The 72,089-nt window shown below is 36.3% G+C and overlaps 2 protein-coding genes across 3 annotated transcripts; one reads left to right on the plus strand and one right to left on the minus strand.

Annotated features, from left to right (window-relative positions):
* Nucleotides 1-26,354: 26,354 nt before the first annotated feature.
* LOC145598053 (proteasome subunit alpha type-4-like) lies at nt 26,355-38,921 on the plus strand. 2 transcript variants are annotated; one of them, XM_081654343.1, is made up of 2 exons: nt 26,355-26,486; nt 37,904-38,921. In XM_081654343.1, the coding sequence occupies exon 2, from the start codon at nt 37,913-37,915 to the stop codon at nt 38,663-38,665; it is 753 nt and encodes a 250-aa protein (XP_081510469.1). In that variant the 5' UTR covers nt 26,355-26,486; nt 37,904-37,912; the 3' UTR covers nt 38,666-38,921. The 2 variants fall into 2 exon arrangements, with proteins under 2 accessions (XP_081510469.1, XP_081510470.1); XM_081654344.1 differs by having other exon boundaries at nt 26,363-26,486; nt 37,907-38,921.
* A 9,740-nt stretch (nt 38,922-48,661) lies between these two features.
* Nucleotides 48,662-52,880, minus strand: LOC145597908 (basic helix-loop-helix protein 80-like). Its single transcript, XM_081654176.1, has 8 exons — nt 52,327-52,880; nt 52,090-52,230; nt 51,703-51,768; nt 51,527-51,595; nt 50,800-50,886; nt 50,470-50,691; nt 49,828-49,974; nt 48,662-48,901 (listed from the first exon to the last, which is right to left on the minus strand). The coding sequence occupies exons 1-7, from the start codon at nt 52,672-52,674 to the stop codon at nt 49,876-49,878; spliced, it is 1,032 nt and encodes a 343-aa protein (XP_081510302.1). The 5' UTR covers nt 52,675-52,880; the 3' UTR covers nt 48,662-48,901; nt 49,828-49,875.
* Between the last annotated feature and the right edge of the window lie 19,209 nt (nt 52,881-72,089).

Genomic DNA, 72,089 nt, shown 5'->3' on the forward strand with positions numbered 1-72,089 from the left:
TTTTCCATTAATTTTTTTAAAAACGGTGGTTCTTTGGTTTTCACTATTCCCAACAAAACTAGGGTAGATGACTACAACAGAAGCTAAAAGTCTATTTAAAGAACCCAAATTATTCAACTAAGCGTTCAACCATTAACCTCCAATTCTCCATACACCCCTTCACCTTCTATTGCAAATTCAAAACACTAACCTACCTTATCACCGAAAATGAATAACAAAGATGGAGCTTCATCATCAAAATCTCCTTATGAGTTGCAATTGATCGGTTTGCAACACTATCTGTCATATCTTCAAGGGCGTTATGTTGAGGCTTGCCATCAAAGGAAGGAGGCAGAAAAAAGGCAAGTTGAATTGCAAATCCTAATAGAACAATTAAAAACAGATATTACAAGGAAAGCTTCTGAAAATCTACAGGAAAACGCTGGTGCTGCAGCAACAACATCGAGGACCAAACCAAATCGAGGCTGTGGAGGATGAAGACTTGATTATGGGTGACTAGGGTTTCATTGGATTGTGTTTATGAAGTCATGCAATCTTTTCATCGCTTTATTAAATCTGGACCTTTTATGGTTTACAAGTGTATGTGTTTTTTCCGTTTTGGCTTTTTGTATCCTTTTGTTTAAAAAAAATTGTGTTAATGATGTTGAAGATGTTATCCTTAACAATTTTATCGGTGTTGTTCTAATTAATCGTCTTCTATTAGTTCTATATGAATTAAATTTATTTATTTTGTTTTGCTATTTTAAATGATTTTTTGATACTGTAAATAAATTATGAGCTGGTTGCGTTTTATTTAGACAGACATTGCGGGTTAAATTGTTACATATCAATTATAATTTGGTAAATTGAATAATTACATATGAAAAATGTATTTGTTTAAGCAATGGTAATAACAACAATCATACAGTAAAAAGATGTAAAAGAAGTATGTAGGAATGTCCCTTCAATTACAATTTTATTATAATTTAAAACGTTACAAGGACTCTAAACAACATAAATAAATAGAACTAAATTCATGTAAAGTACTACAAATGGATGCCAAACCAATATCCAAGCCCTGCCCCTATGCCTCCATGAGTTTGTGTTAAATAGCGTTTCCCACGTTCATAGCAGCGTCTTCTCCAACTGACTTGATGTTGACATGTAGCACACCCGCTCATTTCCTCAAATGTGTTGTGTTGACATGAGTCTTTTGTAACTGGCTTACAGCAATATTTTTCAAACTGGCTCCAGTTGATGTTTTTGTTCCCGTTGATCCGTTTTCCAGTAGTTTCCTTCCATTCTTTAATTAACGACTGAAATTTCAAGAGATATTCAATCTCGTTGATTTTCGGATATATATGCCCCCTAAAAATCACCTCCCATTGACCGAACTGGTCGTGGTTTGGATAGTATTCTCCCATGGATTGTAGCTTATAAGTAATTGTAAATGCTACGTGAATAAAAAGATTTGGGATATCTTATTCTAGTTTATAGTCTTTATTTTTTGTACATATCGAGGTAAATGGTTCCCCATTGGTTTATTACATTCTGAAGTTCTTTTGGAGGGAAAAAACAGTAAGACCTTTCACATTTCCCTCCAAATTTTACCTCTACATATATTCCTGTGATACCTAATATGACTACAACATTTTAATTACAACCAACTGAGTTCAAACATTTTCAACGGACCATTTACATAAAAGGGTTTTAGCTCCACAAGAAGAATTATATGACTTTGGCAAATGGGACGAAATATTTGAGGATCACATCTTGCCAAAGATACCAGAAATTGGATACCTTTTAAAATTCCAGTCTGTAAACAAGAGGATGCTACGTGTTATAGGGCTAAGGATAAACAAGAAAGAAGATATTGATTGGAGTCAGCTTGAGACGGTCATCAGCAGGCCTCAACTCGGGTGTATGGTTAAGCATAAGAATTTTTTGGAATTCGAGAGTTGTCGCCATTGTTCGTGGAGAACTGAATGTCGCAAATGTACTTTCCGAAATGCTGTTAAGTTTTTAAGTGAGACTCACGGTGGTCACATTCGAGAAAACGATGAGTCTTGGGAGTGGAGGGATGCGTTGATCCTGGAGGGTAGGTTTAGGAATCACCCGTATACTGATGAGTTACCGGAAGACATTGACCCAGCGGATTATCCATTCATGTAGGAATTCGATTATGTAATGTTGCAAAGTAGTACCATTATAGGTGCACCACTATGAGTGCACTACCATTTATGCTAATGTAGCAATCTACTAGCACTATAAGTGCACTACTATCCATTCATGTATTAGGTCGTTTATGTACTGCACTTTGTTTTGAAATCAACATTAAACTAATGTGCTTTTTATGCTTTCATATAATCACAGCAGTTGAAGTTAAGTTTGTTGTATTATATCTCTCGAACAAAACCCCATGTATAGTTTGATTACCTTAAAGTTATTATGATTCTGTAAATTCATTGATGATCTTTATAAATATTTACACACAAATCGACAAATCCCTAGTTGTGTAAATTAACATTTCTAGCAATTTATTTAAAACCCATACGAAATACTTAGATTCATAATTAAAATAACATAACCATAGTCGGGGTAGTAATGCTCGGTTACAGTTTGATCATTGTTGTTCATGATGATAAGATAATGGGGATTATTAGGAAGGAAAGGGATAAGTAAGTAATGGGGTTAAGTTTGTATGTGACTGTGTAATACATATAGTACCATACCATTGCATATGGCCTCTAAAAAATTAACTTAAATTAGGAACAAAATAAAACAAGAAAAGCAATTATTACATGAAAACCAACACGCAAACTATATTATATCTTAGGGGAAGAACATTAAAAAAATAAAAATGGCTAAGCAAATCACAGTAATATAAGGACCATGTGACACGAATATCTGTTGGTGATTTGTAAATCTATTTGAAATGTGTATTTGTGATTTTGTTTTTATTTTTTTTTAATGTATTTTGTTTTGCTATGGCAGAAATGGAGAGTATACTTAGTTGATAAGATTATTAAATTAAAAAATGTTAATTAATGTGGATAGAGTGGGCGAATTTCTGTCCACAAAAAAAAAAAAGGAATCAGACAAAAGATTTTCTACATATCACACCTTGTGTTCCCTAGGAAAAATAATGAGTGCTATTATAAAAAAATATTAAAGGATTTATTAACAAAATATATACTAGAAAGAGGAAAATAAACACTAAACTTTCAAGCATGCATAATTACCCTTACTTATTTTATTTACCGAAGCAAATGTACATTACTTTGGATATTTTGTACTCGTTCATTAGTCATTTAGTTGTTTCTATCTTATAGTAAATATTTTTTCGATGGTTCTTAAATAAGATTTATATATGGGGTTACGTAATCGATTTTATTTGATATGTTTCAGTGGTCTTTTTGATATAAAAAAAATCTATCATGAAAAATAAATATTTACGCTAAACAATTTATATGACCATGTACACTTCATAAAAGGGTATACAATATTACTAGTAACTCTTTTACATAATTCATACGTATACAAAATGTTGGTATGGTGAAATTAAATTGCAAGTAAAAAATGGTATTGTGAAGGATATTAAAAAAAATTAAATCCAAGGACAACAGATTTAAAATCTTATTGTAGTATTAATCTAGAAATTCAAAGTTGGATATTGAGTTAAAAGTATTTCTTCTTTAATTTCCCCTACACTTATGTTAAATAATGAGGTGAGTTTCCCTCAAAAAAAAAAAAAAAAAATAATGAGGTGAGTAGTCTTTAGTATAGGGGTAAATAAACCTAACCTACTAATCTTATTCCAAAAAATTTTGCTGATTCCCAATGCATGCAATTAAAAAAAGGTTTCCCACTCAAATATCTTAACTTTGAAGGTTAAATAATAAAAAAAATTAAGGGAGAGGGTCTTTGGAATTGAACCGTTAGTCAACGTTACCACTGTTCATATTATGTAATCAAAATCCTTTATTTAGGTGATTTTTCCCATTTCAGATATGATACCATTTACTTTTTCATTGCATGCAAAAAAAAAAAAAAAAGAAATAAACCTTTCCCTTTCCTTCTCTAATTAATAAAAAATCTGAGAATTGTTTAATCAAAAATGGATATTCCGGAATCTTCAAAAAAACAAAAAATGGAAACTCAAGAGGAAGAGAAACCCTATTACCCAGATCATGATGAATTTGGGGCTTGGGAAACAATCTTTGCTGAGCATATTTTCCCAAAGATTGATGGGATATTTGACTTACTGAATTTGCTACCTCTGAACTCAGATTGGAACGACACAGTGAGTCAAAGTATTAATGACAACGAGGATGTGAATTGGTCACAACTCGAGACGATTTGTTGTAAGAATATATATGATGCTCCTTGCGGAGGCCATGTCAACATCGACAGCATGTTCCACTGTGTGCACTGCGAATGGACCGCACCATGGAGATTAGAAGCTTTTGAGAAGGGTTCTTTCTACCTTGTTCACTCTTACGGTGGCATGAGGAAGAGAAGAATTTATGATGCATGGGAGTACAAGCAATGGTTTGGACACAAGAAGTGATGTACTGGGTGAAGAAGAAATCTTCTCGGCTTAAATATTTAAATAATTGTCTTATCTAGCTATATCTGTAATGAATCTAGTATTTGTTGTTGTTTTTTGTTGGAATCCAGTATGTGAAGTTGATGAAAGACTTTATGCATTTTAAGTAGTGATATTTCAGTCTACTAATTACTTATTTTCATCATTTTGTAATTTTTAAGATCATTTTCGTTTTTATGGAATCAATATAATCAACGAATAGGTTGCTTATTGGATATCCTAAAAAGAGTGCAGAACAGGATACAACTCTCTGATACATAAATTGGAGTACAGTAATGGATAAAATCCTAATTTAAAAATTATACAAACACCCCACAAATTACTCTTCGGTAGACAGATCAATATAATCGATTCTCTTGATGCGCTTGGGGGACGTCTCTTCATCAAGATCTACTGGTTCAACCTTCACAATTCGGTCATCAACATCAGCAAGTGTGATTAGCCGTGTCCCTTTGTTGTTAATTGGTATAGCCCCAGCAACGCCTTTGTGAATCATGTAGTTAAACCGCTCCTCTTGAAACATTTGCTCAATAAATGGGTCATGCCCACCAACACTTACTAACTTCCCCGTATCCAAAGGTCCTATGTGGTACAAGACATTTCGCATGAATAGTCGAAAGCTGTGTTGATCTTTCACTCTTTGAATCTGACTTTGCTCTAGCTCTGTGGGTGCTGGAAAAAATCAATACGTTCATGAAAACATCAATATAAATAGAACAACAATGTTAATTAAACTAAAGAAACATTTTCGACTACAATAAATCGATTAGTTACCTGTGCATCTATTCCGCTTAGACATTTTTATGTAATCGTGAAATACAATGTAAAAATTAATCTGGAGTAACAAGTTGTAGTGTGTTGTATTAGAGGTTTAGTGCTCTTTCGATATAGATAATAGGTACACTAATGTTGCATTTATAGAGATTTTAATTCCCGCCACAAGTAAGTAATAGGAATTCTAATTTGGCGGGGTTGTTTATATTAGACAGTCTTTTTCACTTGATTTTTGGTACAAAAACTTACTTAATATTGAAAAAGTGTCGTAAACGATTATATAGCATCAAATATGATATTATGGAATCATGAACTTTATTTTTTTTTTTTGGGAAAAAAAATATATTTGAGAGTACTCGTGGCCACTTGTGATTGGACAATCCAACGGTGCAGAACAGTGGTATTTTGTCCCCATTCAATTTTGAATTATTAGTTAATAAAAATGTATAAGTGGGTATTTGCAAATAACAATTGTATATGGACCTCGTACACAGTCAACTTTTATTTATTTGGGAAAGGCGTTACGATTTATTTTAAAATTTTGAAGGCGTATTTACTTAATTAATTTATAATGTGTGTGTTATCGTATCTTCAGCTGTAGTTAAACGTGTATAAAAATACTTAAAAATTTGATATGTCCAGAATTAAAATAGGGAGAACATATGATACGGCGTATTCACGTACAATGAAAATGAGTGTAAACGAACTAGACTGGCTATAACTTGAATGTTTAAAAATGAAATGAATTGAACATAGCTCATTGTAGCTGAAATGAGTTGTTTAGATAAAAACGGTAAGGGTTCCCGTCTTTTGGATATGGATAGAAATCCTATCCATTCCAAACCAAGTTCTCTATTCGGAGCAGTTTCCAACATTCAATGGGATCGGTTTGGATATTCGGATTACCGACGTTTATTTTTGTGGAATCGTAATGAGATGCTCTAAACAGTTGAATCATCGGCTACCTATGAGTTCGATCATATCTCAATCATAATTTTAAAGTTAGCATTGAACTTATCTTGATTTAATTAGGCTCCACAATAATTGTGAACGTTTAAAGTCATGACATGTCTACCTAATTCTAGACGTGCATCCATTATTTAAATCAATTATTATGAACAAAACTCAACTAATTCACGTTACAACGGGTTATGTGGTACTGTGTAATAATAAGTATTGTTGTGACTAGAATGCCTATTACAGGTGTTTATTATTTCGGTTATATATGAAATCCGAACCAATCCAAACTGAATTATGTATTCGGGTCGGATCCAAACTTTAAATCAATTACTCAATACTCCATAACTTACGTCTGGGAGACTTTGTAATAAATATGTATTTCTTTGTTCCATAAACTTTAGCTAACTTCGGATCCTACTAACAACAGTTTAATTAGGATACGATCGGGTTTGATTGTGAGAGAAATTTTGATCGCTTCTGATTGGAAATTGAAAACCGAATCATCTATCGGAATGGATGGGATTTAGACCAAATCCATATCGACGAATGTACACCCCTAACACCTATTCATTGGTCCATCTAGTTTTGAGAGATCTAGGGTTTAGGGTTTATGGTTTAGGGATTAGGGTTTAGGGTTAGGGTTTAGGGTTTAGGGTTAAGGGTTAAGGGTTTAGGGTGTAGGGTATAGTCACTAAATAACTTATAAACGTTCAATCTATTTGCTGTTGAATTTTAGTCTGATATGTAATTGTAATTATTGAGACATTATATATTACAAATGCATTTTATTAATGAGCTATAAATAAAATACGTCATAATAAAGTGCAAAGGAAGTCTTTCCTCAAAAAAAAATTTAAAAAATAAAAAAATAAATAAACCAAAAAAGGCAAAAAATCAAAATATGATAAATAGTACGAAAGAAAGAAAGTCTGACTACAAAGCTTAGTAAGTTATGTTATAATCGAGGTAACAATATCCATACATTGGTTCCCCAATGGTTATGCATCTACTTTACAATTAAATAATTTTACTTTTTAGATATATTTGAATTACTAAATTTAGGTAAAGTGTAATGCCAAATAAAAAAAAAGGTATATACTTATGTGACTAAAGTTAAATAATTAACATTATAATAAAGGTCTATAATACAACTGTTTAGATGAAGTTTAATGTACAAATAAAATGGTTAGTTTGTGCATCGCAATTTTTCAAGAATAACATAATGTAATGTGAATTGTTGTTTAGATAATATGATTAATATTGACCTTTAAAAAATTATGTGGTGTGTTTAACTGATATAATATTTTTTTAGTTTTTCTTAAAAAACCATTCATGAGGATTAATAACGACCTTATAAGATACTTTACGGTCCAATTATTTAATAGTGCCTTTTATCACAAACTTAGTTTGATAAACATTACATGATGATATATAATTTCAAATTATGGTACCCTTTAAGATTTGCCATCTTACATTAGAAAAATTGCTATAGTATGAATAAGAAATACTTCGCATAATAGAGTGGGCTGCAAGATTTCGTTCAATCTTGAGATAAAGGTCATCATTATGTGCGACTTTTGATGGGAGTGTAGGCTGACATTGGTTGACCAATTGTTTTCATTTGCTTGTAAGAAATATTAATTTTTTGTAATTTTTTTTTGCTTACATAATTTTGTATTTTAAACTTGATTGCATTACATTAATTGTGCATAAGGACTAATTTTGTGATTGATACATGAACCAGAGCTACAAGTTTAATCAATCAGAAAAAAAACATAGTTAAACAAGCTTCTAATTATCAATTCTTATGCATAAAATTAAAAAATCCCATAACAATCTCAATTAAAAATTCTATAACTGTCACATAACATAATTAACATTTAATTATCATCTACTTTAGTGAGGGTCTACAGTCGTGTTCTTGTTATGCTTAGTGTTTAGCATCTTCATCCATGGCCTTGCATTATCCTCATCGTGACGAAACAATACACCATGGTGTTTAGTGTAACAATACTTTGCCTTCTTAAACATGTTTTTCCTCCATATTCCAAACCAAGCACAATCTTTACAATCCATTAAGTCCTCAACGTTGTTGTGGACTACAGTGCATGAATTGTCGCTCTTACAATAAATCTTCTCCAATTCACTCCAATTTACATTATGATCTGCTTTGATTTGCAAGCCAGCTTGTTGTTGCCAATATTTGCTGATCATCTGAATTCTCATTAAATCAGATATGTTGGTCATATGGGGGAAAATATGAGCCTCTAAAATCGTCTCCCAAGCCCAAAATTTTGTAGATGAATTTGAATCTTCTTTGGCCAACTCTATACTCTCCATTTGTATGTAGGAATACGTAAATATGTTTCAAACGTAATAAACTCTAGGGTGTTATAGTAACAGGGTTATAAATATATATGCAAGTCCCTTCAGAAAAGTAAATTTTAAACTATTTTTAAAATTTATCCTCATTGGGAACTGAACAAGTTTAGGTTATTCTAATATTTGATATCATATGATGCATGAAGTTTGCTAGTACTTGAACAAATTTATACAAATTTTAAACACTTCTAATTTAATAGTTAATATAAATTTATATTACATGTACCACAAAATAACGAAAACATAATCAAAAACGCATATTAACGATAAGGTAAATAGATAAAACACTACAAACAAACTAATAGTCTAATACCGTATTTTGGACACAAATAAATTGTATTAGTGCACGAAAATCATCTAGAACTATAATAAAAACCGATTTGTCCGAAGTACTCTTTGTAGATATTAGGGTATGGACGCCTAATCCCACGTTGAGGTCCTCGTTCATATCTGAAGTTAGGTTCATCCATGTGCTTCCATTCCCAATTACCCCTGTAGGGTGTGTCGTGCACAAAGAATGGAATAAGTCTACCCCATTCCTTACAAGTCAATATGACTTTGGATAGGGTTCTCTCAGACATAAATCCCCAAATTTTTTCTATTAAGTCTTGATTCTTCCATAAACAAACGTCTGCCGGATCAAGAGGTTCAATAACATGAGAATTGCACAATTGAAAGTATAAACCTCTAGGCAACTGTCTCCTCCACTTAGGGTCAATGTCCAGCTCCAAAACCCACTTCACACAAGAGCATTGTGTAGTTTCAGAATGAGGGTATGAACTTTCCATCAATTCCTTTTTAAATTGTTCCCTTTCGAATTCCATCCTGTACCAAGTCTGAAAATTGGGAATTAATCAAATGCTCTATAATGGAAAGACACAGTACACACATTTAACTTAATTACGGGGATATGAACAAAATTACAACATTTTAGTGTAACAAATAATTTCTAGTATCCAGACCTATTTTAAAGTTTTAATAGAAGTATAATTTTAAGTCATTAAGTAAAGTCAATATTGGGAAAAGATAAAGAAATCAATATTTATACCGATTTCCTCCATTCGAGAAGAGCTTGGGTCCCATTTTGCTCCTCATTGATGTCGTCATTCTGAAAGTTTATTAAAATTTTAAAAATGAATACAATAAATTAATAGATTTAGGGGATAAATTGATTAAATAATATATCTTTGTGAGTAAAGTGAATACTGATTAAAATAATCATTTAACCTTTTATTTTTTTAAAATTCACCCAATTCCAATAAAAAAATACAAGTTAAGTGTAAAAAAAAATAAAGGACATAAACAGTAAATTTGAATCATATAAGTATAACGAAATTATTTGTCACAGGTTGTTTCTATTTTCGCACTATGTAAACTTAAGTCAAAGAATCACCTTTTGGCGCTTTGATATAGATGATGATGATCCATCGTCTTCATCGCTCTCTAAGGGACGTTTCCCTTTACGATCAACATCCTACCACACAAAGTATGAGTGAAATGATGAACAGTAAACGGTCACATCAACTTAATTACCCAAAAAATAAATAAGAGAAATTCGGAATTTTGTTTAAAATATTTGTTCATAATAATACTCTATTTACTAAAAAACAGCCACATTACAAAGAATTGCACTAAACCTCTTCGATTACATTTTCGTCGCCGTTGTTCTTTGGTTCTTGTTGATTAAGTGCCTAAATTCATTTTTAGGACACCAAAAATAAGTTAATAATATATGGCACCACCATATCTACACATGATGAACAGAATTAAGGGAAGACATTAAAAGAAACATAAACTTACCCCCTCAGCGATGGAGTTGTTATCTACATCTGAAAATTCTGTGATTTTAACCATGTTGAAGGAAATAAATTTTTGAGTTTTTGTTGGAGTGGATTACGGTTTGATAGTTTATTTTTGTTTCTATTTTTTTTGGTAAATGGAATTCAGAAATAGAAATTGATGGTTTATAACTTCCTTTGTAAAGACGTATGGGTGAAATTAGTGGGTAGTTTTTTAAGTTAGTGATGAAATAACTTCCGAGTTTGGAGTAGTGGGTTTATTTTTTTTATTTTTCGACTGATTAACTTTTTGAAAATTATGTAAAAAATTTTAAATATAATTGTCCTTTTTAAAAAAACAAAAAAAAAAAGAGTTTATGTCTTGAAAATCTTATGACAATATGTATGTAACATTAAAATTTTGGATTGAAAAAAAAATGGGAATTATAAAGTTTTTAAAAACAATTGATTCTAGAGATGGAGTCGCATGTGTTGTTAATTGGGTAGTCAATCATGGATGGACGAGATTGATAAAAAGTTGAATTTCATTTATCGCATTAACATGAGATGAGTTGAGTGTATTATGATTGAATCCGAAAATTATACAATCTCAATACCGTTTGAGGGTATTAGTTTTAAGTCGTGTTAATAATACCTTTAATTAGACAACGTTAGCATACAATCTTCCCACCATATGATCGTGACATCATTTAAGCCCTGTCGATTGAACGAAAGATTACAAATTGCGAGTATACAATCTCAATGCCATATGAGTGTGTATTGAATCAAGCCGTGTCGATTCTACGATTAATTTGTAGTTTGCGATTATACATTTTCAATACCACATAATTGTTTGAAGGTTTTAACCGTCTCGGGAATTCAGATGCTTTCAAAATGCGAGTTCTTACAAAATTAGGCGTATAGAGTCTCAACACCGTTTGCGTCTATCTCGATTCTAGCTTTGTCAATAATTATAACAATACATGGTTGACGGGTAGGCAATGATGATGCGTTATACCGCGTCAGTGTAATTGAATACGATTACGGTCATTTTACCCGTTTTGGTAGAATATATATCCTAATAAATCTATAAATAATTAGGCAAGTCATTTCCATGTGTTAGTAGTGTCTACCGGGATCTAAAGATTACAGTAGCATATGTAGATGAAATGATAAGTCTACCGTATAGCCAAAACCAAGCCTTAAACACTGCACCATTAACCTTAAACAATTAAGGTTGGAGATAACCCGAGCTTAGATGAGTACTATCATTACAACCTTACACAATTAGGGTTGGAGCTAAACCGAGCCTATATGAGTACTACCCACTAATTAGATTAGTACTAACTTGTCCATGTTCAAGTTTTGTCAACTTATTAGGTGAGTCCGAACGCGATCCCGGGCTTTGAAGGAAGCCTAAGCATCTGTACAAGGTTACCTATTTTAATTTCTTATATGTTTGCGAGTAGTTTATGAACGACTCGATTGTTAACTGAGCGTTTCATGAACAAGCTTAAGGTATATATGTGTAATGAACATAGATATACTTGTTGTTCATGAAATAATCTGAACAATTAGGTTTAGTATCTAAGAGACGCACATGATGTGTGCCTGTACAATATAAGTATTATCTCAAGCTACCGGATTTTTGTATCATTCACCAAGTTAATCATATTTTAAATTAATAAAAAAACAAATAGTGGGCTACTAGTTTTTTTTTTTTATTTTAAAAAATTAATATTATGATGGTAGTTTTTTTTTTTTTTTTTTTTTTGAGGGCATGATGGTAGTTTTTCTTAATACAAGGTTGGGAGTTCTTTTTTTTTTTTTTTTAAATTTTAAGTTGGGAGGGGAAACATGGCAGTTTTTTTTTTAATTGAATAAAAAGAAAGTAATTTTGACTTCAAAAATTGAAATTGTGAATTTGAAAATGGAGAAGGGCCATATCGGAAAAATTAATTCTTTCAACATTTAACCGACCATTACCCATAGTGGTTTATTACATTAACGAACATGAACAAACTTAAACCGATATTGAACTAGAGTTGTTTATTTGTCGGCTCGGTTCATATACACCTCCGTCGATAAACGTTATAGCTCCAAAGTTTTTTACCAATAATTATGTATGAATTTTATTGTTACTTGTACTAATGTTAATTTACTTCCATCATTAACTTTAATTAAAAATTTACGAGTCTTAAAAAAATGGTGTCAAATAATTAGTACAAATACGTAATAAAATGAATGTATCATAACATGTAAATAGTAATCAGGAACGTCTATGCTTAATATAAAAATTAAAAGATTTAAAAAAATGCAACAATTGGACCTCTCAGAAATCACAAACCGACAACCCTATACACCTACTGCCCATACTTTTGATTTGACAAGTCAGAGTTTTTCATGCAAAATATATTGTGCTTTGCTTTTTTTTTTTTTTTTTAAAATATAATTATGCTTACACGTTGATTTAGGCGTCTTACAATTAATACCTTTAGATTCTCTAGATTTTCTGGTGTCATTAGCTTAATTATATATATTAAATTATTTAATCATTAATTTTTAGTCAATTCTATTTTTTTTGATTTTTTTTTCTTTGCGAGGTGAGATTATGTTTTTACTTACTTAGCACTTTATTTTATTAAATCAACTTTTAATATAGATATACGAAGGAGGTATTTAATTTATTTTCTAAACAATAGTTTTCTTTCAAAGCAAAATATACTTTAATATTTTTTTTTTGTTTTTTTTTGAAAGAAGCAAAATATACTTTAATTAATACAACACGTTACTCAATAAAAAAAAACTAACCAATTATAATATAAAGAAAACACTATTTCCTAATTATATTAAATAATGTATAATAATGCCTAATCAGAATAAATGGTGGATTATTTTTAATGATTTAATATTAATTAACTGTCCTAAAAATAAAATGGATATTAATTACCATGTAAAGCGGTTAGAGACTGATATGTCTATTTTATATAGTATTTTACCCCCGTCCCTTGGTCATAATTAGTAGTGTTTTTGGCTCTTTAGAGCCACTTTTATTACTAATATGTGTTTTCTAGTGTTTTCGTAGTTTTGGTTGAGTTTTGTAGGGAATTGCACCTTTGGAGCATTTTCCCGGGATTTTATGGAGCAACTATGAGCATTGGAGGAGCACGACCATCTTTCATAGCCCAAGATCGGTTAGAGTAATCAAGCCGGTGAATAAGGGCTCGACTTGTGTGAAGACGAGGCATTTGGACCGAATGATTTAAGCCCCAAAGAGGATATTTGGTTTGGGCCAAGTTACGAGCCCAAACGAGGAGTCCAAGCGGCCCAAAGGTGTCCGCCCGATGGTCCGCCCGATGATCCGCCCGATAGCGCGCCCGATCGGGCAAAGAAGACTTATATCGCAGCAGCCCTTCGTCCGATCAAAAAGGCGCGCCCGATCGGGCGGTGCCTCGCCTGATCGGGCGCGTGTTTCTGGAGGACGTTTTAAGCGTCGTTTAATTTGTTTTAACTTAGGATTTTCTAGCTTAGTATAAATACGCTTTTGTTAAGCGAATTTAGGGGGGAATTCTTTTCTCCATTCCCTTACTCTAACTTTTCTCTTTCTCTCTTCTCTTAAACTCTTAGTATTATTTTCTCTCTCTACAACTCTTGTTCCTTTTAACTTTGGTAACGATTTCTTCTCTTTTAATCTCAGTTATTTATTTTATTTCTTTACTCTATCATGACTACTTTTATTGCTTCGTTTAGTTTAGATTTAATTATGTGTGAGTAGTTTAATTCTAGGGTTTATGGGGATCCATAATTAATATGAAGGGATAATTTGTTATTATTGATCATTGATATTGCATGATAATTTCTTATTGAATTGTTTTAATTCTTTGCAATTAGATTATGAATCGAGCAGATGTAATTTGATTGTGAATGTTTAGCAATATTGAATTGATGAATCGAGCAGATGTTAATTTAATATTAAAGGCTATTTTCAATAGGAACTTAGATCTAGTAAATTGCGAGAGCCTGTTAGATTTATGTTGATTAATAAATTGCGAGAGCCTGTTAATCATGTTATTTGTGCAATGTTGATTATTGATTGTTATGTTTTATCCTGGAATATTAATTATTGGTGAACCTGTGACCCTAGGCCTTCTTATTATTGTTTTTCTCCCTGAACTTGATCTCCGTAGTTTAATTCCTTTTTACAATAACAAAATTGGTTACCTTAATAATTTAGATTATATTAATTAATTAGGAATAGAAAGACCAGTTTCCCTGTGGATTCGACCCTACTTCCCTATCTACTGTAGTTAGAGGACTTAGGTATTACTTTTGATTAGGGGATACGACTTTACCCTGTCAGAGACATAATTCAAGAAGAAAGATATTCTGCCCGCCCAACTTTTCAGTTTCTCCATTTTCACTTAAAATTCAAACTGTTCTTCAAATTTGCTCCTCAATTCTCCTCTTTAATCACTTCAAACTATTACTTTAATTCTAAAACTTCAAACTAACTGACTACTTCAACGATTCAACACACCATGGATGCGTCTGGAGAATCGTAAGTGTCTTAATCGTTTTGTACACATAATTTCATGCAATTAAATTGTTCCCCGATTGTAGTAGAACTTTGATTTTGGAAATTGCAAGCTTTGTGTGGAACTGAAATTATGATTCAATTTGCAAACTAAAAAGGTTTTCTAAGAATGCAGTTAATTTTACATTGGTTTATTGTTGAGCGATTTACATAATTCAATTTGTGTAATTGGCGTTCCTATTTCATGTTGTTCCGGCTGCTGTTGCTCGTGTGGAAAAAACTTAGAATTGTGAATTACATAAACTGCCTTAATACCCTAACAGGATTGTCCACTGTGAATGCTTCACGCTTTGCTAATTATATTGGTATTTTGTGTTAATTAACAGTGAAAATTTATAAAAAAAACAACTACCCTTTCAGTATATTAAATAACAGATGCTTTCATGTTACTTTCATGTGGGTCTGAAGCAATCCAAAGGACGTTCTAAACGACGATCCTGCGTTGAATAATTGGGTAGATGTCACTACGACAGCAACAGTAATAGCGTCTGAGTCTGAGGTAACAAATTATAATTTGCTTCATATGTTAATGTCCTTAGAAGCGATGTTCTATTTGGAATAATTTCAGTAATTTGTCTACTTTACAGCATCAGAATAAAGCGCCAAATATTGCTGGTCCTGAAAACAGCCGAGTTATAGAAGATGAACATAGTGCTGACCCTATTCCTGAAAGTGATGTAAGTCCTGTGTTCCACCAAAGTACTGCGTGTCTATAGTTACAATTTACTTCGAATTTTTGCAAAATTGATTAGTTCCTTTTGGATAAGAGGCAATTGTAATCAGTCAAATGATACTAATAAACCAGAAATGATACATTTTATGTAACACTCTAGCAACAATAATAAGTGTTATCTCCCATATTGAAGACCTAGTGAAGTGAGTAATTGTATTTTGTCACATTTTGTGCAGACGATTGGTTCAGGGGAGGCAGGGTCACAGAAGGGAACTATCATGGATCATAGTACTGTTGATTGGTTTGTTACCTAGTCAGGCACACAAACTAGAGCAACAGCTAACTTGACATCAAATCAAGAAGTGAGATGTTTAATCTTTTAAAGTGTTTATATAGTCCCTTTTAAAGTTTGTCTCTGTAGTCAATGTTACAATCACTAATTATTTTGTTGTTTTGGATGTGAAAAGCCTCCAACGGAAGGGAATGGTGGAGACAATGCGTCTAAGGCAGCTGTTCAGTGTCAAGATGCTGTTGTGAGACAGGAATCAAATGCATATTCAGTACGTTCACCATTACTCTATTCATACAAAATTAATACATATTTAAATAATTATGTTATGTGAATTTTGGGATATTCTGTTATTATGTGTACAAATAGCTTCCAGTTGAAGGGAATGGTGGAGAGGGTGAGACAAATGCCACTGATGAGGATGAAGATGCAGTTTTGGGAAAGGAATCAAGTGCAACTGCAGTAAGTTTACCGTGACTCTCTTAGTACAAAAATGATTCAAGCAATTTAAGTTATTGTATTGTATAAGATTGGGAATGAATCTGACAATTCTGTTTTATGTAAATAGGCTTCAGCAGTAGGACAGGAAGCTGGAGCACAAGGTGGGGATAAGTCTCATGCTCAAAGTGGACAGGGAGTTGGGGATGAGAACCCAGAGCATGGTGGAAATGAGTTAGGGGATAAGAACATACAGGAAGAGGTAAGTTGTTACCTAATTTCTCTTTGATTGTTTGATAATAGATCCAATTATCAAAATGTAGATCTTGTAAGATTTAGTATAATTGACTGAGTTACTTTGTGCGTTACTAGGCACCGCAAGCAGCAGAAAGCAGCAGAAGAAAAAGAAAGCGGCGTCCTGGAAAAGAAAAAGCAGTTGACAATGTCGTTCCAATTGTCATTACGGAAGGTGAAGAAGAAGAAGAAACTGAACCAACAAAGAAGAAAAAGCGTGGAAGGCCATGCCTCCCCGATCACAAAAAAAACAAACCTGTACGTGTTATATCTTACAATACATATAAATTTGACAATGGTGATGGTATAAATTACTATACCTGATTACAATGTACTCGTTAAAATGACAATATATTATATGATGCAGTATCATGTTATGAGGATTTACCCAGAGAGAGTTGTTGACGCGGTACCAAAAGACACTGTGCAAAAGGAATGGATTAGGGAGGCTGGGTTTTCCACATTTCTGGATGTGAAGTTTGAAGAAGTTGACCGGTTTTTTCTGTCGTGGTTAATGGGTCGGTGGGATCCTGAAACCCAGATACTACGCATTAGGGAGGATTATGATATCAAGATCACTGATGAAGTGGTGGGGTGGATATATGGGCTGCCGTTCAGTGATTATACATTCACTATTGAAGAAAGAGTTAAAGGTAATAGGATAAGATTTTATAGCTTTTGAAACAAATATAAATAATGAATACACTTTATAAAACCTCCCATTGTATAGATCGTATAAGGTGAAATTTGAACAGATTTGTCTCTAATGGTGTGTACAAAATGCAGAGGACAAAGAGTACAAGAAGCTGAAGACTTCCTATTCCAACAGAGGGGGTATAGGTTATGGCATTCTTCATGCTGATATGACTGCGAATCTGAACAACAGGGAGAGGTTCTTGCAGTCTTATGTTTTGTATGTATTTGGCAACTTAATATGTACAACTCTGAACAATTGGATTAGTCCACATTTATGCTGGATTTTGAAGACGCGGTACTTGGAAGATGCACGTAATTGGAATTATTCAAAGTATGTGCTTGACTGGATGATTAAGCAGCACAGAGAACTGGATGCAGAGAAGGGTGGCGTCAAGGGATCCCCCATCGTGCTAATGGTAAGTCATCTTTTACTTTACTAGCCTAGTCATATTTGATTGTCATGTACTAATGTTGTCCTGTACAGATTGCATACCTTGACAGATTGAAATTAGGCGATAAAGGGCATCGGTGGCATACCGATAGACCAAGGCTTGGAATGTGGCAGCATGCTGATATTGATGAAGCGATTCGTGCAGACACTGCTGCTGATGGGTCATATGGTGCAACAGAGGTAATTATTGTTTTTTTGTATACAAATACAAGTTGAGCGTTTCCTACAAGAGGTTAGGGACATGCTTTTGATCTGTTTAAATTTTTTTCAGGTGGTTAGGGATGTCGTGTATGGGAAAGAATACCCTATAGGTCCGCGAAAGACCTTCCTGTGTGGATGACGAGTCCGCCTCCTGTGAATCCTAAAGTTACCGTCGTGGAAAGGAAAAGAAAGAGACGGAAATGCAGAGCACAGGTCAGGGACTTGAAAGACTACAAAGACATTCAACACCTTAGTTCTTCCGGAGAAGAAGAGGTAGTTTTAAACCGAGTGTGACTAAGTTCATAGACTAAATTACTTACCAGATTACTGATTAGTCCAACTTTTCTTAAAGACAAGCAAAGGACCTGAGGAAGAGGCCACTTCGGGACGTACTCAGAGGAGTAACAGAAAAAAGACAACGAATCAGGTACAAGTTGTGGTCTTAACTTTGGTTGCTCTGTTTGTTAATTAATGCTGACTGATTCCTATTTATTGTAAATATCTTTCAGGAACTTCGTGTAGTTCCACCTGCTTTAACCCCTGGACGGGTTACAAGATCAAAAAGCAGGTTGCTACAAAGGAACACACTTGTTGAAGGGGATAAAAATGTAAATTACTTGCATATAAAGTTTATGACATTGTGTTTGAAAAAGTGTAGCATTTCATGCCTATAAGTATATAATTATTAGGATCATTTTACATATTACAGTATCTTATTATTCATAAATGCATGATATTGGTTTCACAGGTACAATTGAAACAAGGGGAAACAAGCACCACTGGGAAAGGTGGCAGAACAAAAGAAAGGGATGTTATCTCAAAAAAGAAAAGGACAAAAGGTAAGAAGGAATCAAGTGAGGATGATTTAAGCAGTGAGAGCAGCAGTGAGAGCAGCAGTGAGGATGACGAAGATGATGACGATGATGAGGAGAAGGATAGGAAAACGGAGGATGATGAAGATGATGAAGAAACTGCCAGTGATGATGGGAGTGAAGGACACCCAGGAAATAATGGTGAAGATGATGATGAGCCTGATATAGAGGACACAAACCCCAAATCTGGGAGCCGAGATGTGGGTGGGCCTGATACTGGAAAGACTGGTAATGGGGGAAATGATGGTGAGGGAGATAAAATGGTGGAAGATTATGGTGGGGAAGGCGGGGGTGATGATGAGCCAGATGTGGAAGGGGACAGCGATTACCTGAGCGACGTTGATGACAATGAGGGCTTGCCCCAGATTTTTTATCACCAGCGACGCAGCATCACGGCGATCTGTGACAGAAAGTCAAACTACACTAGGTCAGTAACAACTTTTGCCATAATTCTTATCTGTGTACCTTCATGTGTTGTAGTAGATTATGATAAGTGTTTTAATCAAACAGGTTTAAGGATCAGATTTTGTTCAAGTGGTATGATGTAACAGTCAACCGTCAACAGGTACACAAAGCATGTAAGAAGAAGTCTCCCATTCCAATAGAGGTATTGATTGAATTATATAACGATCACCTTTCTTTCAAACAGTATGTGTAGGGAACATTTAAAGTAAATGACATAATTAATATTGTGTTATACAAAAAATAGGTTATGGATGCATTTGCAGTTTATACAAACAACGAAGACTCCAGTATTGCAGATTATGGATTCTATGTCTTTAGGCCATCATTTTTGGTAAGCAATTTGTGCTGTATATAACCAAATTCAAATACTAAGCTACTGTTTTATAGTTGGCTTATTTAACTTTTACATCATTGACTTATGTTTCCAGTGCAACCTACTGGAAGAGGATTCAAAACCTAAGCCTGTTATAGAACAACTCTTGATCAATGAATCTGAATTGATCGACAACTATTTCTTGACTGGAGGGAGAAAATTCAAGGACAAGCGGAAGGTGTGTCTTCACTCCTAACTCTATGTTAACATTAGAAAAGACAAATTGTGTTATTCATTGATCTTTCCAAACCCAAATTCTATAGATTGGTTGTGTATGTTAACTGGATGAGAACTTGTGGATTTATGTTTCATATGGGACACAGGTGAATATGCCCATATTTGTCGATGGAGGATGGTGTTTGTACGTTGTCAATGTGGAAAGGAAAAAAGTATTTATAATTGATTTCCAAAACACGGCTGAAGAGGATGAGGATGAAGAAGACAAAAGGCATGAGGATAGGATATTGGTGTTGGTAAGCAGGCTAATTATGTGGTGAACCAGTTTCATGTAAATAACATTGGATAATCTCCTGAGACCCAATATTGATTGCTAATTTGTTTTTTTTTTATTTTTTTTAATTCTATAAAAAAATTGAATAGGGAAAATACTTTAAGCAGCTTCTTGGACTGACAATCGATGCATTATTGGAAGGTCCGGCACTAGACGTTGAAACCTATAAGTTTGTCAAGTGTGAGGACATACCAACAGCAAAATCAGTCCATGAGACGGGCATGCTTTGTATCTTGTTCCTATTCAGTCAAACCCAGTCTGTTTTCTCATGGCTTCGTGTGAGTATTTTTTTCATTAAAATGTTTAGGTTTCTTATTTTTACCAACAAAATATTTACATCAAAATGTCGAAATGTTCCTCTTATTTGCAGATGTATGAAACACAATGATTTCCTGTTTCGAAAATTCATGATGTGGAGGATGCTAATGGCGACGTGTAATGAAGTCAGGAACAACCTAGATGGTCTACTTTTGTAGATTTGGGGTCATTCGAAGTATGAAAAATTTATTTTCTATGTTTCAAGTCAAATCGAACTAGGTAATTTCTTTAAGCAGAAACTTTGAACTTTTTATTGGTTGTCGTTTTTTTAACAAGGGAGTAGTCTAAACTATTTAACATTTCCTCCACTATCCTTTATTAAACAGCATCACTATGAATTTCAACAAAGCGTAGTATTATATTTGGAGTCATATTTTCATTTGTAGAATCATATCATAAATCAGCATAATGTCACTTGGTTGCATAAGCAATACACAATGAAATGCATAAAATTACAATTACACACAGCCACCTATCAACAGTTGTTTTATCCATCATCTTGATTTGCAGGTCCATGTTTGCCTTTTCAATATTGAACAATTTGAGAACCAATGACTCGGAATCACTCTTCATTTCTAATATTTTCTCCCGCAACATGTTATTTTCTACCTTATACTTGTCTACCTCGCACTTCAACAACATGCATTGTTCCTTTAGTTGTGTCAATGCACTCCTTAAATTATTAGATTCAACCTCGTTTGCTTCATCTTCCCAACAAAAATAGCCACAGTCATCATCCTATGCATGGAAATCAATTCAATTTTAGGCGTATACAAAATAACTGAATTTTTTAAGAAAAAAAAAATTAGGGAAATAACCTAACCTTCCAATATGAACAGGGGTAAAATTTCCGTCCGGCGTTAGATGTTTTTTTGCACACTAGTTTCTTGGCTGGTAGATTGTGCTTGCATGAATGTAAGCCGGAGTCATCGAGGTGGTAAGAAGAAGTGTATGATTCATTATTGGAGGAAGTTTCTTCAACTAAAGTCATCTTAACATTCAATGTTTATATGTGTGTGATTGAAGCTTTGTCTCAAAGCCCTGATTATGTGAATGTCATTCAATTCTAGCAGAAGAGTAATTTATAGACAAGGCTGTTGACCGTTGATGATTCAAATATAACAAGTGACCGTTGGAAAAAAAAATAATATTTTATTCCCATGATACATCAAATCAGATTCGTGTTAAAAGTATCATTCTATCATTTACAGTATACATACAACTAATACAATACATTAGTGTACACAGTTTTGATATAACATATACAACAACAAAGCCTACAACTTTGAGGGTACACTATTGTGAGAACATATACCTACACATAACTAATGAAATTTGCCGTAATCAACATTGCGGAGTGTAATTCCCATATTTCGTTGGGTATGGCTTTCCATAAACAACACCTTCAACGCCCTGTGAAACCAATGGTGTATGGTTAATAATTTGTTAGCTGTCAAAAAGAAACTAATTAACAACTTTATTTGGTAATACAACTAGGTTGCAATAATCTTTAAATACCTTTGATTTTCCATATCGACCTTGGTGAATGTGGTCTGATTTTATTGCCTTATCAACACTGTCTTATGTCCATTCACAAATCCTGCATCTATTAGCTTTCCAGTCTACGATACTTGCATGCCTTATTCGGTCTAGGTAAATAATCTGCATCAAATAACAATAGGAAATCATCGGCTGTTTCTTGATTGAAGGATTAATTGCACAACATATCTTTCTTTGTTAAGGAAACTTACCACGAGTAAAAGTGCTCCGCAACCTAGCACCTCCCAATTATCACTGTACTTGATAAGCCACTCCAACATGTACTTACCCCAATTATATTCATACGCATTACTAGCATTATTCAGATAATATACATGGGAAGAACTTATCCAAGTTTTATTATCCATTGGACAAAGCAAGACGCCTAGTGTGTACAGCAGAAAGTGTTGCTTGAACATTGACTTGTTATGTTTCTTAGACCGTATTTTCTGATACACCTTAGAACGTTTTACGGCACCGCGCAGCGAATTCTCCTTGTAAATTTTTTTCAGTGGTTTGAATTCTTCGTAGTAAGCCTTCTCTGGATCGGATAAAACAAGATGTCCCCACCAGGGACTCCTAAAACCCATCCCACCATTTCACTATCCACAACAGTTGTCAAGTCCTCCCTTATTTTAAGTGAATGGGTTACAGGATCAAACCTTGAAACAATCCATCTAATAAAGGATTGATCAATCTTTGTAACGGACAGATTAAGCAAGTTGCCAAAACCCATTTCCACGACCCAGTTTCTTTGATCCTCATTCAACTTCCCAATTAGTTTAACAAAAGAACTAAGGTTCTTGTAGACACCACCAGGCTGTCACAATAAGCATGTTTAATTATTTTAACGAACTAAAACTGTTGGTGAAATCAAAACATAATTTATATTCACAGATGTCTAGGATCAAAAATTATTGTTGGAATCAGATCAATAATAGCAATATGATATTAAGTTACACAGCAACAAAAATAATCTGTTAAAAAACCCCCTACGACATACACCAACATAAAAACTAAACTTTACAAATTACGGTCATGGCAATTACAAAAAATGTGTACCTTTGGTAATGCTGTGGCATCAATTTCTAATTGTTCTAGTATTTGATTAACTACCACATGTTTTACCCTTTTACGACAGGCCACATGCTTCTTCCTTCTTCGAACCTCCGCCTTCAAAGGTTGTTTATGTATGATATATACATTAATCGTTAGACTGGTGAATGCCACCTCTTTTAATTTGTTAAATCCGTCTCCATCCACTCAGATCCAGCAATTCGTCATTCAAACATTTCGGAGGACCATATTTTATTCCATAAACATCATACCCAAACCCATCAATTAACGCCATCAATCTCTCGGCTGCGAACTCATTTTCGATAAATTCAACGGTGAAGGATTCACCATGTTTGTAACAAAGTTCAGGATAAAAAATAAGCTTGCCACCGTGGAAGACGTTAAACACTGCACTAGTAACTTCACCCATCTAAACTTGACGACGTATTTGTTTCAATTCAATTAAAAAATTGGACACTTAATTGAATACATAGTTCTAAATAACCTAACCACATTGTAATTGAAAGTATAAACAACTCAAAAAAATGAAATAATTAAGTGGAAAACAGTGATGCAATGCATCCATGAAATTTGTCAGGGGAAGAACAAAAATATATTGTACAATATGAAATTCTCCATGAAATTTTCAATAATATAAACCAGTTGTTTAGGCCATATAAGAAATACATGGTTTGAGCCCATTTATATTGATTTCGATTTTTTAAACAAAAATTAAACAACTGTCCCAGCACCAGGAATCGAACCCTGGACGCGTAGTAAGTCAACAACATACATAACCATTTTAGCTACGGGTATCAGCACGGTAATTGGACGTTCAAAATATGTTTTAATGGCTATGAACACTACAATGGTATAAATATTTGAAAAATGTCCTTGGGATGTAGGGATCGAACCGAGCACTACGGAAATGGAGAACGCTATCACTATCAATTTCTTAAAGGGTATCAGCACAAACATTTTCATAAAACAAATCTATTTAACAACAAATAAAGTGTGGGTCGACTTTTCACATACGATAATAACAAAAATGATATTTTAAACTAAATTATAAAACTGAGTTATTTTCCGCTGTGACGGTGCCTGTAAATATACAAGGTACTCAACCAAATCAGAATTCATGGTTATAATGAACTCAAAATCAGTAATCACCTTGATATCCCCATCGCTGGCAACAGGATAATTACAAAACATGCACAAATCGATGACAGAGAACAAGCGACTGTGGTTGTAAGTATTCCGGCAAACATCACAAACTTTTCCGGCGACTACTACGGTGGGGATTTGTTTGATGAAAAAAAAAACAATTAATTGGTAGGTAGGAAGTTCAAGTTTAGTTTGAAATTTGAATTAAAACCCTTTCAAAATTTTCAGAAAATTTCATTTTAATTTGAATTGAAAAAATTTGGGCCCACAAAAAAAAGATGCCATTTCACCCAATGAAAATGGAGTGTGCAAGATCCATTTACACACTGAGTGTGAATGTACTGGCTTCCGCAAATGGACACATGTAAAACCTTTATGAATTTTGGGATGACACAACACATCACTAATTCTTATCAAGAAAAGTGGTCTCTTATTTCAGAAGCCTCATTCACAAACTCCAAATTAGACACTCTTAGGCCCTGTTTGATTCACCTTAATTTTGCTGAACTGAAATTATTTTTACTGAACTGAACTTATTTTTACTGAAATTAAATTAATTTTACTGAACTGAAATTATTTTTACTGATTTTCTATTATAATTCTTCTTTTAGAAAACTGAATTTTAGAACAGGGCCTTAGTTCTTATATAAAAGCTAGCTCTTATTATTTCTGTCTCTTTAAGAACCACATCAACTAAAAACTATCATTTCTTAACTTGCTTGGGGTGAAAACCGAACCCCTCTCACTAGGGTGGAAGGAGGACCTCCAACCAATAGGCCAACCTTGATTCTCAATAAACCACTACTTCGTATTTTAATACTCTTTTTCCATATTTTAAAAATTACTTGTGCTACACTAAAATTCACTATACTCGCTAACACTTGTTCAAATTTAAACTCAAACTTGAACCCACATTTAAACCCAAACTCAAGAGGACAAGACCACAAAAACGCAATTAGTCTAAGGTGCACCAACGTAAAAAAAATCAACACTACGCTCTACAAAATGAACATTTAGTGAACAAATATGAACATTTAGTAAAAAAAATATGAACATGAAAAAAATGAACATTTAATAATAAAAAATGAACACGTAAAAAAAATGAACATTTAATACTTATAAAGCATATGTTTCATAATCATATTATTTTTTATTTCTTTAAATTTTTATGTTCATAATTAAATGCATTATATTCATAATAATATTTTATATGTTCATATATAATTTCAAATATTCATAATGTAAATATGTAGTGTTGTTCATGAAATATTAATTAAATCTGTTTATGCATGTGTTGTCTTTTTTATATGTTTATGTTCATTATTTATTACGTATATGTCCATCTTTAAAATGTTTATATTCACTTTAAGAAAACCAATGTTTACGTTCATATTTCGAAATGTTATGTTCACTTTTTAAAATGCATTAGTTCATATTTTTTAGACCTATGTTCACGTTCTGAAAAGCTAATGTTCACATTTAAGGGAACTTATGCATATGTTCATATTTTGCATGATTATGTTCATTGATAAAAAAATGCAGAAAATCAGATAAAATTCAATTCGTTAGAATTAAGAAAATCATATATAACCTCCATTAACATTTAGTTGCAACTTTGTAATATTTTATGTCTCTCAAATAATACCCCAAAGTTGCAATTAAATGTTAACAAAGGTAGTATAATTTAATCAATCGAAATTAATCACAAAGTCACCACATAAGAAATCGAAAATCACACATTTTTATTTCTATGTTCACTTTCTAAAAAGCTAATGTTCATATTTTTATACCTATGTTCACTTTCTGAAAAGCTAATGTTCATTTTGTGCTGTTGTTACACCTAATTCTAGGTGCATAAGTGTACACCTAAGAATATGCGCAAAAACGTAAGTTGTTTTTACCTTTTCTTTTACCTTCGATGGATAGTTAGTTTGCTTTGCTTTAGCCTTTAGGTTAGTCACTGAGTCCAACGCTCAAGCCAAATACACCACTGCAATTGCAAATCACACTTTACTCTCATCTTCATTTCTCCCCTCCTTCGGATCGATCGATCTCTCTGCATTTCTAAAGGTTAGTTTCAATCATTCATCTTTTTATTCTTTCCGCTAATTGATTTCTAAAATCACTGATTCTTTCAACATTTTTTTGATCTATTATTTCGTCTTTTATTTTGCTCATTTTGTCAATTTGTTTGATTATTCATTTTCACGATTCAATGATTACGGAATAGATGGGTTATTTCCATGAGTAAATTAGGTTAATTGCTGGGAAATTACTGCTTATTGCTTAACATGGAGTGATTTTTGTGTTTTGGGGTTTTTGATTTTACGTTGTTGAAGTAGCAAAACAATTCCCAAGTTAGGGTTTTCGCATAGCTTGGATAAGTTTTGTTTTCTTGCATGATTTTCCCAGAATTTGAAGGAAAATTAACGAACTTGTTTATTGAATTTTTGTGCTTTTGGGTTTTGGGGAAAACATTTTCTGATAAAGTAGGAAGTAGGGAAATTTACTTCTGATGGTTAAGATAGAGGCGATGAAAAAGCGGCAAAAGCCGAAACTAGGGAGGACAAGATGGGCAAGAGAAGAGAGCATATAAGGGTTTGGTTACAATGTCCCAAAAGATGAAAATTTGACCAGTAGTGAAATGTATGAGGGATAAGAGAGAGGCAGAGTCAGCGGTGGTAGAAGCCAATTCTGAGGCGAATAGGCATTTGGATTAGAGATGAAAGAGGAGAAAATAATATATGCAGGTTTTGGGAGCGTAAATTTAGAGGTCTTGATCAAGTAGGATTCTTAAAGAATGAACTTGGAAATTTTGTTGTGGGTGAGGCTTATGTCAATGAGAGGTGGGAAAGGTTGGTAAATGGTGAACGATCGGAAGTAATGGTCCATAAATATATGAAAATGTATAGGCTATTGAAGCATATAAGGTGGCATTTAGCTGTGAAATAACTACATTGCCCTATTTCCTTAAAGACTCTTGGTCATGCTCTGAAATTATAGGAGGGTGTGATTGAGAGAAGACTGGGAGGGAGGAAACTATACTGGAGAATCAATTGGTTTCCGTGATATGAGAGCCTTAGAGGGCCATGCTGACAAGGTGATTTCTGCTACATGTGGTTTGAGCAAGCAATTAGCATTCCTTGATTAAATTATTGCCTTTGCTGAAGGCCTGAAGGATATTTTTGAGCTTGTATTGATACTGATGTTAGTGGACTAGTATTACTGTTAGAAGAGAGTAAAGGCATGGCATTGCCATTAATTATTTTCACATGGGGATAATTACAGGGGCTATCTCCAAATTCAATTACTTGATTTAGTTGTTGATAGAAGCTTAGTATTATACTATATGTTTATTTTTGTCGTTTTAAGTTGGTAATGCAATAAAGTGGAGCTTATTGCCTTTTTCCTGTAGGCTTAATTATTGCAGTAGGTTTTGGTTTATTATTTTTTTTTGTATTTTTGTAGGAAGGCTGTATAAACTATCTATTAGGTTTGTTGGTGTAACGACCTGCTTAGTGTTAGTTTGTAATAAAATTGATTCAAGCCATAAAGATCAGTTCTTGGGGAAAGTAGGCAGCTCTTTGATTGAATTCAAAAGGGGAATACAAGCATAAGGGTAGCTTTAGGCTACTAATCTCTGGGTTAGCACCTTTAGGGCACCACTCTCTAATCCTAGGAATTACAATGATCTTGCCTACCTAGCACATCCTACCCTCCCTTTGTTATATACACATAAACTGCCAAAAAGAAAAAACAACAAAAGTTGTTGCAGCTGTCACAGCTCCTCACAAATAGGAGGCTGCCCTGCTGCTAGGTGATTGCCCTGCTATCCTTGTACTGACATTCCCTTTTGCTGACCTCCCCTCCTCCTTCTTGCATAAGTAATCAGCCCATTGCCCTTGTTGATTAATGTATCCGTTACATTCCCTCCCCCTAGAAGACTCACCTTGTCCTCAAGGTGAAAGGACGGGAAACGTTCCTTGATGAGAGAAGCCTCCTCCCAAGTAGCCTCGAGCCTTGGTAAGCCCTCCCACTTGATCAACACTTCTGACTTCGAGGGAAAGCTGTTGGATTTCCTGAAGGTTCTGCCTGGAGCTCTAGCTCTTCTGTCAACCGGGTGGGTATGGTGGGGGTCACCAGTTGGCTGCCAATTGCTCTTTTCAGTTGTGAAACGTGGAAGACAGGGTGCACTCGACATGAATCAGGCAGGTCCAACTTGTAGGCCACCTTCCCCACGCGTTGCACCACCAAAAATGGACCATAAAAGCGCGGAGCAAGCTTCTCATTAGGCCTCTTAGCAAGAGATTTTTGCCTATAAGGCTGAAGTTTAAGATAGACATAATCCCCTACTTGGAACTCCTCTTCTCTTCTCCTTAAATCAGCGTTAGCTTTCATCCTTTGTTGAGCACGGAGCAAATTCATTTGCAAATCTTCGAGCACCCAACCTCTCTCTTCTAACCACACTTCCAAACTGTCAACTGGAGTTTGCCCTTTACCCACCTTAATTAGTCTTGGTGGGTCTCTCCCATAGACTACCCGAAAAGGGGTGAACCCAATGGACTCATGGTGAGCGATGTTGTAAGCATATTCCGCCCAATGCAACCATTTACCCCATGATTTAGGCTGCCGTTCACAAAGCACCTTAGATATGTCTCCAAAGTTTTATTGACAATTTCGGTTTGACCATCGGTTTGAGGGTGGTATGCGGTGCTTCTCTTCAACTCCGTGCCTTGTAGTTTGAACAACTCCCGCCAAAAAATGCTCATAAAAATGCGGTCTCGGTCCGATACTATAGAGCTAGGGAACCCATGAAGCTTGACTACTTCCTTGACAAACATGGCAGCCACAGTGGCCGCGCTATAGGGGTGTTTTAGACCCACAAAGTGTGCATATTTGGAGAGCCTATCCACCACCACCAAGATAGAGTTCATCCCTAATGAGTTGGGAAGTCCTTCAATGAAGTCCATGGAGATGTCCTCCCATATGGCTTCGGGAATAGGTAGGGGTTGTAGAAGACCCGCGGGTTGCAATTGTGAATGCTTTGCTTGTTGGCATATGGGGCAACATCGCACATGATCTCCAATGTCTTTTCCCATCCCAATCCAATACCATTCCGAAGCAATCCTCAAGTAAGTCTTAGTCTCTCCTTGATGCCCCCCAATTGGACTATCATGATATTCCTTCAAAAGCTTAGGAATCAATGTGGACGACTTAGGTATGGCCACTCTTCCTTTGAACAATAGCCTCCCCTCTTCCAATGTATACCCCGCAAACTTCTCTTCTCCTTCCTTGAGGGCTGCTGCTATTTTTCCCAGCAATGAATCCGCCTCAATTTCACTTTCCAACTCATCCCATTTGATTCCTTGAGTGAATGTCATGGCAGCCAACTCATGCTCCGATGCGCCTCTCCTAGAGAGTGCATCCGCCACTCTATTACTAGCCCCCGGTTTGAATTGAATTTCGAAGACAAACCCCAACAATTTGCGCACCCATTTTTGATAGTCCCCTCCCACTTCGCGTTGCTCCATCAAGTATTTCAAACTTTGTTGATCCGTCCTTACCACAAAGTGACGACCCAACAAATAATGTCGCCACTTGACAATAGCAAGACAAATTGCCATTAATTCCTTCTCATAAGTGGTTTTTGCTTGTGATTTGGGCCCTAACAACTTGCTGAAAAATGCTATGGGTTTCGAGTCTTGCATCAACACCGCACCTAGGCCATAGCCCTAGGCATCGGCCTCAACCACGAAGAGCTTGCTGAAATTGGGCATTACCAACACCGGGGCAGCCACCATGGCAGCCTTGAGCTGCTCAAGGCCTTAGTAGCTTCGGGTGTCCACCCAAAACTATCTCTCTTCAATTGCTCGGTCAAGGGTCTAGCTATTTGGGCATACCCTTTGATGAATTTACGGTAGTAACCCGTTAGCCCCAAGAATCCTCGCAACTCCTTTAAATTCCTAGGCGTAGGCCATTCAACCATAGCCTTGACTTTCTCCATATCCATGGCAACCCCATTCTTGGACACCACGTGACCCAAGTAAGCTACTTGCGGTTGCCCGAACTCACACTTCTTGAAGTTGACCACCAAACTATGCTCCTTGAGCACGGCCAATACCATTCTCATATGCTCTCGGTGACTCTCTAAATTGGGGCTATAAATCAAGATGTCATCGAAGAAGACTAGCACAAACTTTCGCAAATATGGTCTAAAAACCTCATTCATCAAGGCTTGGAAGGTGGCGGGGGCATTAGTGAGCCCAAAAGGCATCACCAAAAACTCGTAGTGACCCTCATGGGTTCGGAAGGCCGTCTTGTGGGTGTCCTCTTCCCTCACTAGTATTTGGTGATATCCGGATTTGAGGTCGAGTTTAGAGAAAATGGCCGCCCCATGGAGTTCATCTAAGAGCTCATCTATGATAGGAATGGGATATTTATCGGAAATTGTCTCTCGATTCAAGGCACGATAATCAACACAAAAGCGCCACGAACCGTCCTTCTTCCTCATTAACAAGACCGGGCTAGAAAAAGGGCTATCCGATGGTTTAATTATGCCGGCCGCCAACATCTCCCTTATCATCTTCTCAATTTCATCTTTTTGGAATTGGGGGTATCGGTATGGCCTTACGCTCACCGGATTACTCCCTTCCTTTAAGACGATCGCGTGCTCATGGCCCCTCTTGGGTGGTAGTCCCTTGGGTTCAGTAAAGACTTCCAGAAACTGCCCTATTACCTCCTCTAACCAACCTGGCAGCACGGTGGTGGGGGTGTTCCTTTCACTCACACTTGACTTGGCTTCGACTTGGTTGATTTCAACCCAAAGTCCTCCACCCTCATGCTGCAGCGCACGAATCATAGCTCGGAGAGACACCTTAGTGCGCTCCAAGGCAGGGTTACCCACCAAGGTCACCCTCTGCTCTCCCACCGTGAAACTCATGACATGGGTTTTCCAGTTATGGGTGGCTGATCCAAGCTTCTCCAGCCACTCTATGCCTAGAATCAAATCGGCACTTCCAAGCTTGAGAGGTAGAAAATTATCCACCACCACAAACCCACCCTTAAGAACCACCCTAACCCCCTTACACCGTCCCTTCCCCACGATTACATCTCCGTTTCCCAAGGAAACCCCGAATTCTTGCTCACCCTCCACCGGAACTCCCACCTCCGCCACTAGGACGTCGGAGATAAAATTATGGGTAGCTCCTGGGTCCACCAAAATCACCACCGGTTTCGGCCCCACCTTGCCCTCCAACTTCATGGTGCGTGGGCTTGATAGACCCACCAGCGAGCAAGCAGAAGGTAGCTTCAGCCGCCACCTCCTCGTCACTCGAGTCGAGCTCTCGTGGTTTGGACGGCCCAGCATCCGCGTCTTCGAATTCTCCGAGCAAGAGCACGCTCATCTCCTTGTTTCTGCAGCGGTGGCCGACGCTCCATCGCTCGTCGCACTGGAAACAAAGCCCCTTGGCTTTGCGTTCTTGGTGTTCAAACTCCGTGAGCCGCCGTGGTTCGCCGGATTTGGCGGTTGAAGATGTGGTGGATCTGGGAAAATTCACCGATGCTTGGGATTCGTTAGGAGCCTTGGGCCACCCCTTGAAGGTCGATGCTTGCTGAGAGGGGGTTCCGTACGCCTGGGCCAAGCCCATACCGGTGGGAGGTTTGGATCCTGAAGATCCGGATCCGCTTGCGATTGATTTGCCCGCCCCGAAGTACGTGGGTGCCCGTTTAAACGCTCCGACCCGATTTCTTTCTTCGACCCGACTCGCGACCTCCATAGCCTGTTCTTGGTTAAAGGGGTTCATTAGCCTCACGTCAGCCTTAATCTCCTCCTTAAGCCCATTTATAAAATGAGCAATCATTATCGTCTCCGGTACATCCTCTAGAGGTGCTGAGAGATCGATGAACCTCTTGCGATAGTCCATCACGGTTGTTTCTTGTCGCGCCGCCAGCCATTGTTCGTGGAGGCTTCCGGCGTGGGTTGGCCGGAACTGCCGCAGTACACGCGCCTTCATACTCTCCCAGCTAGGTATCGGCCGCCTCCTATTTTCCCACTGAAACCACCGCAGGGCGTCCCCCTCTAGGGCTGAAACCGCCGCCTGGAGCTTCTGATCTTCCGTAAGGTGGTAGTGGAGGAAGTACTTCTCCCCCTTGAGGATCCAGCCATCGGGGTCCGCTCCTTCAAAAAGAGGCATATCCAGCTTGCGCGGCTTCCAATGGTGGTCTCCACCGCCGTTCTGGTCATTCCAGTTGCGTGTGCCCGGAGTATATACCTGCCCCTGTTCCTGGTTCCTCTGGTTCACCAGATTTCTGAGCTCCTCGAAGAACTGGGCTTGTGTAGTCGTGTTCGCCGCCGTTTGGGTCTCCTGCTGCTGCCGGAGAAGCTCAAACTAGTTGTCCATCTTCTGAATGGCCTCCTCCAATGATTTCTTGAGGGTTTCCTCTTGTGTTTTCATCGTCGCTTCCAAGGTGGCTAACTGGTTTTGCACCCCTGCCATTTGTTCATCCAAGGTGTCGCACCTCTGTGATGCTGAGATAACCATTTCTTCTTTTTTTTTTTTTTTTTTTTTTTTTTTTTTTTGAAAACAGAGAGTGGTGTGGTGGTTTCCGGTACCGGCAGGTGCAGGACCGCCGCTCTGATACCACTTGTAACGACCTGCTTAGTGTTAGTTTGTAATAAAATTGATTCAAGCCATAAAGATCAGTTCTTGGGGAAAGTAGGCAGCTCTTTGATTGAATTCAAAAGGGGAATACAAGCATAAGGGTAGCTTTAGGCTACTAATCTCTGGGTTAGCACCTTTAGGGCACCACTCTCTAATCCTAGGAATTACAATGATCTTGCCTACCTAGCACATCCTACCCTCCCTTTGTTATATACACATAAACTGCCAAAAAGAGAAAACAACAAAAGTTGTTGCAGCTGTCACAGCTCCTCACAAATAGGAGGCTGCCCTGCTGCTAGGTGATTGCCCTGCTGTCCTTGTACTGACATTCCCTTTTGCTGACCTCCCCTCCTCCTTCTTGCATAAGTAATCAGCCCATTGCCCTTGTTGATTAATGTATCCGTTACAGTTGGCTCTACAGGAAACATGATAAATTTTATTACATCAGTTAAGTTACAGGCTTATTATGTAAATTTTGTTCTTGCAAACATATACTCTTTAAGTTTGTTTGTTCGATCTGTTTGATTTGAACACACTCAGTTTTGGCCCATTTGATTTCACGAAAGGCAAACACTGGGCTTATGTTATCTCGTTTGACTGTTTGAGACAAGCAATAACCAAAAATTCCCTTGATGTGTAGGTCTAAATGCATTATTTTATGCGTTAAATCTATGCATTGTAGTATGTACAAAACAGGAAGAATGAGTTGCATATTGAAAAGTCTGATCGAATGCAAGTGAATTGTTATAAAGGTGTCTATATTGTATATATTGAGTGATTTATACATTTATGAGGAAGTTAAAAACTAAACTAAGACTACCTGGCGGAACACGGAGGGGGTCAATATTGATATAGGGGATTATTAAGGATATACTTTGAAGTATTCCTTTTTATAGTTATACATGAGCTTACTAAAATAAATCATGATAAAGTACTGTGGCTCATGCTATTTGCTTGTAATGTAGTTTTGGACCTTTTGGTGATGCCACAAGGCAACAAAACAACAGTGACAAGATAGAATGCTGCAAGGAAACTATATAGCCAAAGGGGATCGAGTTAAATATATATACAGGTGTTAGTTTGAGGAATGGCTGCACTTGTTAATTTTGTTATTTTCATTTAAACTGATGTTATTTCATAAGTAAGAGTGTTTTACTCTCTCCGTTCCTAAATACTTCCTTTGTTTTTATATTTGTGTGACACACCTTCTTGGCACGTTAGTTTAGGAAGTGATTACAAAAGATGAATGAACAAATCATTCAGAAAAAATTACCATAACAACTTGACATTTTCTTCTTATCGATGTTAAAATTAATATGTCTATCTACCTAGTTTGATACCTTTCATAAATTGCATGCTAAAATGATGTGCTGCAAACAAAGTAGTCTAATTTCTCTACTATCATCTTTTTTACTACATCCCTTTATCTTTTTTTTTTCTTTTTTTTTAAAATTTTTTTTTTAATTATTTTTTTATTTACCTTTACTCAACTAAACCCCAATATCTTATTTTGTATTCATCTTTAGTCAACCATACCCTTATTCTTCTTTTTTGTTATTCACTGCCAACCAGATAAATCCCATTATCTTTTGTTCATAATCTCCTTTTTTCCTTCTTCTTATTCATGTCTCCTAAGTACACATGGATTGAGAATGTGGGGATTTCATTAAGGACGGTCGGAGTAAATCTAAGGAGTAAAATATAGAAGGTAATGGCGATATTGCTGAAAGTTTTTTTTTTTTTTTTTTTATTTTTTATTTTTATTTTTATTTTATTTTATTTTATTTTATTCAGAGTATTAGTTTGCGCTGGCTTAGATAGAAAACTACATCAGGACACTAGTATGATAATAAGATACCATCAAATTTTAGCCTTGCTTGGATTGTGGCAATGGGCCGAAATATTTCATGGCTTAATAATCACAGTCCCTGCGTTAATGCTGGAATGGTAGGAATTATAAGCCTATACCCGAAATGGAGGGTAATACATTTACTCAGCCCAAGATCCGTCTGCTTGCCTTTCTCTTGTACCGACCATTCTCTCTTTCTCTCTCTACTGTTGTTCCCTCTCTCCTCCTCCCTCTCTCTTCAAAATCTCTCCTTCACCAGTGATTTGGATTTGAAGCTTCTACCTTTTTTTTCACTTGCTGAATTCAAATCTCTGGTAAGTTAATGAGTTTGCAATTCAGATTTATCAAATTCTTACTTTTGATTAAGACTTTGCTTAATCGCTATTTTAATAATCAAATATTTTATGAATTTTGAAGTTGTTTCTTGATGAAATTATTGAATCTGCTTCATTATCTTTAATTTTATATGTGTTTTTTTTTTCTTTTGATTTGTGTTGTTGTGGTTAAAATTCTCGAATCTAATGTTGTATTTCGATGTATGTTCTGTTGATTTCTGATAAGAAGTAATAATGTTTAGCTTAGTTAGAAATTTAAGGTTTTATCCCGGCATTTGTTTCACTCATGCCAGACCTTGTCTAGTCTATTTCCTCATGAAGTTTCTCCCCCTAAATAGTCCCCTTAGAATTATTTTTCATGGGCTGCATTGCTAGCTAGTTTGTGATGCTTAGTTTGTGATGCTTCATCTTTATTAATATTGGTGATATTCTTTTTGTAATATAGTATTTCTGTGATTTTCCAGCTTCTTTGTAAAAAGTGGTTCCTATGATCCTATCTATATTTCATTTTTTTAATAAAAGGAAAAAAAAAAATCCTTTGGGTATAATGGTAATAGATAGCCTCTCTTCTTAGTTTATGACTATTTAGTGGTAAATTGCAGGTTCCTATCTATATTTCATTTTTTTAATAAAAGGAAAAAAAAATCCTTTGGGTATAATGGTAATAGATAGCCTCTCTACTTAGTTTATGACTATTTAGTGGTAAATTGCATACATGTAGACCTCCGTAGTTCCCATCCTGATTTTATAGTTTCATACTGTGTTGCTGATATCATTTGAGAGATATGAAGAATTTCTGAAAAAGCATCCAGACTGGCTTGACCTTATCTATTTGAGGTTAGATCTTAGGAAACTTAGGCTTCATTTTGGTCTGGATTGTTGACTCCTCACTTCAGTGATGAGATGGTTGGAGAGTGGATATAATGAAAAGATTTATGGGGCTATTGTTATTTCCTATTTATAAAGTTTAATTATGTTATTAAAAGAAGTTACTCCTGTTATGACCTTAATCTAAGTTACATGGAAGGATTTTGTAGTTATTGTTAACATGGTTTGGCTACCATTATTGTTATCTGGTACATGTTGCATGTATAAGGATTAGCTTAGCATGGTTTTTTCAAAAATGCAGTTTGCAGACTGCAAATTTGATTTGGAAACTATTTTAGTTTTTATGGACTTGCTCTTTATTTTTTTAATCAATTTAAAATAATACATGTGACTTTTGCTTTATTATCAAGGATTCAAGGTTTATGTTAAGGTTGTACCCTTTTTTTTTTTTTTTTTTTTTTTTTTTTTTTTTTTTGTATATAACATGCTATAGGAAGATTTGTGTCAATATACTATGAAAGTATAGGAGCTTGTTTTCCATTGTATAATGTGTGACCTGTTGTGTGTCACCTGCCTGTTTTCAACAGGCTTGAACTTGGGCTTATGTTGTTGATATGGACATTAGCTTTTTGTATTGACAGAAACACTTGCATGATATATTTGGATTTTTTCTCGTGTTGATATAAAGTATGAACATATGTGCATGAAAACATGGAATTTTCTTGCAAGTTTGTCATTGCTCTACATTATTTTAAAGCTGTATTTAGGGATAACAATACAGAAAAAGAATGTGACAAGTATCCACTGATAAATGCTTGAATTTGAGTCCTAAAAAAATCCAGATCCTTATGGGAGCCTGGGAGGTGATTGGACTTGGATCCTCATGTGCGTTCTGAGCCAACCCAGGTTCAATTCTGGATAAAAAAAACTTTATTTTGTTTTTTTCATATGAAAGGCAAACTAATCCTAATTTGACCTGTACCTTTCTTCTAAATAAGTCAGCAGCCTCTTTCCTCTGTCTTTCTTACTCCACCTCAGCCTTCATCCCTTACACATTGTTTGGATTGATAGAATTGGAGGGAAAGGAAGAGAAGAGAAAAGAAGGGATTCATCCTCCCTTCTTTGGATACTTTTTAATAGGAGGGAAGGGAAGAGAAATGGGAGGATTCATTTTTCCTCTTTAATGAACCAAATCCTTCCAATGTTGGAAAGATTTGGAGGGAAAATTTAACCTTACCTTTCTCCCTCCCCCTTCTTCATCCCTCCCTTCCCTTTCTCTTCCACTTTGCTATCCAAACAAATCATTAATCTCAAATCTCCTTGAGTACCTTGACTCCTGCTTCATCTACCTCAACATATCATATATCTATCCCCAGGGAAAAATTCTCTTCCTCTTTTTGTAAAGTCATGACCTAGAAGCACCAAAGCTGAAAATTTTATTACCGTTTTTTTTAGTGGGTTGAACTTTTCAGTTTATAATGTTACATGTAATGTAAATAAAGTCTGTGGATATGTTGACTGTTGAGTATATAGTGTAATTGTATAATGTATGGATCTTGTAAAATTGAATTTACAGGAGAATTGTCTCCCAACATTACATAAATTGAATGCTTCCTTCATCATGTATGCATTAACTTCAAGAATCTGAACATGACATTTATAAAAATTGGTTTTATGCTTGATTTTGGGTGATAAATTTCAAGAAAATAATTAACTTTCTGTGCTAACTTTTGAAGTTTTGATGTGTAAAATGGGGCAATTATAACTTGATTTATCTTTGATGGATACACTGACGGTTTTTATTTGTTCTCGCAGTAGTAAATCATGTCTCGGAGGTATGATAGTCGTACGACAATTTTCTCCCCAGAAGGTCGGCTCTACCAAGTGGAGTATGCCATGGAGGCCATTGGGAATGCTGGAAGTGCCATAGGTATTTTGGCAAAAGATGGTGTTGTTTTGGTTGGTGAGAAAAAAGTGACATCTAAACTCCTTCAGACCTCCACCTCGACCGAGAAGATGTACAAGATTGATGATCATGTAGCTTGTGCTGTGGCTGGTATAATGTCCGATGCTAACATCCTTATCAATACAGCTCGTGTCCAAGCTCAGCGTTACACTTTTTCTTACCAAGAACCGATGCCTGTTGAGCAGCTTGTTCAATCTCTTTGTGATACCAAGCAGGGTTACACTCAGTTTGGTGGGCTTCGACCGTTTGGAGTTTCATTTCTCTTTGCTGGATGGGACAAGAACTATGGGTTCCAACTTTACATGAGTGACCCAAGCGGCAATTATGGCGGTTGGAAAGCTACTGCAATCGGAGCAAACAACCAAGCTGCACAGTCTATGCTTAAGCAGGACTACAAGGATGATGTCACTAGGGAGGATGCTGTCCAGCTTGCTTTGAAGGTCCTCAGCAAGACTATGGACAGCACAAGTCTTACTTCTGAGAAGCTTGAATTGGCCGAGGTTTACCTTCTGCCTTCTGGGAAAATTAAGTACCATGTACACACTCCAGAATCTTTGAACAGGCTGTTGGCCAAGTCTGGACTGACTCAACCTGCTGCAGAAACCTCTTAAGTTATGGCATCTCTTAGCATGAGTTATGTCCTTAGAGCTCATTCCATGCTGAAACTTCTGTAATATTCTCTGTTAGATTTGACTTGCATCTTGCTTAAATCGTTGCTTTGTCTTGAACTATGCAAAAAAGGGTGCACTCTCCACCCAGTAGTTTTTGATTGTTATATGCTGCTGTTCAAGCTGTGGTTAGTCATGGATTCTTGTATCAATGATGATGGTTGAACTAGGTAACAAAGGCTTTCAATTGTTTCTTCCATTCAAATGTTTTCGTTTCTCCTTTTTTTTCCTCGGTTCCATTCTTACTGATTCAAAATCCCATCGAGCTCTACTAAGTTGTTCTCTTTAGCTATTGTTCGTAACACCTGATTTTTGTTTGTTGAGAGCTTTGAACGGACTTTTTAAAAACCATTCATCCCTTGACCCCTGCTTGTAATTGAGGAAGATATACTTTAATAGTGAATCATTTCTACCGTTTGATGAGCTTGACTCTTGTACATACCTGACGAAGCCTATTGCTAGCATTGGGTCATGCGAAGACTGCCATGTATATTCTTATTTCTGCTAGTCCTTGAAGCCCATGCCAAAGTGGCAAAATTTGATAACACACTTTTGGTTAATTTCCTTGCCATAGATTTCATGCGCTCTAGGAATGAGACTACAAGGGACTCACGAAGCAAGTAAGTAAAAGAGTTAACCTCCCAGATTTTGCTACCAGCTGTACACTCAATAAGGGCGTGTAAGATTGTTTCTTCCCCATAGTCACATTGCAAGCAAATCCTATCTTCTTTAATATGTTTCTTCACCAAAGGAAATGTCATAACTTCGGACTTAGTCAAAGTGAGGGCTTCAAAGTGAGGGCTTCAATAGACACTGAGAAATGTCTCCCAAATATATTAAGCTCGATGACAGAACTACCTACACAGGCTAATTTGGTCTAGTTTGCGAAATAGATCTAAGAATTATTTGAGTAGTCCTTTTATTTAGTCCACAAACATTTCCTTGCTTTTTTTTTAGCCATTTTAATGGCCCAAACCTTTTTATTAGCTTAAAATTCATCAACCTTAACCAAATTTCATTCTTTATCATAACAGCAGCCCAAAATCAAGAAAATCTAACTTTCACGCTTCATAATTTTTATACAAACCCTATATTTCTGGATAGCCCGACCCTTTAAATAAAATTCGCAATGATATATCATAAGTCAAATTCCGAGTTATAACGAAGGAGATATGAACAAGTTACTAAAATCAGTCTAAAATTGACATACACTATTTTCACCATACATTAAAGTCTAGAAGTGATATGAACCTAATTCTAATTATGTTGAAAATCTTAGTCCCGACTACATCCGGATCTGACCCAAGTTGCAAACTTGGCTTATGGTGGGTAAGTCTCCTAACAAAAGTTTTAGGCATTCGGTAAGGCTTGAGCTCGAGGTCTCCCTTAAGCGACATCAAGTTGTTTACCACTTGACTCAACTCTTGTTGATTCCAATGGTATATTATTGTCCTATTTTGTTATAATGAAGGAGATATAAACCTAATTCTTATTTTTTTTGTTAGAAAAAATATATACGGTAAACCAAAATGGCCCAAACACGTAAAACTGTACAAGTAATAACAATGATTTCTCGACATATCCACACTATGACACTAGTACTTTTCCATTGTAATCTAGCTACTCCATCAATAAACAAACAAGAAAAAAAATTGAGAAATGCATAAACTTCTATATACTTTAGTGTAGTGTACATCATTAATGAGTTATGTTACTAAACGCAATGTTGTTAATGTCTTTTGAAAAATAATTTGAATACTAACAAAATAATGAATATTTATGTCTAATTTTGCTAGTTCCAAACACATAATTAAAATTATACAGTACTATTATAGTCAATACACTGTTACCATTTCTTTTGATTGCTAATAATAGTCATATCAACATGATATGTCTCACACCTCCACTTGGTTAATTAATTAAATGATGTTTATCAAGAATTGGTCCATAATCGTCGGCTATGAACTTGTGATAATGCAACCAAAAAAAATCTTAATTAGGTCGTCTAAATGGGTAGAAATCGTGTTGCACACTCAATTGAAAACGTATATTATTGAATAAATTGAAACCACTTGAGCTATTGTTCACTCTCACTATATTATGTAAGTTCTAACTCTTTAAATGTGTTAGCTAATTTATAATACTCGTATTAAATTTTCTTTTTCTGTAGATCTTTACTTAGCAACCTCATTATTTAAGTCTCAACTTCTAACTTCGCAAATGAAATATACCCACTTTACATATGGAATAAACAAGAAAACCGATGTGGTGAACCGAAAACTTAACCTTCAATTTCAATAATTTACAGGTATCACTCAAAGATATATATTTGAACCATCAAGTCAATATAATCAATATCAATCTAAGATAACACATGTGTATTTTAACTAACTAAGCTCATCAAAATGTAGACTAGAGTATATAAACCAATTATGGTCTTCAACCATATCAGCTTAATTAAACTTTTGGTTGAGTTGGTCCCTCAACATGGTATTAGAGTCAACGTAACACAAAAGTCATGGGTTCAAATCTTATCCACTCCTCACTTTTTAAGTGGAATATTATGCGCAGGGTATGCGAAGGGTCCATGTTGCACCCATATTTCAAGCCCAAATAGCTCTCATATGAGGAGGCGTGATAGAATATACTATGTATAAAGTATAAACAAATCCTGGACTTCAACCATCCGACTTAATTAAGCTTTTGGTTGAATTGATCTTTTAACATAGACGTTCTTCTATCAAACAATGATGTATAACTTTAACCGGCCAAATAATGGCATGATCAAGAAAGTACTGAATGAATAATCATGCAAAAATACCATAACTTTTGCAACTCCTATCTGGCATATACATTATTACAACTTTTGCAATATATTTCTTTTTGGCATGGTCATAACAACCTCCACGTTGAAAAAAAGGATAAATGATAAAGACAATGACGTACCACGCATTAATAGTATAAACTCCATAAGTTTCCATGCAGATTTTGATGGGTCATATTCATATAATTTGTATCATTATGTCAAAAAAATATAAAAAAATCATAAGTTATATAAGAAGTGTCCAGGCTTTAAATTACTGTTTAGGTAGGGTTTGAGAGAAACATTATATATGGAGCATATGATTTGTGAAATTTTCAGCTAACTTTTTAATGAAAGTTGCATATCAATGTAACGAATTAATTAAATTTTGAGTGAATTATATTTCTATGTTGACACATGCATATATTATAGTCAAATCATATGATAAATAAGAGAGCTATTTGAGGCTTGATTTTTGTATCTTATTTGTGTCGTGTACTAATATGAGGTTATGAAGAGTTAAGATCAATGGCCTACTTTACTTATTTCATCCTCACGACTGTTCTTAGCTTTTGATGTGGAATGCAATGCAAATAATGTTATAAACCTAGCTAGGTTAATTAATATCCATAATGGCCGGGAGCCGGTTGCTTAAGCACAGGATATTTAAGCATTTTAGCAATTTAGGCGATGTATGAGACTTAAAACTGTGGTTGAATATAAATATGAGAGGACATTTGTAGAATTGCATAAACTCACGACTTGACTATCATTAATCAGGGTAAAAATATATATACAATGTAAAAGATAATCACCAAATATTTCCCAAAAATATATCCTACTAAATTATCCTCAATAACATTGGTTCATGAACATGCAATAATAAATTTAATTTGATGTAGCTAAGATAAGAATTTGATAAAAGCAAGCTAAGAGAAGTCAGTTCTTATTTCTTTAAGGACTTTTTGTGAAAAACTACCTTATATACATCAAAATTTGTGAAAAACTACCTTATAAAAAAATTGTTGTAAAAAACTACCTTATAAAAACTAAATGTTGTAAGTTGCTACCTTGTGCTTAACTTAACAATGAAAGAGAAGAGGAATTAGGGGTTTTACCGGGTTATAAGGGGGGTTATGGAGAAATTGGGTGGAAAAAGGAGAAAAAATGATTATAAACGGATCGTTTAACGTCTCTTATTCAATGCAATAATTTGGCAAAAGGTAGCTTTTTACAACATTAATTATGTTATAAGGTAGTTTCTTACAAAATCTATTGTTTAAAAGGTAGTTTCTTACAACATTCTTATTATAAGGTAGTTTTTTCACAAAAACTGAATTGTATAAGGTAGTTATTCACAAAAAGTCCTTTCTTTAACGAAACTAGGTTCATGTAGTAAGTTAATATTTGTGGATCAAATTACCAGTATATGTGCAATGCATAATGTACACTCTCAACCCTTAAGTCTGCACTTATGTAAATCCACGTAACATATTGCCATCGTAACCTAATTAACTAACTAATTAACATTGAGTAGCAAGTTAATGGAAGGTTTAATTATATTTGAAATTTAAGGTAAATAAAAAAGTGCGTTGTTTATATTGATAAAGTTAAAATTTTCTTCTACTTTTAAATTACATTAGTGATCAACATTAAAATGAGTCGGGGCCTGTTCTCTTCAGCTTATTTTCAGTTCAGTTTAATTCCTATTTTAATTTCTTTCTCTCATAAAATATTCTGTACAGTTCAATTCAGTTTAGTTAGCTCCAATAAGTTAAGTTCATTTTAGTTCTGTTCAATTCATTCAATCAAAACAGACCCTTATTTTGTGGTTTTTCCTTTGTAACAAGTTGTTATCTCTTTCATTTAATTTGGAGATAGTTAACATATTATTGATTCATCACGCTATCAGTGGGACTATTAATTCCGAGTACATAGGAAGGAAAAAAACTTAGCCCATCTTGTACGTTTCTGCAAACAATTTGACATATTCCATGTTCTTGGTATGTAAATGAGTTTCAGTGTTTGAATAATTCCACAACAGATGTTGGACTGTTAGGTTAGTTTTTAAACTGAAAACGTTAACATGGATAATTCGCAATAAATTCATACGAGAAAGGGACAAATCTCTCTTTTTAACTGTCCAATCGAAAGATGCAAAAATCAATAATAATAATAATGTTTTACTATATCATAAAATGGTCAGAATAATAAATTTAATGAGCAGGACAATGCAAGACTGTGTTGTAGCAGTATGAAATGACTAGTCGACATGCATGAAATATCATCGTTGCAGTTTTTAAATTTCTGACGATCATTATACGTAGCCCTAATATGTATGGATTTTACTTGTTTTTCTCATTTTAAATTTGAACTATAAAAAATTTAAGTTGATTTTACAAAATTAATTGTAAGATCCATAAAGAATTGTCCTAAGGCTTAATGTAGGCCATCATTTATTTATTTATTTACATTTTTTGAAACAAATGGAGCAATGTATTTATTAATCAAGGGATAAAGCATTCGACAAAACATACAAATTAATTAACCTCACATGGACAATGGTTAACCCACACTTGCTCCACACCAAACGAAACTAATTTAGCAAGATGATGTGCAACGTAGTTGCCATCCCTTTTTACATTTTTTTTTTGAGGGAGCCATCCCTTTTTACATGATTCCAAATAACAAAATCAAAAGAGGAGGTAATAGAGAAAATATTTTCTAAATTCGAGTCAAGCTCGATCAAATGAATGGAGGCCTTCGAAAGCTTTGAGATGAGAGTGAGATTGTCAGATTCGAATATCAATCTTTTTTTGAAACATGAAAAGTGTAATTATATTTTATCTCAATTTATTTGTTACATGATCAAGTAAATGATGTTTATAGCAGTTTTTTAGGCTGGGTGAAAATATAAAGAGGTAAAATTTGAGGGAGAAAATCATTTGTCCCATAATTTGTGTCCCACTAAATATGATTGGTTCTTAAAATATTTATTTGCCTTTTAAAATTTGAGAAATGGGACCGTGTAATTATTACAACCAATGAGATTAAGTGGAACACAAATGGAACATGAAAAATGGGACAGGGGATTTAAGTCTAAAATTTGATAGTTTTATATTGCATATAGATATTACTTGTATTTTAACTCAAAAGAAAAATTTCTTTTATGTTTTACACTTTTACACTAGTTCAATATCTTTTACACAAGTCGAAATTGACATAAAAATTAATCCAAATAAAAATTAATCATTCACCAAAATTGTCGTCATTTTTCTAATTAATAGAAGTGGAAATAAATCCTACATTAATTAGCAATCAAATAAATAAGATCTCACGTACATTATTTGTTGCCAATGGTTGGCCACTACAAGATTTGAGTGTAAAGAAAAAGAATACAAGGGATTACAATGAATATTGTTTGATGCCAAGAGTGTAATATTCATTTAATCTACTCCCTTAACAAAGTTCTATGAGACACCATTCAATATCTTTTTTTTTTTTTTTTTTTTTTTTTTTTTTTTTTTTGTGGCCAAGTGGTTCCAAGTGTCCACAAAATTCATCTCTTGGTATTCATATTGGTCTAATCCCAACATTTTTCTTTTCAAATATCGTAAGTTTTGTGGCCAAGTGGCAAACTTTAAGAGATGCTTTTAAGAATAACACTTGATTAATTATCAAAGCAATAAATTGAAAGTTTTAATGATTGGTGATTAAGAACTTAGGTTGTTGGTAAGCAAATAAGGATTTAGGCAAACCAAAAATAGATGTCTACTTTTGTTGCAAAAAAAAGGGGATGAATATGCTTGCTCGGCCGGCCAATTTGTTTTGTCTATGGTTCGGATGATCATGCATTCATGCTCTTATGGAATGTATGTCAAAAGCACCAAATATATCTCTCATACATTTATAGGATAAATTCACTCAATCATTTGTATAATGAAAAATATTACATATTAAATATATTGATAAGCTGATAATATTTTTGAATGAATATTATATTTTGGAAAAAAAATTATGGAGAATACAATATATAATGGGTATCACCCTTATTAGTGTCCATGTATGATTTTACACAAAATTCTAAACTACATCCTTTGTTTCATCAAAATTGTAACAATTTTCATTGCACGCTTGTTTATAAAGTATATCAATCAATAATATCTTTAATTTTTATTAAAATAAGTACAAATTATAAAAATTTGATACTATGAAACTACTCCCTCCGTTTTTAAATACTTGCTCTACTTTCTTTTTTCGGCCGTTTTTAAATACTTGCTCCATTTCCTTTTTTGGAAAGCTTTTACAATATTTAATTCATTTCTCACACTTAGTGGACCCAATATAATACTCTCTCTCCTCCTATTCTTCCACTACTTTTGCTTTTTACAATTTTTTATTGTCTCAACTACCCCACTATCTTCTTATATTATTACTTTCTCCCATTTCTCCTAAAACTCCGCGCATGGAGAAATGGAGCAAGTATTTAAAAACGGAGGGAGTATAAATTAAGACTCAAGTCATATACTTTATTCCTTTTACTAAAATTGCAACACATTCATACTGTAGTTTGCCTAACTTTAATTTTGTGATTCATGACTAACAAAAAAGATATATGCAAAGTGTTCAGAAATTTATGGAATGGATGGAAATAAAATGTGAGTAGAAATTCAAAGAATAAAGGAAGTCATTATACTTTTTAAAAAATTCTTTTAATTTTTATTCTTAGGAAGTTAGGATAAGACTTTAACTTAGTTCATGATCTTCTTAATAAATGGTTTATCTTTGAATTTTGTATAATATTTCAAGAAATGAAACATACAAAGGATGGTGACATATTATTTCTTGGTACACACCATTTTTTTTTAAAGGTAAGCTAAGGAAAAAAAAAAAAAAAAACAATTGGAGCCCTCCTCATGAGGGAAATCCTCATGCGTCAGATACTCTAATAAGAAATAATATAGGAAACAATATTTACACAATTGCTAACTAGATGAATAACATTACCTATCAAATTTATTCCCAATTTGCTACATGAAATATGTGTCGATTGCTTAAGTTGTCAAAAATGATGAGAAGAAAATGTATGTCCGTAATAATATGATCAATATGCCAAATGGATGCCCATAAATCTTTAACTAAGTTTGATAACAATGAGATTGTTGCCTTCAATATGTACATTTTTAATGTGCTAGTTCAATTACGAGAAAGTCTAGAAAGATGCCCTTATAACAGGGAGTGGATGCTTTAGCTATGAGAGCTTTATTATTGTCAAGGTTGAAGGTGTGCACGCTTTGAAGATTATTGTTGTTGTCTCAAATAATGACGATTCCTGTTGCTACATAATTAGAAAGATAAATATTCTCAAATATCCTTGTGTATGTTTTTTAAGATTAAGAAATGCTTCTTTTTAAGTTGGTGATCAATACTAGAATGTGCAATTTATTAGCCATCTGGTAACAAAGTGGATATTTCAGACTTCTCTTAGCTTGCTTAATTTAGTACAATTAATAAGAAAGCAAGAAGCTAATAAGGGTTCACTATCTCATTTTGTTAATTGGTTGTGAGGAATGCATGTATTATAGCGTATTACATTTCTTTATAGAGATCAGAGTATCACGAATGCACCTAGAAATATATATCTTTACCATTCCCAACTTTCCATCAAATACCTTGTCTTACGCCCCGTTCTCTTCACCTTAAAAAAAATAATATTAAGTAAAAATAATTTCAGTTCAGTAAAATTAATTTCAATTCAGTAAAAATAATTTCAGTTCAGTAAAAATAAGTTCAGTTCAGTAAAATTCAGTTTTCTTATAGAAGAATTATAATAGGAAAATCAATAAAAATAATTTCAGTTCAGTAAAATTAATTTAAGTTCAGTAAAAATAATTTAAATTCAGCAAAAATAATTTCAATTCAGTAAAAATAATTTCAGTTCAACAAAATTAAGGTGAAGAGAACGAGACCTTAGTATTCTAGGATATTCCTCTATTTATGTGAGAGCCTTTTTTTATATCGGTTTGTATTCAAAAACGGAATTAATCAGAGGTGATTTTCCTCCTTATTTTTGCAATAAAATCATTATTTAAAGGTAAAATCTACTAAAAATCTAAGCCTCCCGCATTTTTTTGGTTTGCAAAATTTATGTGAAGTAACCAGCGAATGAAACTCCTCCTTTTCTTTCAAGCGTTGACCTACAGAATTAAACAGATTAACCTGTGAGAGGTGCTGGTTCAATAGAATCCTTGATCTTATCTTACAAAAATATGTATTTTGTTTGATGAACATATCATCTATAGATACAAACACCAATAGTTGGCAAATACGCGTGTTTAAATGATATAAGACACAAAAAAAATCGTGATTATTTAGTTGGATGTTTTCACATTTTAATTTGATATGAGTAGTCGTATCATCTATAATATGACACGGTCCATTTCTAATAAGGACACAAACCATTACTACAAGTTATTTAGTTTTTTATACGATAACTCTTTACAATCCTAGTATAAGAGAACACATCAGCTGTTATGCTCTTGCCTTGGTGGTACAAATTAATTAGGACAAACCGAAACAATACAAATTGTTGAAAATTTTCAAAATAACCCTACATTACAACCACCAAAATATTATACGTATTTATTAATTTTTGAAAATATTTATAATTCATATAACTGATATTAATTGGAAAAAGACCTTACATTTAATTCTTTAAAGTTACCTCAAATTAAATATTGCACTACATACCAATATACGGAGTGAATTTTACATTTAAAGAATGTAATTACAAAAGGATGAAACTTTTATTACACATAATTACAAAATAAGAAAAGATAAAATAGAATGAAGATTAAATAAAAGAAGTAAAAGCAAAGCCATTGTAATATGGATAAGTACCTTCATTATATAAAACAAATAGCTAGGTACATTGAATAAATACATAGACAAAATATAAATTTATATTTTTGTCCAATCCTAGTTAGGTCCTAACTGTAACAAGTTTCTAAAACTATTTTGATGACAGAATTGATAGTCAAATGGGAACATAAACAAGGATCTTCAAAAGATATGGGGGTCCTTATTTGGTTGGATATGATGTGTCCTTTATTTTATGTTCTTTCTTTTTCTCTCTATTTTTATTTTCTAGCTTCCATTAATTTTGGCTTCTTAAAAAATAAGCAACATTTTATATTGAAAATCAAGAATCATAGCTAATTTTGAGTAAAGGAATTTCTTCTTTCTATCAATTGTTGGAGCTGACACAAAGTAGAGAGAATTCTTCTTTCTTTTCATCATTTGTGTTTTTTTGAACATAATGTCTCTTCAATTCCCTTGCTTTGTTGGCACCTCTTTCTTCATATAATCTTTGCATTCTGGAATCACATACAAACAATAAAAAGACGATGTGATCAGTATAAATTAAAGTAGAGGGGGATCAAAAAGCTTTATTTAAAATGCATTGTACTTAATTTTAAGGTGATTGATCAATGTGTTCATTACTCTGATGTAACTTCAAAGGTTAATTTTTGAAAAGTTGTGGTTAAATTAGATGTTCGAAATAAGAGTATGTAATATTGATGGGGTTGGTTCATCTAAAATTTAAAATGTATATTTATATTCTAGTGTCTTAAAGTCTCAATGAATGAGACCATACATGTCCATCGTGATCGAAGTCCAATGTGTTTCCAAAACATGGCATAATGGCAACAATATTGATGTTTAATAACTAATTTGTCATTTTTAATATTGTTTAAATCCAAAAATAATATATTTTGCAACTTGATAACAATAACATGACAAAAGAACCTAGCAAATGGGGATTTTTTTTTTTCTTTATATATTTTTTTTCTATCTTTGGTTGGGGGCTAGGGGGTATTAGGAGCAAGCTTGGCCCCATAACATGCCTTGATTGCCTAATGTTAGCCCTAACTTCAAACAAGGAAGACATGCCCTCACCCCTTAACCTACCCCTTATAAGTTATGTGTGCTCAATCATGAATCCTAGCATGGGAACATAATTTGATCATATTTTTAAATTAAGATTATATGAGTAGATTTATGTAAAAACAAGAGATCAGCATGATCTCAACGACGAAAAAAGAAAAATATTATTATAATGTCAGATATTACAACCGCTCCAAACTACTTTTGATCTTCATTCACCTTTAAGGCTTTAACTATGTTTCAAAAGGTTTACTTATATGTAAATTTCTTGATCCGTCACACTGGGATTAAGAAAAAATAGAAACTCTAGCATGGTAAAGCATATGCATGTATGTAATTTATGATATGTACTTACAGTTTTCTAATAAAAGAGATATCTAGTAAGAATGATGATGATGATATTCTAGTGATGAAATGAATACAAGTTGTTGCTGAATCCAAGTTGATTAATGATGCTTTGTCGTTGCTGCTCATTTAATCCCCAGTATAAACTCCCGGCATCCTGAAAATGACATGTTTAATTATTTCATAATTAAATCAAACAATTCCAAAATTATTTTGGCTTACTACCTAAACTATTTTAAACATGGTGGTCCTTCCAAACAACATTTTGGCCTACTTGGCTACTACCCAAACTACCAAAACACATTGAGTACAATCCTTCTTACACAATATTTGTTGTACAATTAATTTTTTTGATAAAACACAATCCGATTTCCTTTTCCTTAGTTTCTAATTTTCCACCGCGTTTTCTTGTTACAATAATCAATGTTTTCCTGAAAATTTATTAATTTTTAAAGAGTACAAACACTAGAGACGGTTGGGAGACTAATTAAAAATGTGTCGAAAATTTTCAACACTAGGTTAAGTACATTTGATTTGGTCCCTACTTCAAAGTTTTGTAATTGATCTTTTTGGTCCATCCTATAGTGAAATGTTAGTTCTAATCTGCCTATCTCTGTCAAAGTAGTTAAAATATATTCTGTTTTTACAATACCTGTAAAGGAAGCAAACTTGGCTTCTGCTCCTGTTGTTGTATTAAATTGGTTGAGCTATCAACAACAGGGCTAGGAAAGGTGGGGGTTGAAGCCGAGCTCGTGGTGGAGCAGCTCACCGCGTTTGTGGTAGCAAAAGCTTGAGGTTGATCAATGCTACTACCACCGTTGCTGGTGGGTTGCATTAGTGGTTGCATTGGCAATGTCATGCTATTGGTCATGGCCTAATTTCATGACATTTCAAATAATAAGAACAAATTGGAAAAATAAATAATCCAAGGTTTAACAAATGTTACAATAATTCTAAGATAATAATAACAAATTTATTGTACCTGTGCTCCAAACATCATAGGATCATGTTCCATTAATCCAAAATTATATACCATGGGGTCCAGAGAAGCAAGCTTCATTGACAAAAACTGTAAAAATAAAACAGGAAAATGAAGATATAATTAAGGGTACATTTCCCAAAGAAAATCTACAGTTACCTTAAAGAAATACTTGTAATAGTGATACAATAATATGCAGGTAATATTCTATTGGAATTATCATAATAGGGTACTTTCAACCTTTTGCAGAAATTATTACATGGTCTAAAAGTACATATATACCATCATCTCTAGTTTCAATATTTATTAACAGATTAAAGATTGTGATTTCTAGAAATCTTACCTTAAATAGAAGCATAATTCATCAAAATTCCTAATGATATTGTGAGTTCAAACCAAAAGTATTTGAATATGTTAAGAAAGTGACTATTAACGTATGTAGGAAAATTCACTAGTGGTCGTATGTTGAAGATAATAATAAATAAGTGTAACATAGCAAGAACACGACAAAATTTACCAAGTTGGTGAAACTTATAATTGACATGATATATACTGTAGAATGGTCGTACCCCAAAAGGTTACCATTCTAACATCATTAGTATTCAACGACACTAACTTGTACAATTGAAACTCATAGTTCAATAGTTTATGCATGGGTCGATAAATATTAACTTGTTCGACATTAAAACAATTAAGGAAATAATATTAGTCGAATTAAATTTAAATATACCTCGACTTGACTTTGTAGGGATTGGACATAATTGATAATCTCATCCAACATGAGGGCCTTTCCAGTGACCTATTTTCAACCAAGACATATGAACTTGTCAATTAAACAACTTACATACAACTAAATCATAACAAAATAAAACAGAGCATGCCATAAATAATTCCTGTTAAACCCACCTTGTCACAACCTGGAACAATTGCTTGCAACGTCTTCATTCTCTCACTGATTTTTTCTCTCCTCACCTGTCAAAATCCGAATATTAATATGTAATTTTTTCTACTATTAAGGACACGTTTGTTATCGTTGTGAGTTTACATATGAATTACTACCTCCGTTTCTTATTATCTGCAACAAAGGGGTATTATTTATGAGACATAAAATATTCCTTTGTTGCAGATAATAAGAAACAGAGGTAGTATTTTAAACTAATAATGCGACAAATATGTTTATACGGAGTAATAAAAATAATTTTTAAAATCATAAAACCAAAAAACAAAAAACTAGCCGTAATGGGTCGAAAATAAATTATCAAATATAACATATATAGGGAATGACTATTATACCCTTTCAGCAAGGCTGTGACTATCAGTGGCTTGACCCCTCCTTGCTCTAACATGAATGTAACCCTTTGGTGGTTCATCACTTTTATCTTTCATTGCTTCTCTGTCTTCCTTCTGTTTCTTACACTTAGCTTGTTTAACATCCTACAAAAAAAAACCACCAAATTCATTTAGGCATATTATCAAACACCTTACGTGCACTAAACACCGATGTTTTCGAGCTCGATTTCAATGGAATACCTTAGAATTAGCAGAATTTGAGGAAGACCCTTTTTGAGACTTCCTCTTTTTATCAACAGGAACCGAACTTTGAGTCATTTGATCACTACTATCACCTTTATCCGCCATTGATAAACTCTCAGTCCTCTGTTTTTCACTCACAGAAGAAGGTTCATTATCAATGGAAGAACCCTCTTGGCTATAAATAGTAAAAGGGTCCTGGGATTTTTCAGATGATGCATAAAATTGAGAAAACTGATTGGATTTAGCAATAAATTCATCGAAAGCTCCAATTTCAGGGGTTTTAATGGCGGGCATGAAAACAGAGTCAACTAAAAATGTAGCAGGGTATTGCTGAAAAGCTGCCATGGAAGCTAACTAAAGTAAAAGCTTTTTGATGGGTATTAATTATAATGGAGATTGAAGTCTTTGTGAAAATTATAGCACAGGATTTGAATTGGATTCTCTGAAAAAAAATGGAGGAGAGAGAAAAGTGAGTGTTTTTTGAGTCTGAGGTTCTGAGTAAAGGAATGGTAGAGAGGTATATATAAAGTCTGAAACAGAGGAAAAAAACAATAGCATTGTTATTGTTGGTTTTATTGCTAGGAAAATATTAATATCATGCCATTTTTTAAAAAAAAAATATTGTTATTTTTATTATTTTTTTGTAAATTAAAAGAAAAAAATAATTATGTATAATTTGACTGGTCTTGTCTAACACTCTCTTTCTGAAGCTGTTGTGAATAGTTAAGGTTGTTTGGGTGAAGGTGGGGGCTACTTAAGGAGATGAGATGGGAGCTTTATCATCAAGGTTGTTTGTTCTTTTTATTTTTTGATGGATGTTTAATGTCTAGAACTATCCATGTTTGATGAGTTGTAGTGATTAATTGAAGGGTTGGATGAGGAATTGAACAAAATAAAATGTGTTGTAAGGAGATAAGAATTTGAAGCTTTTGGGTTAGTTGAAGTGTTTCATTCTAAGTTCGAAAATTGAACACATTTATTGATTCATATCGTTGATTGACTTAACATGCTAAAGCGCACTGTGAAATGCTGTCAGTTTCTCTAATGTTTCGTTAAAGCAAGTCCCAATATGAGGCAACTTTCTATACCCGTGCCAATATTGATAGATGCAAGAGTCTTGGTGTAAGTTAGTATCAAAAGGTTGGCTTGAGTTAAGCCTTGGAGTTTTATGCTTTGTACATGCAATCTGCGCTTGCTTTGTGATAATGCTCTATAGACTTCTTTAACAAAACCCAATTTCATAGGCTCAAAACTTAATTATTTGAGTTAAACTGATTTGATCCAATCTTTTAGAAAGGAACTAAGAATCAGTGATTGTTGGTGGGGCTTTCTCGGGAACGCCCTATGAGTTGAATTGATTTGATCCAATCTTATATTTGACCCAAAAGTTGCACATAATATATAACAAAGGTAGTACTTTATTGTGATTAATAAAAACTAATTTATTATTTGTTTAGATAGTTTAATATTAAAGCAACATTACTCTCAAATGAGTCTTATGAGCTTTGATCTTTAGACCTCAGGGATACGAGATGAGAGCTATGCCACTTCTCCATCACCTCAACCTCTATTTTGTACTCGTACAATAGTTAGTTTATAGTTTTACACGGAATATTTATATTGTACAACTAGTAATTAATACGAAGTAAATGAATTTTATGAAATTTCGTAAAATTCATTAATAAAAACAAAGGACACAAACAACCATTACAAACACCAAAATTACATGTTTCGTTCATCCCATCCAAACCTCAAACAGCCCTACTATTCAGAGTTCATATACTTCGTACCACATATTATCATATAGTCATCATGGTCGTATTACATCATGTGTAAGTTCATATTACCAATGACTGCTGATGTTTGTACGACATGCAGTTGGAAGTATATTACTCCCTCCGTGTTTTTTTAAGTGATACATATTGACCGGCACATAGTTTTAGGCAATTTAATTGACTTAAATAAAATAAGAGGTAAATGGGGTAGTGGAGTATTAAAAAATTGTTAAAGAAAGATAGTGGGGTTAATAATTTATTAAAAAGTAATATATGTGAGATGAAAGATATAATAAAAAAAAAGTAGTAGTGGGTTTGGGTGGGGACTGTTTAGGGTAAAAATACCCCAAGTACGTGGCCCAATCTCATAGTGACACGTGGCCCAATAAGAAGGCGACACGTGGCATTATGAGAGGTTGACACGTGTCCTCCTGACAGGGTGACACATGTCAGCTACCTTTAAATACACAATACAACATCAGAAAGAGAAAAAGGCATTGATTACATCAGGCCCAAATCCCGAGAAACACCTTGAATGCCGTAAAACGGCGTCCCCCGTGACACGTGGCGACCCCTGATTGCGCAGCCAATCACGTCACGAAATTCTAAGGTATAAACCCTAGAGGGGCACATGTTCCCGCCCCTATAAATACCCCAATCATTTATGATGGGAGGGGGGATTACGACATAACATAAATATAGAGCATTGAAAAGCTCCAACTTCTCTCTACTTTCTCTCTCTAGCTTTTCCGATTTCCGATCTCTAACTTGATCGTCGGAGGCGAATATTCCGATAAACGGAATATTTGTTGTTTTGCAGGTGTCCAAGTCTCATTGTCAGAAGAACGCGACCAGTTGTAATCCCCCAAATTTTAATTTAATTATAATTTAATTATATGTTACTCTTATAATTATATTTATGGTAATTTTATTAAATAAATTATTTTATGGAAGTTTTTAAAATAAAGTAGTGTTTTTTTTTATATTTATTAATAATCCTAGCCTATTTAGGAATACCAATCCTAATTTAATTAGGAGATTAAAAAGCCCAAAATAAAAACCCTTATAGCTCTCCTCCCTCAAATCTCACGTAAAAAAAAAAAAAAAAAAAAGAAACACTCTCCTACTTCCTACTGTTTTCACGAAGAGAAGAAGAGAAAAAAAAAAAAAAAAAAAAAAAAAAAAAAAAAAAAAAAAACCTTACCTGCTACAGTGCTGCCGCCAGCAGCACCACCGAGCTGCCACCCCTGCCGCCAGCAGCCACCGCCGCGCCTCCAGCCGAACCACCAGCAGCAACAGTCTGCCTTCCTCCCTTCTCCTTCCCTTATTTCTCCTTCTCTTATTCTTGTTTTAATTTAATTAAAGTTTTGATCTTTATTAAATTTTGTTTATGAATTCTTATTATTATAGTTTGATAGTATGTTTAGATTATAAAAGATTATAAATTTATGGGTTTTTGTATGTTTAAATTATTATATAAATTTTCAGATTTGGTTATGTATGAATTTAGGGTATTAAAGTGTTGATTTTTCATGTTTAAAGGCTTATTAACGTACTAAACAAGTTACTTAATTATTCTATGTTCAAAGTATGTCAAAGTATGATTATTTTGGTTGTATATAAATTTTCAGATTTATTAAAGTTTCAATTTTTATGAACAAGTAGTGTTAATTTCATGTTTTTATGCTTCTAAACCTATAAAATAATTATTGTGAGTATTTTGTGATTGAAAAAGCTTTGAACTTTATATTCTAACCTTAAAAATAATTTTCAGATTTTATGTTTTTTATTTTGAAGCCTCTAATTGCATTGAATTGATATATTCTTGGGTTTTTAACACACTAATTTGCTACATAATGACTATTTCAAATAATTATGCTTTTGGGTTTTGAATAAGGGCCTTAAAGGTTCCAACTTGTAATACTTTGCTTTGAGGTTTATTTAAACTGTTTTGGTTTTCCGCTGCTAACTTCTGTAATAGCCTTAACGTTTGAACACGTGGCGGTAGCACTCCAGTAATTCTCTTGGATTTGTTCAGGTTATTTACAGGTTTCTCACAGGTTTAAAGAGAGAATTATTGGGGTGTTACAAAGTGGTATCAGAGCTTAGGTTTAGATTTAATTACCACTAAAAGCCAATTAGCTTAACATGTCTTAGGCGCCTAACTAACTAACATTGAGGATTTAAGTTCAAAGGCTAAAGTGATTTTTCGAAACTTGGTATGTTTGAAATGTTTTATCTAAAATGATTTTGAAGTTTATTTTGTCTACTTGGTGAGCTTTGGGTAGACTTAAGAAGGGAATGCATGCATATTCCATACATATCTTTACATTTTATTGTCATTTGGAGTGTCATTTTTCTTATTTATCTAACATTTAGTAATTAATGTCTTAATTGATGTTTTTTTTTTTTTTTTTTTTTTTGTGATGTGCTTGTGTTATGCTTTTGTATGTTGGTTGCGTTGGGATGACGTAGAAAGGAGATGAGTGATTCAGTAAGCACGTCTGGAAGCACGAATAATGCTACTAGGAACAACCCTATTGTTGTGTCTGAGGATGAGAATGATGCGCGAAGTGAAGATACCTTAGAGAGGTACGAAAGGACTATGACGCCAGATAATCCTGATGAGGAAGACTACCAATATATACATGAGTTTAAAACTGCGAAGAATAAGAAGCATAAGATTAACACTTATAACAGAATGTTCAAGGACTATACCCTTATTGACTTTCCAGATGAGGATGACCTTGAATGGCTACAACCACCACTGGAAGATCCAAATGCGGGAAAAAGAGCTACTAGAAATCCTAATCCGCTTCACAAGTACATAACTATTGAAGATTCAGATGATGAAAAGGATCCCGACTTTGATATCAATAACTATGATGAAAAGAAGGATAGGAACAACAATGTGATACCTTGAGATATTTTTTTTTTTTAGAGTATAGTTAGCATGAATAAGGCAACTTGCCATTAATAATAGCTATTAGAACTTCATTATAGTATGCTTTAGATGATTAATTTGAATAAGTAGCTAAAGCTATAGAGTTATTGTTCTTTGGGATTCATACTTTTATTTAAGTTATAATAAAGTCATTATTTTATATTAGAAGTTTCATTTTACTAATATTTGTGAGCCAAAGAAAGTTAAAGTTAGTGAAATAAAGATTTTAAGATATTTCCTTTGGTTATTATCAAGCTAGTAAGAGTGACGTGGTATGGGGATTATTTTTCTTAATTTTACTTGAATTTGGGTGTGAATTGTGTTTATATTTGTATGATTCTACTTGGGACAAAGGGGTGCAAAGCAAGGTGCCCTTTTGAACCAATATATGTGATATTTATTATGATGATTATGTGAGTATATGTGTATGGTATTTGAACTAGAGTATGATGTCCCTATATTTACAGGCGTAAAACTACAATGGCCAATAACGCCGCCCTTGCTGAAGCCATCCGAATGTTGGCAGAGAATCTGAACCAAAACCGAGGGGATCAACTTGACCCCCAGGCAGAAATGTTCAAGAAGCTAGCACAAGTGAGACCCCCAGTGTTCAAGGGAGGTGCTGACCCCACCTTCTTAGAGAACTGGATACGTGAGTTTGACAAATTGTTTGTGGCACTGAACTGCCCTGATAATTTGAAGGTGGATCAAGCAGCCATGTATCTTAAGGATGAAGCTGACATTTGGTGGAGAGATAACTGTGAGCTAGTGAAAGCCAAACCTAACTTTGGGTGGGAGGTATTCAAAACCGCTTTGAGAGACAAATTCTACCCTCCTTTCCTAAAGAAACAAAAATCCCAAGAGTTCATAAACCTGGAAATGGGGCAGATGACAATCTCTGAGTATTATAACAAGTTTATGGCACTTGCTAGGTTTGCCCCTGAAGTAGTACCCACTGAGGAGCTGAAGGCTCAGAGGTTTGAGCAAGGGTTAACTAACCAACTGCAAAAAGACCTAGCGGGGAAGGTATTTAAAACCCTAGACAAGGTATATGAAAGAGCTGCCCACATGTACCACCTAAATTCTAAGAGTGTGGGAGAGACTGCCAAGGCCGGGGAAAAGAGGAAGGACTTTGGGAGACCAGAGCACCAAAGTAGCTATAAGAGGCCTAGGAATGGGAACTCATTTGATAGAGGTGACCAAACTGCTAGCAACTCTTCTACTGTTAGCAATGGAGAGAGAACCTACCATTGTAAGAGGTGTAGGAGAAACCACCCTGGGAGAGATTGTGATGGGAATTTAGTGACTTGTCGGTTCTGTAACAAGAAGGGGCACAGGAATATGAGTGTTACACCAAACAAAAACAACAGGGAAATGGTGGGAATGGTGGGAACACTCAACAGAGGCCTAACAACTTCAACAACCAGGGGAACAGGGGAAACGGTCAGAATGGGAAGTTTGGAAATGGTCAGAATGGGAAGTTCGGCAATGGAGGCAACAACAACAACAGATCTGGCAACAACAGCAACAACTCAGGCAACAACAACAATGGTTACCAGGCAAGAAACAACACTCCCGGACGCTTGACTGTGATGAGCAAGGGAGAAGCTGAGAGGTCCTCAGATGTAGTTACTGGTACTTTTTCTATTCATTCTGCCTCTGTCAACACCTTGTTTGACTCTGGAGCAGCTTACTCTTTCATTTCTACTTCTGTTGTGCGCAAATTAAACTTAACTGAGTCCAGTCATGTTGATGTGTCGGTTAGTCTGCCTACTGGCAAACTTGTCCATTGTAATAGAGTATTCAAAGGCTTGCCTTTGAAAATAGGAGAAGCTATCTTCCCTTCGAACCTTATTGAGTTTAATCTAGGGGATTTGGATGTAATTCTGGGGATGGATTGGTTGAGCTCATACAAGGCCAAGATAGATTGTGAGATGCAGAGGGTGCAGTTGAGAGATCCTTTGGGCAAGAAGGTGTCATATAGACGTTTAGGGAAGCCTAAGGGTTTTGGGATCATTTCTGCTTTGAAGGTCAAGAAGCTAGTGAGTAAGGGGTGTCCATTGTACTTTTGCTGTGTCCAAGATTTGAGTATGAGTGAGAGTAGGCGGATGGAGGATGTACCCATTGTGAATGAGTTTTTAGATGTTTTTTCCAGAAGAGATTTCAGGAATGCCACCTAAGAGGGAACTTGAGTTTACCATTGATTTAGTCCCAGGAGCTGCACCTATCTCAAAAGTACCTTATAGGATGGCACCAGCTGAGATGAGTGAGCTAAAGGCTCAATTACAGGAGTTGTTAGACAAGGGGTTCATTAGGCCTAGTGCATCACCTTGGGGAGCACCTGTGTTATTTGTGAAAAAGAAGGACGGAAGCTTGAGGCTATGTATTGATTACAGAGAGCTGAATAATGTGACTGTGAAGAATAAGTACCCTTTACCTAGGATAGATGACTTGTTTGACCAGCTAAAGGGGGCAAGTGTGTTTTCGAAGATTGATTTGAGGTCGGGGTATCATCAGCTGAAGGTTGCAGATAAAGACATTCCCAAAACAGCCTTTAGAACTCGATATGGGCATTATGAGTTTACTGTCATGCCTTTTGGGTTAACCAATGCACCAGCCATATTCATGGACTTGATGAACCGAGTGTTTCATGAGTATTTGGATAAGTTTGTGGTTGTATTCATTGATGACATTTTGGTGTATTCGAAAAATGAGGAAGAACATGCTGAGCACTTGAGAACTACCCTTGAAACTCTTAGAAAGAACAAGTTGTATGCTAAGTTTTCTAAGTGTGATTTTTGGTTGGAGAAGGTTGCATTTTTGGGGCATTACATTTCGAAAGAGGGTGTATCTGTGGATCCTGCGAAGATTAAGGCAGTAAGTGAGTGGCCAACACCTAAGAATGTGACTGATGTTCGTAGTTTCTTGGGATTAGCTGGGTATTATAGAAGGTTTGTTAAGGATTTTTCGAAGATAGCTAGACCCATGACTACCCTTATGAAGAAGCAGAGTAAGTTTGAGTGGAATGAGAGTTGTGAGTCAGCTTTTCAAACCCTCAAAGAGCGATTGACTACTGCACCAGTGCTGGTATTACCTGATGGGAGAGAAGGATTCGAAGTGTATAGTGATGCTTCAAAGCATGGTTTGGGATGTGTATTACAGCAGAATGGAAAGGTGATCGCATATGCATCGAGACAACTGAAGAAACATGAGGTCAATTACCCTACCCATGACTTGGAGCTTGCAGCTGTTGTGTTTGCCTTGAAGATTTGGAGGCACTACCTTTATGGTGTTTCTTGTAAGATCTTCACAGACCATAAGAGCCTAAAGTACATCTTCACCCAAGATCACTTGAATATGCGGCAACGTAGATGGCTAGAGTACCTCACAGACTACCATGTCCACATTCAGTATCATGAGGGAAAGGCAAATGTAGTTGCTGATGCCCTTAGCAGAAAGTCGAGTCATAATGTCAATGCTTTAATTGTGGCTAATGAGTTGTGTGAAGATATGAGGAGACTGAACCTTGAGGTTATCAATCAAGGAGAGTTAGAGGGATTACTGAGTGCTTTAACCATCCAACCTACCATATTTGAGGAGATTAGGGAAAAGCAACTGGAGGATGAGTCGTTTCAGAAGATTAGGGATCGGGTGACTAGTGGTGCGGAGACTGAATTCAAGATTCATGAGGATGGGAGTCTGAGATATAAAGAGAGATGGTGTATACCACAGAAGTGCGAGGAGATTAAAAGAAAAATCATGGAGGAGTGCCATAATACACCTTATTCAGTTCACCCCGGGGGAGATAAGTTGTATAAGGACTTGAAAGAGTTCTATTGGTGGCCGAATATGAAGAGAGAGGTAGCTGAGTTTGTATCCAAGTGTCTGACGTGCCAGAAGGTGAAGATAGATCACAAGAGACCCATGGGAAAAGTACAACCCTTGGAGATACCGGAATGGAAGTGGGATTCTATATCCATGGACTTTGTGACAGGCCTACCCAAGACTCGTTCTGGGAATGACACGATTTGGGTGATTGTGGACAGACTTACTAAGTCAGCGATGTTCATTCCTATCAAAGAGACCTGGAAAAAGAAGCAGCTAGCAAGTGTCTATGTGAAGAATGTAGTTCGATTGCATGGAGTTCCTAAGGACATAGTGTCAGATAGAGATTCGAGGTTTCTATCAAAGTTTTGGCAAAAAGTGCAGGAGAACCTTGGGACAACATTGAAGATGAGTACTGCTTTTCACCCTGCAACAGATGGTCAGACTGAGAGAACAAACCAAACTATGGAGGATATGTTACGAGCTTGTGCTTTAGATTTCCAAGGAAATTGGGAGGATCACCTACCTTTGATAGAATTCTCCTACAATAACAGTTACCATGCAAGCATCAAGATGGCACCTTTTGAAGCACTATATGGAAGGAAGTGCAGAAGTCCAGTTTGCTGGAATGACTACAGTGAACGGGTTACTTTGGGTACAGATTTCATTGAGGATATGGTGGGCAAGGTGAGACTAATCCAGTCGCGTATCAAGGCAGCACAAGATAGACAGAAAAGTTATGCTGACTTAAAGAGAAGAGATGATGAGTTTAATGTTGGGGACAAGGTCTTTCTGAAAGTTTCTCCAACAAAAGGTGTGATGCGATTTGGCAAGAAAGGGAAACTTAGTGCTAAGTATGTGGGGCCATATGAAATCCTACAACGTGTGGGAAAGGTGGCTTACAGATTGGCTTTGCCAATGGAGTTTGAGAAAATGCATGATGTGTTCCACATTTCCCAGCTAAAGAAGTATGTGCCTAGTGAAACTCATGTTTTGCAACCAGAGACTATTCAATTAGATGAGTCTCTAACTTATGAAGAAAGACCAGTAAAGATACTAGATCACAAAGTGCGCAGTACTAGAAACAAAGATGTGAAGATAGTGAAGGTCCTTTGGTCTAATCAGGAATATGAAGAAGCCACTTGGGAGGCCGAGGAAGAAATGAAAAACAAGTATCCCGAGTTATTTGACGAGGTGAGTTACGAGGGCGTAACTCTTTTCTTTTGAGGGGGGAAGAATGCGATGTAATTTCGCGCTTTTACCTTAATTATACCATTTATTGCTTGATTTTGCACGTTTTTACATGTTTTTGGTTATCATTATGCATTATTATTGCGTTTACATACAATAAAAGTATGTACACTTAAGCCAAATATGAGTTCATTGAGTACAAAGTCCGATTTGTTAAGTATGTTTGTTAAGAAGCAAGCAATTTACAGCAATACAAAACACAAAAGTTTGAGCTATTTTGAAAAATTATGGTTTTTGGGTTAAGTTTCGAGGGCGAAACTTCTTTTAAGAGGGGTAGATTGTAATCCCCCAAATTTTAATTTAATTATAATTTAATTATATGTTACTCTTATAATTATATTTATGGTAATTTTATTAAATAAATTATTTTATGGAAGTTTTTAAAATAAAGTAGTGTTTTTTTTATATTTATTAATAATCCTAGCCTATTTAGGAATACCAATCCTAATTTAATTAGGAGATTAAAAAGCCCAAAATAAAAACCCTTATAGCTCTCCTCCCTCAAATCTCACGTAAAAAAAAAAAAAAAAAAGAAACACTCTCCTACTTCCTACTGTTTTCACGAAGAGAAGAAGAGAAAAAAAAAAAAAAAAAAAAAAAAAAAAAAAAAAAAAAAACCTTACCTGCTACAGTGCTGCCGCCAGCAGCACCACCGAGCTGCCACCCCTGCCGCCAGCAGCCACCGCCGCGCCTCCAGCCGAACCACCAGCAGCAACAGTCTGCCTTCCTCCCTTCTCCTTCCCTTATTTCTCCTTCTCTTATTCTTGTTTTAATTTAATTAAAGTTTTGATCTTTATTAAATTTTGTTTATGAATTCTTATTATTATAGTTTGATAGTATGTTTAGATTATAAAAGATTATAAATTTATGGGTTTTTGTATGTTTAAATTATTATATAAATTTTCAGATTTGGTTATGTATGAATTTAGGGTATTAAAGTGTTGATTTTTCATGTTTAAAGGCTTATTAACGTACTAAACAAGTTACTTAATTATTCTATGTTCAAAGTATGTCAAAGTATGATTATTTTGGTTGTATATAAATTTTCAGATTTATTAAAGTTTCAATTTTTATGAACAAGTAGTGTTAATTTCATGTTTTTATGCTTCTAAACCTATAAAATAATTATTGTGAGTATTTTGTGATTGAAAAAGCTTTGAACTTTATATTCTAACCTTAAAAATAATTTTCAGATTTTATGTTTTTTATTTTGAAGCCTCTAATTGCATTGAATTGATATATTCTTGGGTTTTTAACACACTAATTTGCTACATAATGACTATTTCAAATAATTATGCTTTTGGGTTTTGAATAAGGGCCTTAAAGGTTCCAACTTGTAATACTTTGCTTTGAGGTTTATTTAAACTGTTTTGGTTTTCCGCTGCTAACTTCTGTAATAGCCTTAACGTTTGAACACGTGGCGGTAGCACTCCAGTAATTCTCTTGGATTTGTTCAGGTTATTTACAGGTTTCTCACAGGTTTAAAGAGAGAATTATTGGGGTGTTACACCAGTATCCGAGGAGTTCACAAAAAACCCCGAAACATTTGGCGCCGTCTGTGGGGATACTCGTCCGTTATGGCAATAGATGGTCAGACACCTAATACTGGTCCTCGTCCAGGCGAGGACGGATATGTAGAAGACTTACGTACAACCATACATTCTAGCAATCCTTTGACTGCCTCATTTCAAGAGGCCGAACAACCTCCTGTTACCCCAGCTACCCTAATGGCCGAGCTGACTAAGCTCTGCAAAGAGTTGGCCTCCAACCAGCAAAAGGGGGGAGGAGGTACTTCCAAGAAAACACACAACAAGACCAATGCAACTGATGCTGGTAATACCCCATTCCGTCGTCCGCATGGAAGGTCTCCCCGAGTCCCACAGACCAATCTCTCTAGTCTGTTGGCGAAAACACAGTCGGCTGGGGGGAGGGGCAGACAGCCGAAAAGAGTTGAGACTGAGCCGTCACAGCGTTTCAAAGACGCAAGGGATTACATTCGGCACAAGCAAAGGGAGAGGGCCGCATATTCTGACACGGCCTCTACCCCAACCATGCCGGATGAAGCCTCTTACCAATCTTTCTCTCAATACACCAACACGGCCGTCTCCAGCAGAAGTCAAGCCGCTCATACCATTACTCCCAGACCAATTCAGCCATCACAATATCAGCCCCCTCAAGTACTCAATGGGTTGATACAGCCAACTCCCCAAGTCTTTGGGCAATATGGGCCGTATGGCCAGGTGTTCGGCCAGGCTCCCTACCTGGCTGGAACGTCCGCGCAGCCTCAGCCCATCGATTGGCAGATGCGTTTGTTGAATTTGGGAGATAAGCCGCCTCCGTTTTCGCAAGAGATACTAACCTCCCCTCAACCAGCAAAAGTGAAGAGTGTATTAGTGGGTGCCTATGATGGTACGGGCAACCCAGAGGAACATATTACCTCGTACAGGAATTTGATGTACTTGCAAAGTGTAGATGATGCTACATGGTGCAGATGCTTCCCGGCCACTCTTAAGGGGGTGGCCCAGGATTGGTTTAACAGCCTTCCGGCCGGATGCATAAATTGCTTTACTACCCTCAGTTTGTTGTTTGTGGGAAATTTCTCATACAACATCCCACCAAGAAAGACAAGTCTCAACTTGGCAACAATTGTTCAAGGGAAGAATGAAGGACTACGCTCATACGTCCAAAGATTTAACCAAGAAAAAGCCCAAATTCATAATCTTCCGGACGAAATGGCATACTCAGAATTTCTCCGGGGATTAAGGCATAATGGTTTTAAGTTTGATTTGGTAAGGAAAAAGATTCGGTCATACGCAGGTGTATTACGGGAAGCCGAAGCCTATATTGAGGCCGCGGACTTTTGTTCGCTCACCAAATCAGAACAGCCGGCCAAGGGGGCTGAAAAGAAGCAATCTTCTCAGCAAGACTCAGTCGGCCGAAAGAAAGAAGGAAGCAAAAGAAAAGAAATTTGGGTAGCTGATGACAAGCAACCCAAGTCAAAGAAAAGCAAGACGTACGAGCCTCAGTATGAGTTCAACAAGGATGGCTACTCCATTTTGATGGAAATAAAGAACAAGTTTGAGTTTGAGAAGCCTCAGCCTTTGAGAGGCTCGGCCCAGTACAGAAACAAGAACAAGTATTGTCATTACCACAAGGATGTAGGTCATGACACGAACGATTGTATCAATCTGAAGAGGCTGTTGGATAAGTTGGCCGACAAGGGTCTGCTGAAACCTTATGTGACCAAGTCCAAATTCACCTACAAACCGACAGACAACACGTCCGAGAAAAAGCAACAAAGTGATAAGAAAAATGACAAGGAAGATGATGGGAATAACACTGATTCAAGTTTTGTGGCCGTGATATCAGGAGGCTTTGCTTCAGGCGGCCCTACCATGAAAGGAATCAAGCAGGATGCTCGAAATTTGTCAAATGTGATGCAAACGGACGCCGTTAAGGCCGAGCCATTTCCTGAAGTGATCATAAGTGAGACTGACAGTGGAGAGGTCAGGGCTTTGCACAATGATAAGCTTATCTGTTCAGCTTACTAAGTTGCTTCCAATATAGCAACATGGCTTACCAGTCTTACTGAGTGGCCGAAGCAAAAAGGAAGCAAGATTGCTTCCGATGGAGCAATTCGGCCACAAAAAAAAAAAAAAAAAAAAAAAAAAAAAAAAAAAAACTGAATCAATTCAGAGAACAATGCGTCCGCACCAATTCAAGGCGGACGGTTGAAGCAAGGTATTCTGAACTTGTTTAAAAAGCAAGTGTCCTTTACAAATAGGGCAAGGGCATACCTAGGCGTTTAGTCCGGTCGAGTCAGGAATCTCTAAGTTGAGATAATACTTGGGATTTCTAGGGTACGTCCGAGCGATAGATAGCTGAACGGCCAATTAAATTGATTCGGTGCTTCACCTAGTCCAAGGGAAATCATTACTATGATTTGATTAACTTGCTAGTCGTCATACCCTTTAAGGCATAAAAACTACCAAGTTAATCAAACATCTTAGAGTATGGAGTAGGCGAACACCGAATAAAGGGGCATACCCCTAGGAGCGTACAAAAAGCATAATATTGAGATGTACGAAAAACATTCAAAAAGCACAACATTGCAAAAAATTGCTAAGTATGAAACAGAATTAAAGAACCGCTCAACGGGCGGACGAAATCTTCATTAAACTGACCGCGCAAAAGGCGGCCGAAATGTTTACAAAACCGCTCAAATAGGCGGCCTCAAAATAAGAACAAAAAAAAAGAGAGTACAGAATAAGCTAAGTGAATAAAAGCTGCATAAAGAGAAAGCTGGGAAGCTGAACAGACGGTTGTTGGAGACCTGAGCTCTACTTAGCCGTATCATCTTTGGCAGGCTCCTCCGCAACCTTGGCGTCCTCGACCGGAGCGGCTTCACCGTCCGCCTCCTCCTCCTCATCCTCTCCCTCCCTCTCGTCCTCTCCGGACTCGGGAGAAGTAACTACCAGCTCTGGAGGAGGCTGGCTGGCCTTCTTCGCCTCTTCCCTGAGGCAGACATAGTTCAGCCGCTTCTTAAAGCGTTCTTCATAGTATGCGGCCTCACCATCATCCACCATCAGCTCGAAGGCATCTAAGAAGTATGCCCTAAGCCTGTCTTCGGCATTCTGCTCAATGCGGACGATTTCCTCCGCGCTGGGCGGCCGAGGAGCTTTTAGCTGCTCAGCATAGTCCGAAACGGACTTCTTCAAGGCCTCAACCTCGGCCTTCAGCGCGTCCGCTTCGTCCAAAGCAGACTTAAGGTTGGCTTGGGCCAACTTCAGCTCACTCTTCAAGGCCTCAGACGCCTCGAAGCCCAGCCTCCATTTCTCTTTCTCCAGGACGGCCTCGTCCCTCTCAACCCGCATGGCCTCCCTGGCCAAGGACTCCTCTTCGAGTGCCTTGCCCAGTTTGACCAGGTCTTCAGTTTGCCGCGCCGCCTTGTCGGCCAGCGCGATTATTTGGGCCTCAAGATGCACTCGTTGGACGGTGGCCGTCCCCGTCACAGCATCCTCGGCCTTCCTGATTTCGAGCCAAGCCTGCTTCAGCCGCTCGTTCTCTTTATCCTTCCATTGAAGGAAGGCGTTCAGGCGGAAGAAGAGCTGCGGACAGAAGAAGGAAACTTAGTCAAATATAGAAAAATTTGCTAAGTGTTGGAAAGAAAAGGTATAGAGAAAAGGAGACGTACCTCAGTACTACAGTTGCGCATAGGGCCGAGGAAGCCCTCATTGATTCCCCACAGCTTATCACGCTACGCTTGGGGAACCGCGCGAACCATGGCCTCGCGCATGGCCTTCCTGTCCGCGCCAGTCAGTGACTGGCCGGCCAGCCTCATTTGCAACTTCTCTGAGATGTCTGCGGACGACTGTACAAGAAGAGTTAGCTAAAATTTACAAGTACAAGTAAATCAAATGGTACAATAATAAAAAAGAAAGGCTAACCAGTGGAGAAGCTTGGAGGAGAGAGATTGATGGCAGGGGGCGGCAAAGAGGCGTCCCCCTCGTTGTCTAAACGGCCAGCAGTGTCACTGGCCGACTGACTGGCATTTAGCCAATCAGATTTTTTAACTACCTCGACATGCGGAGTCAAGATGGAGCCGGTCATTTTTTCCAGGGATGACTTACCCCCATCGTCCAGTGGGACAGACGAATCGTGGACCTGATCAGCAATAGGTTCCACGGGCTTGGAGACCCCGCTTTGTGTCAGCCGGGGCTGTTCTCCTTGAGACTGCGTTGTAGCAGTCTGCGACTTTGCCTTGGCCGCGGATTTTGAAGGCATCCTAGTTGCAACCGTCTTCCTCCTTTTAGATGTGTTCGCATCAGGAGTGGACGAAGCCGGCTGCTTCCTCCTTGCCTTCGGAGTAGAAGAAGACTGTAAAAACACAAGCAAAGTTAGAAAAATTACACAAGGCAGAAAGCATGTCAGTGTCCGTGTGAATTGGGGAAGGAGCTCCCTTCCAACATGTATGAACGGACGAAATGTGTCCGTGCAAACTTAGGAAGCAGGTTCCTCCCAATACAGCAGAACGGACAATAAAAAATAAAGACTCAAAAATAAACTAAGTGTTTACCTCCTTGATTTGCTCGTACATCTTGAAACGAGCCTTGTAGCGGGCAATGTCCACCTCGGACATAGCCACTTCCCCCTTTTGTGCTGGGTCAAGCATAGCGTACGCCTCCGCTGCAAAGAGAAAAAGCAAAGTGTTAGAATATTTTTCTAAAAAACCCTATGTGCGTACAAGAGGTTTATATATCTAAGTGTCCACCTTGGTGCATGTTCTGGTACAGGCCGTACGCAGACATAAAAGTGGTGTCCCTAAGCCAATTGGCTAGAGGAACCCAATGGCGAGGGACACGTTCAGTTTTGTTACCCCACTTGACCCGATTGACCTTGAAATATTCAAGTTGGTGCTCTTGGCTTGGATGGATGGGCGGCTTGTCAGGCTTGTGATCCCCGCGTCCGAGCTGAATGGGATCTGGACGGCACTTGCTCATGCGGAGGTTGAACTCCGCATCTTTAGTTTTGATGCGGTAGAAACGGTGCTTCCAGTCCCTCCATTTGATGACACGGTCGACCATAACCATGTAATCCCTGGTCACGCTCAAGACGAGCCAACCATCCGTATGTTTTTCCAGCCGTGTAAGTGAGTGCATCTCACAGAAGACCGCAAAGTCTGGTGTGAAACCCTTGCAGATGCACGTCACCAAGTACCCAAATATATTTAACCAACTGTTTGGCGTCAGTTGGAAAAGGCCAATGTCATACTCGTCCAGAACTGTCCGGACGAATGGATGAAGAGGGAAGCGAAGGCCTACATCCAAGGCGGCCCTATAGACGCAAAAAGCCCTTTTGCGCGGCTTCTCATCATCCCAGGTAGCCACAGCAATGGCTTTCCTAGGGACTTGTATTTCGAATCCCTCCCCCAAATGGATGGACTCCTTGTACTCCTCAAACTCTTTCTTCAGGAACTTCAGGGCCGTCTCTCCAAATGTACAGGCGTACGGGTCCCTGAAGTTATCAATATTGGCGACGTTTTCTTCGGCCGCCGCCTCACCTTCATCCGTCTCACCCACGGCCTCTTTCTCAACTTCTTCTTCTTCCATTTGGTGAGAGGGGGCACTTCCGAATTCAGAAGACAACACCCTATCCAGGTCTGCTGCCTCGGCCGAGCTTCGGCCTCTTGAGTTGAGTACGCCCATGGAAGAAGGAACGCCCTCCTTAACTAATGGACGCTTGCCTTTGTCTTTGGCAGCGTCCGCCTCGTTCCCCGAAGGAGGGGCGTTGCGAATAGGCAGATCGGACGGTTCCCTGATTGAGATTCCCGTCATAGGTCTGTCCGCCCCGCCCAGTTGGAGCAGAGGTTGAGAGGAAGAGGGGACAGACGAACCAGCAGCGTCCGCCCCAAGATTGGTAGGATGGTCTTTGCAGGCTACCAGCTCGGCCTCATCCATGACTGAGCTGGAAAATTGAGGGAACCTAAGTCCCGGAGCAAGAGTGGACGAGGCGCCTTGAGCTTGTTGGCGTTCCTCGAAAGAAGAAGTGACCTCCACGGCCAAGTGATGAGAGCCAGTGGAGGCGGTCGTTGTTTGGGTGGTGGAGGTAGTCTCCACCTCCATGGTACTTGGGTTATTAGGGTCATAAGGGACCCTAGGGTGAACCAGACTACCGTCTGGGTTCCTGGCCGCATGAAGATCGCGCGTACGCATTGTTCTTGCCATTGCCTGTGGGGACAGAGAAGAATAAGTGGGGGTGAGTATGTACGCACCAGACATAGACTCACTCCAAGGAGGAGACAACTCTTCTCCGTCCACTCTAGACTCCTCAGTCCCAGGCGAACGGCCAGCCTCATGAGGAGAGTCGGACGAAGCCGAGTATGGATCAATTGAAATAAAAGAAAAAATACAAGAAAAGAAAGAAGTGTAGACGGCCTACCTTTGTACGTTCTGAAAACTTCGAAAGTGTTCTTGGTGTTGTTGAAGATTGACCGGAAAACTAAAAAAATGCCCGGACAACTCAAACTCACGGCGGCGCTCTTGAAGATTAAAAGGAAAATCACTTTCTCTCACTAGACTGCTCTGACTTCTCTCTAGAATTCACAATTGGGTAAAGTGTGAAAATGAGAATTCACTTCCCATATTTATAGAATGAACTTATGGGGGCAGAATGGTAAAACCATCTTTCCCGCCTAAACATTCAAACGGTAATTTTTTGAGAAATTACTCGAAGAAAGGGACAGAATGACGTTAGGGTTCTGTTAACTTGTGAAAAAATCAGACGGACAATTGACGGCACGTCAAAGTGAGTTGAAGTGAGTTAAGTCACAAATTCAAGAGATTTACACCTTCAACACTTAGTCTCCAGAACTTAAAAATATCTAAGAGGAAAATGCGTTCGCCCAGTTCCCAGACGTTTAGTCCAAAGGGGAAAGTTCAGACGTACGCAGCATGATGAAAGAACCATAGAGTACGCCTGAAATCAAGGAAGCCCAATCCATTTCAAAAATATGTGGACGCTCTGGGTAGTTAGGAGATAAGCTCCTCCCAGAGTATCAGAACGTCCAGACCAAAATAGGAGGACGTCTAGTCCCACTGCTGAGGCCGCTCTGGGTGGCTAGGAGATAAGCTCCTCCCAGAGTACGAGAACGTCAGACTAAAAAGCAAGGATGTTCATTTTAAATGTTGTGGACGCCCTGGGTAGTTAGGAGATAAGCTCCTCCCAGAGTATGAGCACGTCTAGTACACAATGTGGACGCCCAAATGAGCAAGAAGACAAGCTCACTCCAGACTATGAGGACGTCCAGAACAAAATATACGGACGTCCAGGTAGCAAAAAGAGCTTTGAGTCCAAAGTATATGGACGTCCAGGGCAGATGGGAGGTAAACCCAACCCAGAGTACATGGACGTCCAGAATGGAAGATCAGAGGAGGCGGCCAGTAAGTGTACGAGCCACCCCCTCTGAGGGGCAAATGTTTAGGGTAAAAATACCCAAATACGTGGCCCAATCTCATAGTGACACGTGGCCCAATAAGAAGGCAACACGTGGCATTATGAGAGGTTGACACGTGTCCTCCTGACAGGGTGACACATGTCAGCTACCTTTAAATACACAATACAACATCAGAAAGAGAAAAAGGTCTTGATTACATCAGGCCCAAATCTCGAGAAACACCTTGAATGCCGTAAAACGGCGTCCCCCGTGACACGTGGCGACCCTTGATTGCGCAGCCAATCACGTCACGAAATTCTAGGGTATAAACCCTAGAGGGGCACATGTTCCCACCCCTATAAATACCCCAATCATTTATGATGGGAGGGTGGATTACGACATAACATAAATATAGAGCATTGAAAAGCTCCAACTTCTCTCTACTTTCTCTCTCTAGCTTTTCCGATTGCCGATCTCTAACTTGATCGTCGGAGGCGAATATTCCGATAAACGGAATATTCATTGTTTTGCAGGTGTCCAAGTCTCATTGTCAGAAGAACGCGACCAGTATCCGAGGAGTTCACAAAAAACCCCGAAACAGGGACCATGAGAGGAGAGAGATATAATATTTTAATGTATTGTTTGCCAAAAAAGAAAATGTATCATTTAAAAAAAACACGGCCGAAAATGGAAAATGTATCACTTAAAAAAACACGGAGGGAGTACCTAGTTACTACTCCCTCCGTCCATAAATTACATTTTTACTTGTCTCTATTATGTGAGGAATAATACTGATTAGAAATAGAAATGTAGTTTAAGGAAGGAGGGAGTACCACAAAAAATACAACGTAACATACACTAATTATAAACAAACAAGCAAAGCTAGGGTACGTGCTTACCTTGTGGCAGGTGTTTTTAGAGTTGTTTGAAACTTCTTCTAAGAGTCTTCTAAAAGCCAGATTATTCACATAATTTTCCAACGTTGAATTCATGAACAACCATTTAATTCCTACTTATACGACGTAGTGTTCAA

The sequence above is a fragment of the Chenopodium album genome, chromosome 20 (assembly GCF_948465745.1).
Source record: "Chenopodium album chromosome 20, dcCheAlbu1.1, whole genome shotgun sequence".
Classification (NCBI taxonomy): Eukaryota; Viridiplantae; Streptophyta; class Magnoliopsida; order Caryophyllales; family Amaranthaceae; genus Chenopodium; species Chenopodium album.

Excerpts from the sequence above, each read along its gene's own strand:
- LOC145597908 (XM_081654176.1), bottom strand. The coding sequence starts at position 52,674 with ATGGCAGCTTTTCAGCAATACCCTGCTACATTTTTAGTTGACTCTGTT. Across the intron at positions 50,692-50,799 it reads CTATGATGTTTGGAGCACAG|GCCATGACCAATAGCATGAC; the intron begins GTACAATAAATT and ends TCATGAAATTAG. Across the intron at positions 49,975-50,469 it reads CAAGTTTGCTTCCTTTACAG|GATGCCGGGAGTTTATACTG; the intron begins GTATTGTAAAAA and ends TGTCATTTTCAG.
- LOC145598053 (XM_081654343.1), top strand. The coding sequence starts at position 37,913 with ATGTCTCGGAGGTATGATAGTCGTACGACAATTTTCTCCCCAGAAGGT.